Raw genomic sequence first — 60,948 nt, forward strand, 5'->3', positions numbered from 1 at the left:
GTTACAGAGAAAGAGAGAGAAGTACTGTTTTGAAATAGAAAATAATAAAAATGATAATAAAATCTATGATAATGGGGCTGATTTGTAGTTAGACATATTGGCAAGTTAGGAAAAGTTAGAGGGGAGAGTATGCCGCCAAGTAAGTGATGAATGAATACATTAATAGGGTTCCGTAAGAAAATAAAAAAATAAATAAATAACTGATAAAAAGAAAAGGAGAGAGAAAATAAAAAAAATTATAAAAATATAACAATAAAATTTTAAAAAAATTAAAAAATAAAATAAAATGATAAAACTTTGAAAAAATTAATAAACATAAAATAATCAAATAAATAATAAATATAAAAAACCAAAGCAAAAATAAAATAAAAAGATAAACAAACAAAAATAGGAAAAAATTACTTTTTGGCTTATCCTTGTGATTTGCTTTCTTTATTACCTTTTCTTGTTTAGGTAATTGTTAAATTCCATGCTTGGTTATTAGTATCCTAAGTGGGCCCCATCTATTGGACCCAGGAGAAGGGTGCCTAACCCCTTCCTTCTCCTGTACGAGTCTTGCCCTGACTGGTTTAGTCAATGCCTCGGGTTATTGGAGTCACTATTAGAAAATAAACGTTTTCTAAGTTCATTCCCGGAGGTCCCATGACCTCCAATTCCGTATCTAATGGGTGGTGATTCCAATTCCAGCCCAAGTGGCAAGTGAGCTGTTTTTCCGATGCTTATAGTATCTTACTAATAGTTACAAGCTAATGTATTGGGATCTAAGTACTAACCTTAGTTGGCCATTTTTATTTTCGACTGGAACCACATTGGTTAAGCATTGTGGGTGAGCGATTGGTTTGACGAAGCCTACTTTCTGGAGTCGTTTGGCCTCCTCTTTTATTTTCAAGGCTATTTCTGGCTTAAAGATCCTCTATGGTTGTTTAACAGGTTTGAACTTAGTATCGATGCAAAGTGAGTGCTTGACTAATGCTAAATCCAATCCGAACATCTGATCGTAGGACCAGGCAAAAAACATCTTAGAATTTTGATGATATGAGAGAAAACACTGTTTAGTTTTGTTCGATATGTACTCTAGTTTTTTGCGATTAGGGAATAAAAGGTTTATGTACCTATCAAGAGATCCAACAATTTTTGTCTTTCTTCAGTTTCTAACTTGGTCAAGATGTACAATGGTCTTTTCTCTACTCTTTCGGTGGCCATGTTGATCTCCTTTAAGGGTTCTTCCACAACGCCATTGGAATCTTGCATGTGCTTAAGGGGCATGTGGATTTCATCATAATATTCCACCGTTTCTTTGTTTCATTCCTGTTATTTATGTGATTTCAGTATTTTTCTTTTGTTGCTAGTTGTAGTCACAAATATGTTATGTTGTACCTTCGATTTTGATGAGTCTTGTTTTGTATGTTCAAAGCATGGTGAAATAATTCTAATTGAGGCAAAATTTAGAACATGTGTATATTTTTCTTTCGTAAAGGCATATGATTTACAGTGATTATTCAATTTTCAATAGTTATAGCATATAACAAATAAACTCATACCTCAAAGATGGCCTTTTTGGTGATTGGTGTGTTGGCATCCTCATATTCCTCCAAATGGTATAATAACTCTCTCTGTTCTAATCGGTGACATGTACACACCTGGACCGCTTCTTCCTTTCTAGAGCTAAAGGAGGCCCACTTGTTAGATTCGACAGCTGAATGCTTTCCACATTAGCTACTCTGGTTGCACCTTTTTCAGCCAGCTCTATGTAGTAGATCACATCCTGAAGATGAGTCTTTGTTCTATCGAATGGGATGTAAATAGTCAAGATTCTCACTACACGGCCCCTATGCTTGGTCTTGATGCACTGGTGGTATGTAGATGAAACTAGTGCCAAGCCATGTATCAACGGGCGGCCCAACAAGGCGTGATATGCTATCCTCCCCGAAATTACCTGAAACTCCTAGTTAATAGTGAATGGACCAATGGCAACCGACATCTCAATAGACCCCTCTATGGCAGAATTACCGTTAAAATATGTTACTTCCATAGGCAACCCCTTAAGGGTTTCTCTTTGTATGCTCATCAGCTTGAGGGTGTGGATAGAGATAAGGTTCACAGAACTTCCCTAATCAATCATTGAGCATCGCATCTCATACCCCCTATCTTGGTCGTAATGTACAAGGCTGGTTGTGGTGGGGATCTGTAACTAGCATGTTGTCTAGGGTGAACTCCACATGGGACTTGTCCAAATGATGGGGTTCGAGTGCCCTCCTAAATGCTTCTGCTAGCGCCCTATGGCGAGTCACTGTGTTGCAGTGCTAGCTCTTTGTTTACTAAAGAACTATTGGAGGTCTAGACATTTTTTTATGAATAGGTCTAGACTTTGTTTGAACCACTAGATCCAACATATCTGGACGGTCGCCTCCTAGTGTCCCTACCACATTGATGTTGCCTGCTTGAGTGTGTGGGGAGGGGATTAGTTTCTACTTGGATCGACTTTCCTTTAACAAAGTCGTCTAGTTTTACATTCTACACGAATAGCCGCCAAAGTGTGAAATAGTCCATCAGATCGTGGTTTAGCGACTGGCAGTAATTGCACCACCTTCCCCCAAGCCTCTCTTTCTCCAAGTCGATTCCTGGTGGTGGTGGTGGCAAGTTGATTATATGATCCTCCACCAACTTGTCCATTATCATGATTACCTCACTTTTGTTGTAGGAAAAAGGAGGAGGGGGTGGAGGCAGTGGGTTGTTCCATTGGTTCTGGTTGCCACCACGGTAATAGGGTCCCTAGTTAGGCCTCCTAGTGTTTCGGGGCCTCTGATTAATTTCGTATGCCTCATTCCTTCCATATTGCGATGCCGCTGGGACAAACTGAGGTGTGGTGTTCTTTATAGTACATACTATCCTCTCTTCACACTTCCACAGCTGACTAAACGTTTCAACTTCAATGTTTTCAATGCCTATCCTTTGGGTTGGGTGCATCCCTTGTACACACTGTTCAACAAAGCTCTTCTCAGTGGCATGTTCACCAAAGACTAAGTGAGTCGATTTTTGGAACCTCATGACATAAGCCAAAGAGGTCCTCCCCCGCACATTGTTCTGTATTGCGCAGGTGTGCCATCATTAGCCTCCGCTCCAAGGTGAACCATTTGGACAAAAATCTTTTCGCCAACTTTGCCCACAAGTCTATATTACTCACAGTTAGATTAACGAACCATGTGTATGTAGGTCCGGTTAGGGATTTGGAGAACTTTCATACTTTTAGGTCCCCGTTCAAGGCAAACGATTCTGAGGCGTCTTCAAACTTGTTCACATGCTCTTGTGGGCTTCCTTTCTGCCCATCATATTGTGGCGGGGACGTAACCAAAAGGATATGGTTTGTATAAGATGTAGTCAAAATAGGGTATTGGAGTATCAGTGCAGACTGGTCCTTGTTCTGGCTCTCCTCCATCAGGCCCTAGACATATTCTTTCAGTTCGTCACAGTTGATGGGCGCTTCCGTCACCACGTTATTTTGTGGGACCATATGGAGCTATTCAGTAGTGAACAAGCGGGTTCTTTGTGTTGTATCTTGTGTAAGCACGGGGTTGGTTCTAGATGGATGCTCGTTCATGTTGGGGTTCAGGTTTGCAAGGTGGTTAGCCGGGATGGATGTAGAAGGGCCGGTGGGGGAGAATGGGGAATGCTCGATTGCGAATGACCTTTGGAGGAGTAATTGCAAGGTTCTTCTCATCTCAACCTGCATATGCTCTATGCGATCAAAACGAGTCTCAAACTCATACACCTTATTGGAAAGAATTTTGATGTCAACCTGCTCTGTCGACTCCTGTCCGGTTTGGTCTCCGATCTCTGGTTAATATTCCCTTGCTCTTCTGGGATTGGGGAAAGATTAATTTTGCGGGCGGCCATCCTTCATGATCAAGGAATAAGCCAAAGATTCTAATGTGAGTGCAGTGGTAAGGTTACGTACGGGGGTCTCCTTGAAAAACGAAGGAAGGATGAGGCCAAAGGGTAGGCTAAAGGTGTTGATTGATAAAAGGTTATATTTGTTATGAGATGGGCCTCCTTTTATAGGGAGAGATCCCAAGATTCCAAAAAGAATGAGCCAAAAGAGTTTGATTCCTACTTGGAAAGAGAATCTTTGATTTGGTGTCAATTGTCAGGGGGACACCGTTGGGGTTTCGTCACGTGTCTTATGAGATCTCTCAATGACGAGGTTTCCTTTCATTTGAGGGATTCTCATAATTCACATATGCCACTTCCTTTTGCAAGTCTCCTAGACTAACGTAGCGCAGGTGATGTCAATACTAATCTTACGTGTCTCTCTTAATCCTATTGGGCGTCTTATCGCGAGTGATGTTGGTCAGTCGTTATCTTTCTTCGCTCGTTGATGATCTATGGTGGCTGTAAACTCATCACAGAATTGTGGTGGCTCTGAGCTTTGTGCTCATCACAGATCTCTAACAACTTCAAATTCATCTTTGGCGCTATAGCTTTGAGTCTTTTGCAAGTCTGTGGTGACCCTGAACTCATCACAAGCTCGTTTTAGGCTTTGAGCTCATCGCAAGTCTGTGTAGGCTCAGAGCTCATCGTAGATTCGTGTTGAGTCGTAAACTCATCACATGTGTCTCTATGATATCGGTTTAGCACCTTATGTGCTATTACAATTGTGGTGATCAACATATACCTACAAGAAGAAAAAGAGAGGCCAATGGTGGAGATCGGAGTAGGTTCCACCGCTCTAGTGCTTTAGGAGAATAATGACGTTAAGGACAACTGAGGTATTTGTCTATTTTTTTTAAAATAAAGATGAGGTTTTTGCTAAAGTGAAACTATGGAAGAGATTTTTATGATTGTCAGAAAATTCAGGGGAGGTTTTGTATTTTACCCTTTTTTTCATTTGAGAGGAAATGAAATGTTACTGAGCCGATTTGCTTTTGTTCCAGCCTTCCAACAGGTTTGAATTTCCTTTTCTAACTAAAAGACGCAAATAAATATAGAAACAACAATTTCCTACCCACAGCAGAGTGGGCAGACTTCTTATTCATAGCGGAAGTTCACCCCTTATTCATACCAGGAATACATACTCCTTAATTATTACCAGTGAAACCAGAAAGACAGATGCAGAAAGGAAAATCATCAGAATCCCTAATTAAGCTTAAGGGCAGAATGTGATCAAGTAATCAGAGCCTGCGCAAGTGAACGTGCTGGTGGGATCATCATATGCGTAACTGTACGCCATCGGACATGCCCTCTTGAACATCTGCGAGTACTGAGAGGGCGAGCAAGTCTGCGGCGTGTTGTGGTTTCCGGTGCAACAATACTCCGGCGTGTTAAACGCTGTACATGCGCTCTTGCATGCGACCACGTTACCGGCCGAGTCCTTCAGTTGCAGGACCGCCGGGCAGCTCCCGTTGATGTCAGCAACGCATTGAATGTCTTTGCAGTCTCCTGTCCCACCAGTAGGCTTAATTCCCATATTCACGTTGTATCCATCCACGAGGCTGATGTCGTAGTATTCCATGTCATTGTTAGTGCCAGTCTTGAATTCAGCAAGTGTAACGGGTGGTACACCAGCGCCTCTACACTTCAATCCACCGCAGTCGCCAGTGGTGCACCTACCGTTGCCGGAGCCGTCGAAGTTGCATCCGGTGCGAGCCCAGAATCGGCCTTCCCATCCCGGAGGTGCAGTGACCTGCGATGTTGCACCGGGCGCCAAGAGGAAGCCACCGTCTCCGAGGACGGGACCTCCGTTGTTAGCTAAGGTTCCTGGCCAGACAGTGTAGCTGCACTGGTTTTTGAACGTGAACACAGTTGCGGAGGCTCTACTCCCTGCAATTGAAATAAAAAAGTAAAAACCATTAACCATCCTGTGTCAGAATGATAGCTTAAAGATTCACATTCGGTGATCGGCGTAGGATGAACCAATTAAACCAAATATGCATGCATATGGTGACTGGTGAGGAATTATATATGTTGCACATTAGAAAGAAGAGGAGTACTATCAGATCTTCTGCATAATAAATGTCGCAAAACAAAACGACTGAGTTTAGGGTTACTTACCAAAGAAGAAGAAGAAGGAGAGAGTAAGAAGAACAGATGAAACCTTTTGCCAGGAGGCCATTGGATATACAGTGAAGAGAAGAGAGTTCTCTGTATCTGTCTAATTAGAGAGAGAGAGAGAGAGAGAGAGGAGGAGGAATGGAAGATGATGGTTGTCGAGTGAAGCAGGCCTCCATATTTATATTTTGCGCAGTTTGTCTTTTTGTTTTGTGGAAAATAGAGAGAGAGAGAGAGAGAGAGAGAGAGAGGTGACTATTTGTCTTGGAAGACGAATCGGGCGACGGCCAGTTGGACGGTCTGGAATAGAGGCGGCTGGGAATGGGATATTTCTTTTGGGAAATTATCAGAAAAGTCAATGGTTATATCAGATAATATTTATTGATTAAGCAATTTCTAGTTTCTTTTAGGCTATATAAAAAATAAATAAATACTCAATTCTACTAAATAGTTAGAACTTAGAAGCATAAAGTCGTTTTAATTTTTAAGTGCCTTAAGCGCCCCTTAATTAACCCTACAAGATTTTTTTTTTCAAATAAAGAATTATATAAACTAAAAACAATATTGTGATAGGATTGCCCTAAAAATAAATAACTAATATGGTGATACCTGTTTTGGTAATTTAATCTTTCTAACTTGACGGATGGGCTTTAAATTGTGGAAGACTTGTAATCTGTCTTACAGAATTTCCATTCCTTGATTGACGCTCGCTGTATGAGATCAAAACAATGGAAGCAAACAAAGATAGGGCCCAAAAAACTACTGGTATACTTACAGAGTTCACATTGCGCCACACAATGTCCCACAGCACATCTTGCCGTACATTGGGAAGGAAGACCGAGAATATTCCATGTTTAATCATGACTGATGAGCATGCATGGAAATTCCTTTGTACATAGGTACTCTATAATTGTTGTAGTGGCAGGGAGCAATCAGCCCAGATCAGAATTTTATAGCCTCATATAGTACAGTACAGAGGGAATGCATCCTAACCATGAATTGATGTTAAATTTATGGGTAGAATGTGGTTTACAGGGGTGGAGAGGGCTAGTAGTAGTAGGGGGCTGGAATTCAGAATTCTGCATTGGGTGTATTGGTACTTATTCGCTTAACTTAAGACCTTCAAATTTTAACTACATCAATCAAGTGCCCCCCCTCCCCACCACACACACACAACATCCACACATCCCCGCCATGTATTGGGAATATCTCTCAATGATGCCATCATCGGGAGATGTTTCCAATACACGGTGGGGATGTGCTGTGGGATGTTTTGGGTTGCTGATTTGGTCTCGTCTAGAGCATGTGTTGCCATTTACAGTTTTACACTTAAAAACATTTCAAAATCTCAAAACTACCCTATGCATTAATTTTTTATACCATTTTGTCTTCACCTTATGTCTAATGGATCGTTTGGCTTCCAATTTGAATTAGAATCAGAATGGCCTATTCCTCCCACGTGTTTCGTTCAGATGGGAATCAGAATCGAAATCAAAATCAAATAGAATGGATTCTCATTTTCTGGGGGAGGAGGGGAGGGAATGACCACCCTCAAATTAGGGAATGTCATTCCACTAAGAATAAGAATAAGATTCCAATTCTACCCAATCTATTGGCTCATTCCGATTTCAATTCCATAATCCTATTCCCGTGAACCAACCAGAGCCTAAAATTATTTAAATGTTGATATCATCATTATCATGGCCCCCAAACGAAACAAAATTCAGGTCAATCTGCGGGGAATTGCCGAGTTGTAAAGGCATTGTGAGCAAGAGCAGGCCTGCCTTCGAAGGGGCTGCGGTGTCACACTTATCACCATTAAATTCTTTGGTCAGAAGCCCATTAATGGTTTTCAGCTTAACCCATTTTCATTTATTCCATTTCCGATCTCTATGGGTTAGTGATCGATTGAACTATTGTCCCTCACATTCATTTTCTTCGTTTCTCCTTTATTTTAACTCAGTTTTTGAGAGAACAGAGGAAGTGCTAGTTGACCCACTTAGGGGTGTTCTGTAGTGTGGACGAAAAATTGGTGGGTGTAAATTGGTCCATACCACACCCTGCGGCAGAAACAAATTCACACAACACCATAGTCCATAGCTGTTTTGAATTGTGTTGGTCGGACCAGTCCACACCCATGGTGGCGTTCTGTAGGTGTGGTGTGGATCACACCACGCTTTTTTATTTCGTGTATCTTATATATATTTTATGGGAAATCTACATAGTTAATCATAAATGTCTAATTTTTTCATTTTATATGGTAAATAAATTGAAAAAAAAAAACATCAATATGTAAACAACAATTACATTTTTAAATATTAAAAAACTAAAAAATTAATATTTTAAATATTATGTTATTGATAAAAATATTAAAAATTAATATTTAATTAATGAAAAAAGAGTTGAGAAGGAGAACCATCGGACTTGTGCTACATTTAACATTAAAGATTATTATTTTATTGATAAAATAAGAAACATTAAATTTAAAAATAATTAAAAGATTAAATAAAATGAGAGTAATTGGACGAATGTAACACAGGTGCATCACACTGAAACCTTCCCACAAACTGTCCACACCATAGTGTGAACCAACCACGAGAAAGTATTGCATATGATAAATTGGGGTGTGGCATATCCCTGTCCACGCTATTTTGTGAACGGGGACCATCTACACATAGTAGAACACCATATCTTACCGCGGATAGGACCAAAACGGTCCCGTCCACGATATTAACACACTACCGAATGCCACCTTAGCCAATTCTATTCTACATTGCTTCGTGGAATTATTTGTTGTCATACATTTTCTATTGATCGTTGGTTGTGGATTTACGAATCCTTTTGGTTGGCAATTTCGTCAATCGAATCAATATCACTAAAGTGAAACTCCTTGGATTAGTGTACTAACTAATTGTTTTGTTGGCCTTTTTATGGTCAATTCACCTTAAAATTCATAAATCTATACTACTATTAAAAGTGTGAATGAGATCTAGATTCTATAATTTTTTTGACTAAAATACCCTTATTCTTTGAACTTGGCCTCCCTATATATATGAGGGCAAAAAGCATAATGTGAACTACTAATTTTATTAAATTCATTATATTCCTCATCATTAAGTATATTTAAGGTATTAAGTCTCATTTCATATATATATATATATATATATATATATATATATATACCACCCTTTTGTCTAAGTGGCAAGTAAATAGTTTCAACCATCCATGTCAAATGGGTCAACCAATTTCTCATAATTAAATAATAAAAATTTAAAAATAAATATAAATATAAATATTACCAAAAATATAAAAATTCTAAAAACTTTAGACACATCTCTAATATTATATACTTATCATCTGAAACAACATTAAGCATGCTAAATAAAAGTATTTTTATTTGATGAAAATGAAATGCAAGATTTAAAACTAATCCAAAAATGAAACCATTTTCCTATTCAAGTGATGGGCCAATGATTCAACCTTTTTAGGTCAAATAGATCAACCCATGATATCACAAATAAAAAATACTAATTTAAAAAAGATAGAGACAAAAAATTTGTTAAAAACATATAAATTTTGTAAAAAAAAACATTTGGATGCATCTTTAATATTATGTATTCATCATATTAAACAAAAACAAGTGTGATAGATATGGGTTACTTTTATTAATGATAGAAACAAAATTAAAAACTAAAGGAACTTAAAAAGAAAATTGTTTTTGCATCTAATTAATGGTCAATGGTCCATAGGGAGGCAAATTTTGGTGAGTTTAACTTGAGCTCAAATCTCGATTTTCAGTCCTCGACTTGGGCCTAGGCCTAAGTTCAAAAGTTTGGGTTTTTTATTTTTCGGGTTGGGCCCAAGCCTATCCCTTAGGTAGCTAAATTATCTACATACAATTATATATACATATATAGGCATATATTTTATGACAAATTTCAATGTAAGTTGGAGGGTGGGCCCAATACAATTAGGCTTGACTTTGGTTTGAAGCCTTAGGTCCAAAGCATAGGGTTGGGCTTGAGTTAAGCTTAAATTCAGCCCAACTTACTTGACTACACCATAATGGTCCAATCATTTGGGTGAGTTAACAAATGTTGACATAATTAAATAATAAAAATTTAAAATAGATAGAAACACAAAAAAATAAAATAAAATACATAAAATTTATAGAAAAATTTGAGATATCTAAGATATTATAAATTTATCATATCAAATAAAAACAAGTGTGATAAACAATAATCATTTTTAGAATTAATTATGTAAATGGAATAAAAAATTTATAGTTGCTCAAAAATGAAATTGTTCTTTTCCAAGTCAAATAGGCCAACACATGGTGTCAAAATAGAGAGAAATAAGAAACATAGAAAACACAAAAATTTGTCTATGAAATACAAAAACTAAATACACCAGCATACCATGCTTTTTATTACTTATCTATTTTAAATGGTTCTAATAAGGATATTGAAATTATTAATGTTATCTAAAATCATATTTACCAGTTAATTCCGCAAAGGTATTTATTCCCACCCCTATAAACAACACCCCACTTGTGAATTGGGAATCTTTTCCCCTTGCCACTAATCCGAACTGTATGATCTCATGGACTGAACTCAAATTACCCCTTGCCACTTAATTGATAAAACGTCAACCAATATTTTTAGGATGTTGGTCGGATAGTTTGGAACAGTGTTTTCAAATGTTGTTCACCCGGACAATTAGACCATTCGGTCTTAGAACCATCCAAAGAACCGATTCTGTTTCGTTCTTAATCCAATCCTTGACCAAAAATTATTAACTTGGTCAGTGACTCACTGACCCGAGTAGTCAAACTGTCAACCCGTTTAATACTTTTTGGCCTTTTTTTTTAATTTTTTAAATTGAAATAAACCATTCATTCAAATTAGGTAACCGAACCACGACCCAAAAAAAACAGTGGCTAAAACGGTTCCGATTCCAGGTCAATTTTTAAAACCTTGGTTTGGAATGTTAGATCATTTATCGAGTGTGAGTTGTGGTTTATAGGCCGTAATCGGTCATTTTGTAATGATTAGAAGATTTGTATTCTGTCTGTAACGTGGAACTTGATGTTATATATGAGTGGGAATGGATGGTGGAGGATGTTTCATGGTTGGGTTTTGGATCCACCATTTAATCTTACCAGCTAGTCCTGTAATCGGATCGGATTCATCTAAACCCGAGTTCGACTTGACATAATGTTAACTGCATCTGATTCGGATCCAAAATCGGATTTTTTGGATTTTAGATTTTAATCCAACCCTACTGATGCTTGTGTAGCTAAAACAAAGGGTAAAATATAAAAATCTCCATGTTCAAGAAATTCAAACACAAAACTTTGCCATATCAGCCACCATGAGCTGCACGTGAATTTTGCCGCTTTAGTATCCAACTCCTTTAGATTTCAGAAGCAGCGAAAACTTCCCTATAGTTGATGAAATTTATCTGAAATTTTCATTTAGGAGATGGGCTCTAATCGATTCGAAAGCTTACTATTCATCTTCTTTGTTGAGAGAGCGGCCACGAATAGACTTTTCAACACCAAGTAACAACGGTGACCCCCTCCAACTCTCTCTTATCTTCTCTCTCCCTCTCCCTCTCTTCCTCTACTTTTTTTCTCTTTCTTCTTCTTCGTCCCATTACCCACCACTGTCACCACCCTTGTTTCGTCCCACTCCCCATCACTGTCACCGCCTCTGTTTCGTCCCACTCCCCACCACTGTCACCACCCATCACGGGAATGAAATCACGTTAATGTTATTTTCCCAAGAAACAGAATATTATTCTCTGCGCTTGTAGCCAATAAACCCCTTCAAATATAATTTTGCACATTTTAAAGATATTTTCTCCAACGCCTCTCTACTTAAACTTGCATTATGATGAACTCCATAATCGGATTGGTGGAGGAAAAACAAAGATAACTATAATCAAGTATAAAAGCTGCTGCAACTCCATTAATGAATTCTTCAAAGATACTCTATTGTAAAATGCCCCTTCAATGCCATGGTCCCACAAGACCCCTCTTCCTCGTCATAGGTTTTCTAAAGATTTACTTATTTGGATGTTTATTTTCCAAGTCAGTCTACTGTTTTAGTAGGTTCTAGCTTCAGATTCCCCAACGACGCCATTTTGGACTTTTGCAGCTTCAAATCCCCTCTCCGTGCATGCTCTAACTTTAATGGCTGAAATCGCAAAACACCAGAAGACCAAAACCAAGAAGATTAACTCCTATTTCCCCTTTTGCTTCAGGTTCAAAGGTCGAGTCTTCGACCCCAGCTGACATGAAACCAGCAGAAACTAATAGTGGTGATGGTGGTCAGAGAAGAAAGTGTTGGCTCTCCTAGTCAAGTCGGTCATTAGCTTCAACTTTCTTCAGACATTATTATTGTCTACGTACGAGTTGCTGCCTTGCTGGATTCCTTCCTTCCTTCCTTTGGTTCGATGGAACCCAGATTTGTTATCGTGACCCGATAAGCTTATAGCCGGACAAGTTTTTCATTTGGGTACATTCTAGATTAACACCATGTTTTTTATTCTTAGGGACTTGGGGGTAGTGGCAATTATCCTACTAAAATAGCCATTCGGAAATTTTCTATAAAATAGGAGTTGTAATAAAACAAAAAATTATAAAAACCTAGAATTATAACAAATATAACAAGTAATTAAAATAAATTAAACTAATAACAAATGGAAATCGAAAAAATTTGTTAAAATTCGTTGAAAAAAATGATAATTTAGAGTTTTAGAAAAGTTTAATAATCACATAAGAAATTTTTTCAAAGTTAATTGACAGAAAACTGCCACTACCCCAAAGTTGAAATGGCCATGTTTGATTAAAATTGGGTTTTGTCTTCATACAGTCCTAGCTCAACCCTTTCAGCCATGCATGAAAAACATCTTTCCCATGAATGAAAATATACAAGTATGGAGATGTTCATTATGCATGGCTGCAAGGGTTGTAAGGATGGTATGACCACTAGACCTGGCATTTGGGTTGGGTTAAGACACTTGAAATTGATTTCGGGTTGGGTCGGAAAACGTTAGATCCTAGTTCTAAATGTTCGAGTTAGGGTTGACCCATGGGTTAATTTAGGTCTTCTCTAAAAATAATTACAATTTAAAAAAATAAAGAAAAATACATGAAAATTTCCAAAATTAAAAGAATTAATCTTAAAATTTTAAAAATAAGAAAAAAAACATGAACATTCAATAATTCAAAGATTAAAGGATAAAGAGTAAAGACTGAATAGTAAAGATTAAAGAGTGGAAACTTATAATAATACATAAATAGTCCCAATTAGACCTAGTTTTTTTTTGGGTTGAGTCAGGTTGGGTCACTCTCAAATTCAGGTAGTTAAAAATGAGACCCTAACCCTGGTTTTTTTGGGTTGGGTTGGGTCAAGTTCGTGGGTTGGATCAACTTTTTGCCAGGTCTAGTGATGACCCATTTTGCGAGGACAAAATCCGACCTCATAGAATCAAGATATCATACCCACCTTTTGCAATGACCGACCTTAAGTCTCATAGAATTACAATATCAGATGACCCATCTGAACTACCTTAGTATATGTTTTGCATTGATGTTGCAAATACAACACTGTTTTCTGAGAAAATGGTGTCTTTTTTGTTTGGAATCGTTGTTTCCAGGTAGGACGTTTCTTAGAGCAACAATAACTTTTTCTGTTTGGTACCAATGCTCCAAGAAACGTTTTCAGCTCTGGTACCCATTATCCAGTGCCACATCACTGCCACCTCACATCCCTATTAGCAGCAACGAGTTGCAGCTCTAGGAAATGCCAAATTTGGCGTTGCTCCAAGCCATGCCTTCCCGATTGCTGCCTTTGATTCATGGTCGAGAGGAGGAAGATGAACAATGGATGTTCGGTGATTCAAGCGGATGGGTTTGGGGGACTAAATTGATAAAGAGAGAGGAAGAGAATCGGTGAGAAGGAGAGAGTGAGATGGCTGGAGATGGAACGAGTTGGCGTTGCCGCTCTGCTTCGGTTGTGTGGATGAAGACAATGAAGTGTTGATCGATGCATTTTGGATTCTTAGAGGCGACGAGGAGAGGTGATATGATGAAGAGGATGAGGCTAATGAGAAATGCACTAAGGATGATGGGAGAGATGAAAAGAAACCACTCGACCACTGCCTCTAATGCACCATTGCAACTAATCATAGCAGTGGAAGGGGGGGTCTAGCACGTGGTCAGGGGGAAATACAGAGGGAGTAATAGAGAGAGGAAAATGGAGGGAGAGAATGAGAGAGAAAGAGAGAGTGAGTGATGGGGGAGAAGAGAAAGAGGTTATCGCTCCTTCGTGCCTCTAGTCCGCTATCGAGAGCTCGAAGACGATGAACAGTCCATGAGCAAAAAATTCGGCAATTTGATGAACAGTCCTTGAGCTCGAAGATGATGAACCCTACCCACGTACTATGCAAGAGGGTGATACACTACCCTGTGCATTGGGATTTGGGAACATCTCCCCATGCATACTGCATAATACTACGCATGAGGGTGAGATGTTCTCCCTGTAAGGTTAATGGTATTTTCGTAAATTTGGGGAAATATAGAGATAATTTAGTAATTTTGGAAAATTTGGGTCAAACTAGGTCTAAGGGGGTCAAATCGGAGATCTGATTTAATGGTGGAGATTTTTGGGCCAAAGATCATAGGTTGACATGGTCTGACCGGAGAGAGGGGTTTTGTGTGTGCAGGCTAGTAAGATTGGCCAAAACAGAATATTTTTGGATAAATGAATAAATTGGAGTAATTTTGGTTGAAATTTCATAGAGTGGGGTTTTTTAGCATTCTAAGTTGATTGGTAGAACCAGATTGGCCCAACTATGTACGAATCAAACAGATTTGAGGGTTTAATCCAATCAATCTAAAACTTTGAAATAGAATTTTGGTGTGATGAAGGGGCAAACAAAGGTGTTTGTGGTCAAAATTTTACATGGTATGGTTCTTGAGAATTTTGGGTTGATTGGTAAGGTTAGATTGACCCAATTGGGCTCGAATCAAGAAAATTTGGTGGGGGCTTGATTTAGACAATCTAGAACCTCAAAACGGGATCTTGGTGCGATGGAGTAGTTGACAAGGGTATTTTGGGCTGAAATTTATGGATGGGTATTTTAGAGGGTCACGATAATGCAAAGTTAGGTTACGAGGGGTACGAAATGGAATCTTGTCGTGATAAAGGGCTAAATGGGAGAGTCTTTGGTTAAAACTTTGTGCGTAAGTATGTTTGTATGTTCGGGGTTCAATAGTGGTGTTTGATATGAGGGTTAAAGTGTAGATGGGGGTTGATCGGGGCCGTTGGATTTGTATCAAGCAAGTTTAATAGTGGGTATGAGGGCTATTTGGGCAAAATTTGAGTTCTTTGGGCTTTTCGATGTTTTAAAGGGATTGGAAGGATCTGATTGGGTGTTTGAGGTGAATTGGGGGTTCAAGTGGTAGATAGAGCAAAAATCATGTATTAACACTAACCCAACCCACCCTTCAACCCGAAACTTTGGGTTGGACTGGGCTTAGGTTTGGCCCAACCCAACCTTCTTCCCATCCCTTAAAATCTCATAGAACTTCTCAATCTCAAATCTTAATTCAATTTTCACTACATATATGCATCCTATGTTTTATTATTATTTGATTTTTATATTTTTATTGGTTCTTTTAGTATAAAATTAAGAAAAAATAAGTGTTTGAAATCAATGATTTAAATTAGGGCGATACATGCACGTATCGGACCGATACGGGTGCGTATCAGCCCATATCACATTTTATTGACTGATACTCACTGATACTGACTGATTTGCAACGTATTCGATTAAAACTACAAACGCTGCTAATAGCGTGACTTGAACCAAGAACACCACGTGCATGGTGCCAAGAACCTTACACTCTCTATCAAACCAATTGGTCATGCCATGTGTAGTGATATTTAATGAAATAACACAATGTTAATTAATGTTTATCCAAATAAATAATCAACGTTTATGTTTAACAACCCCAACTAAAATTTATAATAAATAATATTTTAAATTAGTATTTTATAAACAAATTGAATAAATAATCTATCAATTCTATATTTACATCAAAAGGAGTACTAAAAAAATATATTTACATCAAAAGATGATTTTAATCTCAAGAAATTTATGCAAATAAAATATTAATAGTAGAATAATTACCTTACTACTTAAAATGTATAAATTTTTATATGATATATATCTTACAAATTTTATATATTTTTATAATTATTAATTAATATTTTAATTTACAATAAATGACAACATATTTATTATTTACAAAAAATAAAAATCTGTTTGCAAAATATTCAAGAATATAATATTAAATTGAATTTATCAAATCCACTAATTTACATTTATATGAAAAAATGATTTTTAATTTCAAAAAATTATATAAATACAAATTTTAATAATGAAATAATTATTTTAATAATTAAAAATTATGAATTTGCAAATGATATATATCTTAGAAATTTTAACCAATTTTATATATTTTAACTTAAAATTATATATTTTTATAAGTCATTAAATGATAATTTAATTTATATTTGAGTATTTAATATTTGGTTAACTTTTTTTAATGTTAAAATGCAAAAAGTAAGAAAATAGAAAATAATTGATATAGTAATTAGGATAAATATAATAAGTCCATAGTGGACTCTTAATTAATGCATTGTATGATATCTATGCATTTTGCTATTAGTTATAATATATTTCTTATATATTTATACATTATTTTTGGTTATTTGACCATAAATTTAGTATTATTAATGTATTTATGAAATTTACATGTGTTTTCCTAGTGTATCTAAGTTTTTCATACTTTTCGACCTTATCCATGCATTTCCAAAGCGTATTTGTGTCTGTATCCGTAACCAAGTTGTCTGATACAATATTCAATATCGATGCTTTAATCCTTGTTTGAAATGATTATAATTTATAATGAGTTATGACTTATGATAGATCTTTTATGGGAATCACTCTATGGGCGAAAAATATCAAAGAGGAGATAAAAAATAAAATATTCAAAAAACATAAAATATGTTATTAAGGTTTTAGTGTTTCCATTTGGGATTAAGTGAAATGATTATCATAAAAGAAAGACATGATAGTATGTAGTAAGGGTTAAACAACTATCATGCATCTAAACAAGTCAATGTATGAGATATAAATATATATAATATGCATTTATATATGAATGTACATAGTGTTGAGTTCGGGTTGGGTTGGGTCAGGTTGCCTAAGAGGTCAACCCTAACCCAATCCGAAGTAAAGTCAGGTTCATTAATTTCAACCCTAACTATAATATTATACATACATTATATATAAGAAATAATTTTATCCTAGAAATTAAACTATTTTTCTTTTTGGGTGGTGGGATAGTGGTTTGGGTCAAATCATATCATAGACAAACAAAAATTAAGTGTGATAAGTAAAAGTTATTTTATATAATATAAATGAAATACATGATTTAGAGGAAAAATTATAGTCAAAGTCGTACATTTAAAATTAGGTTGTAGGTTGATCTAGAAACCAACAAAACTTTGATAATCCACTATAAGAAAAATGACTTTTACGACAGTCAAACTGCCGCTAGAAGTCCCTAAAACTGCCACTACATATTTTATCGACAGTCGACAAACTGCCACTAAAAGATCTATCGCTAGACGTTATAATCAAAGTCGTACATTTAAAATTAGGTTGCAGGTTGGTCTAAAAACCAACAAAACTTTGATAATCCACTATAAGAAAAATGACTTTTACAGCAGTCAAACTGCCGCTAGAAGTCCCTAAAACTGCCACTACATACTTTATCGACAGTCGGCAAACTGCCGCTAAAAGATCTATCGCTAGACGTTCTAGCAGCAGTTTTCTCGAGTAGTGGTATAAGATTTAAATTGCTGCTAAAAACACTTTCAGCGTCTGTTGCGACTGCCGCTATAAAATTTAAACTACCGCTAAAAATACTTTTAGCAACAGCCGCGATTGCCGCTAAAACTGAATCAGCTCCCGCTATAGTTTGGTGCGTGTTTTTTAGCAGCAGCTGTGGACTAATTTAGCGGCAGTCGAGTGTTTTTTAGAGGCAACTGTGGACTTCTTTAGTGGCAGTCACTGTCATTAAAAGTACACTTTTTTCTTCAAATAACCTTTTTCTTTAATTTGTTCCTAATTTTCTTCAAATAACTATTTTCTCTGTATTCATTTAAATCGAAATGAAATACAAAAATAAAAAATATTCTATTCACAACGCAATCAATTTGTGGCTTCAAATTGATCTTTCTAAACATTTGTAGTTCATCTCCAATTGATGGGCATCCCTCAGTGTTCAAACTACAGTGTTTTAGCTCTTCTTTCTCACAAAGAGATTCTGATTTTGAGACGACAAAATGCATGTAGGGCAATATTCATGTTGAGTAGTTGCAAGGGAACCAAGCACAGTAAATCCTTCAGAAGCACTCTACCTGTTGCAGTAGTTTTTCTTTAGACTGAGTTTGGAAAAGGTATAAATGCAAATATGTAGAGTGCAAAACCTTTAATTTTGTATGTATTTACACTGTACATATTTGCATTTGTACTGCTTCCAAACTGAGCCTTAGGAACAATTTCTCCAATACAAAGCACAACATCCTCTTGTTCATTTAAAGAAAGATGGGAGATCATCTATGGCAGAAAATCCTCCTAAAACACTATAGGAACGCTGCATATGAATTGACAAACAAGTGACACCTGCTCTTGGGAAGAGAACTTGCATAAGCAAAGGGAAAACTTGCATCATTTCAATATGCAGTCAACAGAAAAATAGGATGAATGGTGTTAATCACAAAAGGAAATGAACCATGGCAAGTGAAGCAATCTACTCCAAAAGGCATGAATTGTGCAGGGCAAGCAACCTACTTAGGAAAATAACCAGTGAAAACTACAGAACCTGGTAGTGATTGTGTAGCTGGACTAAACGATTTCATTTCAATGCCATCTTCTATTCACATGACCCTCCCTCGCTTGCATTCCCTCTATCCTATTCTATGTATGGATAGATTTCATTTCATTGCCTGTAGAGGCTGGGTTAGATTTCTGGTTTTACGGGTTCAATCGGCCTGGCCTGCTTGGGTTGCACAATTATGGGAACTAGCTCGGAGCCTAGCTAGCAGGACTGAGAACAGAAATTGCTTCTCTAATCCTTTTCATTCTTTCTCTGTGATGCCCATGTGAGTTTGGGAAGAAAGGAAAATGCAATTCCACACCAAATAGGGAAAGTAAACATGCAAATTCCAATGCCAAGAGAATTCAGGGATTCATTGATCTGTCACATCCAAACAGACACTGTGCATGAGCATTCTTCCACTTTGTGGAATGCATTATATATTAAGATTACTTCCATGCACCCCTTCAGGAAACCATGAACTTCAACTTGAGTCTTGACTACTCATTAATCATAATTCATTCAACAAACACTGAGACTTGCCAAACAAACACTTAAAAACTCCGAAAACCCACCAACCTCTCTATCAGCTCCTAATGATAAGATGGGACATCTCTCCCTCATGAAAAAACAATGTAAAAAAACCCACCAAAGCTTAACCACATAAGCCACATTCTTGCCACGAGTTGATGATCACCATGGATAATGGCACTGATCTGTCTAAGTCCAACTCACTCTTGTTAACTTAAGCTAGCTAGGTAGCTTACTAGGTTGGTAAATAAAAAGAAATCCAAAAGTTACCATTTTAGTAATTCTAAAGTGCATTTCAAATCATTTTTACAGGGAATTGAAGAGAAGACAATGAAGTTCAATTCTCACGTCAAACCACTCACAATGAATTTCAATAAGAGAAGTTTCTTGCCTCATGGCCTGGGATTTTCCTTACAAATATCAATATCAAGCACTAATATAGAAAGATGGGTGGCTAGTGGTGGTAAGCCAATAATTAATGCAGTGTGCACATCATTTGTGTATACTACTATTCTTTTTTCCATTATCTAACAAATTTTTGATTGTTACCAATAAAAAAGGTCACATGTTTTGTACCTCCACATTGCTTTGTGTAGAACCATAATAAACTAGTATGACCCGTTTGCTGGTTTTTCTACCTCTAGAACTCTCTGCTGCTATGGGTGAATTTGGTGTCTACAACAACACCATTTTAAAATTCATCATTTCCTTGCAGAAAAACTTCATAGTACTGATGAAAAATTGTAAAATCCAAACCAACCAACTTCTTTAATATAAGAAATGACTTCTATAAAATATAAGGACAAACACTGAAGCCTAAATTCACTAATTTAACTCATGTTCATGTAGATATCCACAAGTTTGGCCTATATTCAGTCCCCATTGATGACATAGATGGTTGACATACTAACAAACTAGATTCCTACCTTAAGCTATAATTTAATTGAATGATAAAATTTCTATTGTACTGCAATATTTAGTAGATTCCAAGAATGAAGTCTATTGTCACCATGGCTACTCTGACACAACAGATTGTCAATACTCTTTTGCACAGCCTCTGTGCACATGGTTCTTCATTCTTTCTCTTCAATAAATGTTATTGAATCAACTCAAAGGATGGGTGGATAGCAATTCATTAAGGCAAATAAGAGAGTTGAATAAGTGTAAATTATTCAAAAAATCCTAGTGATGACAATACAATTTGTCAAAGAATATCAGAATTATCACAACCTACAGTATAAGATACTTATTCTTTCTAAACCTTAAAACTTGGTAAATAAACACCATATTAGCACTAAAAAACATGTTTCCAAACTCAAATCAGGTTGGAGTTCACCAAACTAGTTAAGAATCTCAAAGAAGATGCTAGCAGCATAAAAGCTTTTTGTTGTATTCCTGTAAAAAGTATAACATACTTAGTAAGAAAAAAAAGACAATTTCTTATAAAAGGATTATCAAAGGTTTCATCTTATAAAATGCATTTCAGTAGACATTAAACCATCCTCAACTAACTCAACTCACCCTTAATCTCAACTACTCGATCGGCTACAGGAATCCTGTCCCACCATTGTTCTCTATCAAGAGCCATCCTATCCCAGGATTTTGATGAATCAATCACCATTTTATTTTATTCTTTGCTGTATAACTACATTATGTAAGCTCCTGCTTAACCTAACAATAATGTAATTGGAATCAGTATAACAATGCTAAGTCAAGGGCACAGAGTGCCACATACCTTTAGATTACAAAATGTGAAATATAAGCAAGTATTGTGTGCAAATACAAATAAGATAATTAGTGTTTAGTTTTGTCCCTATCGTGGGATAGAATGCCACAGACCTTTAGATTACAAAATATGAAATATAAGCAGGGATTTTGTGCAAATACAAATAAGATATTGAGTGCTTAGTTTTGTCCCTGAGCTCCATGACAAACACATCTTGTGAATATTTATGATTCCCAACATCCTCCAAAACATGCTTCTTGGGATCACAGAAGTCCAAGATATGGTCCCATTATACTGCCCTTAAGAAAATTTGAAAAAGAAATTTACCTACTACCCCCAATTTGTATTGGCATTATTCATCTTATCGATTTATCCACAGTTTATCAAATTCTATTCAATGTTGCTTTCAATGACAATAAGCAACTTAGACAAGACTTCTTATCAGTTCAGGCATCAATTTAGACAAGACTTCTTACCTTGTCATTTTGTTTTAGAAAGCATTTTGTGGGACAAACTTGCTCTGATACTAGATTCTGAACAGATTCAATAAGTTGCTTTTGGCTAAATATGGATTATGAAAATACAAATGAGACTCAAAATTAGATTTAGATTTGACAAGTGAATTTTTTAGAAGATGTATATTGTTGTAATAAAAAATTAAGTTGAAGAATCTCTAGTTATGAAAATCCAACTAATCTATTGGATGTCCAATGTATTCAATAAGCTGTTATTGGCTAATATGGGGAATAAAGACTATACAGAACAACCAAGGACTGAACATTGAATGAAATAGATAGAAATTAGACTTAGAAATAAATGTTGAGTTGGCTAGTGAATCTTCAGGTGGACTCGGCAGCAGCTCAGTAGTACTAGAGATGCTAAAAAAAAGGTTATTTCCAACTTGGGGGATCTGCTAATCCAAAAAAATGAAGACGGCTTGACTATCTACAACATCAGATTCACCCATAACAGGTAAAAACTTACCAAATATTTATACATGCAAATATGAAGATATTGAATTAGATAAGGTTTCTCAAAGGTTCAATCCGACCCAGTCCAACCTGACTCTGGGTTAAGTTTAGGATAACTTGGCCCAAATTTGAGAGAAGCAGTTATTATAGCAGTGAGGGATTAGCTAGCTTTGAATTGTAATATCTTCTCTCATCTCCTCAATTGAAATTTCAAAGTAGCCGGCATGGTCACTGTCGCTCATCAGTCATCACCCCCTCATCCATCCAATAAACCTAAAAACCACTCTCCCACCTCAACGTGAGAGTAACCCAACGAGAGCATCATATTTGGGAATTTGAGTCCCTATAGCAGTGCCATAATCTTAATGCAAATGGAATCTCCATGTCCAGTAGGACCTAAGAAGATCAAGTCACACTACTATATCTCCTACACTGGAAGGCCCAGATCCCCAAGGTACTGTCCCAAGTAATGGTTCCCCAGAACTTGATTGGATCATAGGTCAATTTGCTCTAATGCAGATGCTCACACAGTTCAACGATAAGATTCTATTTCTTTATAAACCTAACTAGAGAAATTTTGATTCTTAAAGCGGAATAAAGATTTTCTGTTTCTCAATAAAACCGACTAGACAATTTTCGATTCTTAAAGAGGAATGAAGCGTCTCTTTAGCAGTGTGTGATTCAAAAATAAAGCTTAATTATAACTAAGGAAGTTTTCTCTTCCCCATTGTTCACAGAATAGCAGCTACAAATGTAATTAACTCAGCAATAATCTTTTTTGTCAGTTAATTCAGCAATAACCTATACTTAATTAATTTACAACACCTACAATATTATTAGAAAAACATAAAATAGTCTCAGACTCCCAGACTCTTCAATCCCAGGGCCTAATACATAGGGGAATCCCTACAATAATTCATTTTTCTTTTTCTCTCTTTTTTTTTACTGCAATTCATCTTTCTAGTGAGTCTACCTGGCTTCGTCATACTCACAAGCCCAGTACTTCTTTCTAAGACACTTCTGTGTTGAAGCATTTTTAAAAGTTAGGGGAAACTGATTAATGACATTTTTTTTCTTTAAATGACAATGGTTGGTTCTCAACTATCTAAAAACCTGAAACAAATCCATGCATCTGAACCTAGAGACAGCCCAACAAAGGGCTAACCCCTTAAACTTACCATAACTCATAATGTGTAAAATAAAATATTAACCAGATAAGTAATTGGTAGATGTATGACAGTCATTGTTGTTCATATTACTTGAATATTCTACTATTACAATTACAAGCTCTCTGTATCCAGAAAGCCAATAACGTAACACTCAGAATCAAACCCTTCCCCAGCTTAAACTTTAGAACCAAAGAACTCCATGTTCTTGTTTGGGTGTTATTCAATATCTATTTCATTGGCTTTAGAAATTACCATGACCAAATATTAGCAATAAGAGTTGTGTTTAAATGAAGCACTAAAAACCATAAATAGAATGTAAAACTAGACCCATAATTGCCATTAAAAAAAATCACTTGCTTGAATCCAGTTTACTCACTCAATGTATGCAAGAAAGAAAACCTAAAGAAAGCTGTAACAACTAGTTGAACAGGTCTGCAGAACTAAAAGAAGAAGAGTATCTTTTCATATACAATGCAAACATTAGTAAAGCATATACGGATACATTATACCAAAAAACCTGCCCAAATCCATTAACTTATGCATCACTCAGGCGGCGAAGAGAGAATGGCCTTCAAAATCAGCCTAGTGTGAACATGAATCAACTTAAACCGCTTAGCACGAACCTCAATTTCCGCAATCTATTGCAATCGCCATTCTTCGTTGAAACGCCTCAGAAGTGACCCGTCCAAATACCGCAACCCCTCTTTCGTGATTGCCCTCCTGGGAAGGCTAGACATCTCTTGCATCAAATACGTGAAATCTCCAAATTTACAGAAGAAACGGTTTCTCCATTTTCAGCTGGCCTGACGACCGCTTGCATATTTACAGAAGAAGTGGCTTCCCCGTTTTCAGAGGACAAAAAAAATACAAATAGTAAAGTTCGAAAAAGGAGCAAAGCTCAGAGAGATTGAAGATCAAAGCAATGTAAAATGTACCATGAACAAACATGTAATAGACGAAGAACAAAAATAGCATCTGAGCTAAAATTGAAGAGGTCAGGCTAGACATCTAATTCACAAGATCCTTGAGGACTAACAAGTTTCTTCCATCGCTTAATCAAGTTATTGCAACTAACAGTGAATGTAGTGGAGGGCCGATGTAGTTGGATTTCGAGAGCGCGCGCAAGAGAGAAAGAGGGCGGGAAGATAATTGAAAAAGGAAAAAGGAAAAAGGAGTAATATTATGTAATCATTTCAAAATAAATAAAAAAATAAATATTTTATATATTACTTAAATATTTAAATAACTGAATATTTTAAACAACTAAATATTTAACATAACTATATTTCAAATAGTTAAAATAATGAAATTAAGTAATAAATTAAAAAATCTTAAAAGTATAATATTAATAATTATAACATAATATTCAAATGAATAATAATTTAATATTTTACAAAATTAATAACGAAATTCTATAATAATAGTATAAATTATAATTTTATGGATTATTAAATTCAATAAATAATTAATATTTCAAAAATTTTAAAGAATGGTATTATTTAAATATCTAAACGATGTTATAAATAAATAATTTCACTCAAATCAATTAATAATTTTAGAAAATAGTTTTCAAAAAATAATATTTGTTAATAATAATTTTAAAATCTTAATCTATATTTATTATATATTTATCTATACTAAAATTAATATTTATTGTATTTTCAGTAATTATTTATTGTTTTTTTTGAAAAATATTTTTTCAATAATTATGTATAATTTTTTTTGTTTTGTTATTTAATAAAAAATTCAATAATTATTGGTGATTAAGCTATTGTTATTTATTAGATATTAGACTATTAATTTAGCTAAAATTAAGAGCGTTCATGGATTTGTTTGGCTTGGTTGTAGGTTGTTTGGCCAACCAAATTAAACTAGTTAGATTGGGGAGTTGATCACCCGAAATCGACTGACCATTGGTGAAAACTCTCTAACTCGGGTTGTATCGATTTAGGTCGATTTTCAGTTTGGTCGTTTGGTTCAAAAGATTTAAACTTAAAAAATTAAATTTAAATTTAAAAATTATAGTGGCATTATTAAAAAAATTAACAATTAAATTTATGATATAAAATATTTTAGACTAAGAAATATGGGAATTTCCCCACTTTTCTATATTAAAAATATAACTTGTTAATATATATCTATGGTCAGGTCATTCGATTTTGGTTGATTTACAAATGGCCAAAACAAAATTGATCCAACCTGGTCGGGTGAAGAAATTGTTGAACCAAAGTCGATTGAAAATACTAGAAAACTGACCATCTCGGGTCAAGTTGGTCGAATTCATCAATTTGATGAACAACCCTAGCTTAAATTAGTTACTTTTATTTTTGTATTATAAAAAATTAAAAATAATATATAAAACATAAATAATTATTGATTATTTAAAAAACAATTGTATACTATACTTTGCTTAACAATTATATACTCTTCATGACTTCAAAAGTTGGAAGCCATCTTGATACACATACACTTGGATCCCCTCCCCTTTTCTTGGTGATACTTTTGTGTTGTAACAGCTATTAGATGGCCTAAGGCAACACTTCTTTCCACGACCTCTTTACTTGATTGTTTTGGTAATCAATCCAACATTGTACTTTTTCCATCTAAAATCACTAAGGAGTTGTGTTTATTATGATTTATGAATGCAATCCCTGCAAGTCATAATAATAAGATGAAGGCCCTCTTTTCTAAAAAGTACTTGTAAGTGTTGGGACCACACATTAAGTGGTAAAAAAGTACTTATGTGTGTTTGGTAAAAAAGTCACCAAGAAGTACTTTTTTTTGAAAAAAAGTACTTATAGAAAAAGTGACCTAAGAGTGGCTTTTTTTCAACACTTCTTTGAGAAGTGCTTTTTCAAAACGAATGGGACGACTCAGTCCCTAAATAATTTATTTAATACCAGTTTTACCCCCCATGCGAGGGTTTTCTTCCCTCTTCTCCGATTTGAAGACAACAAGCAGAGGGCGGTGGCTCTAGTTGTAGGTCCACCAACGACGATCAACGGTGCAAAAATACTGCCAACAAATTTGTCGTTTTTCCCTTTGTGACTATTTTTTTGCTTATTTTATTTGATTTGAAGCATTTTCTTGAATTTTTTAACACATGAAAAGGCATTATTCTCTCTGTTCATAGATTTGTGATTGGGCAAGTTTACCGGTGACACTTGATAGTCTAGCCACCGAAGAACAAATGTGAGTTCGCCCAAACTCCTTCCCTCCATGTTTGATGTTATTTTCTTATTTTTTTGGGTTAATATTTGTTTGGATTCGTTTTTTCATATTTTTCAAGTGAGAAATCTGAAATATTTGCTTTTTTTTTTTAATTTTTGCACTATCCATGTGATGGTTCCTATGCATGAGTAAAATTTTTTATGTGTTTTTTGTCAAAAATGATGCAAAACATATGCTGAAATATGTGGGTTACAAATTTTTTATTGATTTTTTTGTATGAATAATTAGTTTAATGTTTATATTTTTCTTGATTTGTGATAGCATTTTTCTTTATTTTTGATATGTATAGTTGTGATGTTTTTTTATATCTTGTTGTGATTAATATTTAGTTAAATGTTTACATGCATTTTTGATTTGTGATTGCATTTCTCTTTATTTTTTACATGAATATTTGTTATGTATTGTATATGTTATTATGATTAATAATTAATTAAGTGCTTGAATTATTTTTTTGAAAACTTGTGATTGCATTTTTTATTTGTTAAGTGATATGGTGAAAAACATTGTTTGTATTTATGAGGACTAAAATTATCACTTGTATTAATATAAACACTTTTAGGGAAATAGTTCACCAAACATCCACACTCCAATAAGTGATTAAAAAACATAATAAGTGATTTTGACAAATAGATCATCAAACAAGGACTGTTAAAATAAACATTAAAAAGTATTATGCGATGAATACTTCTTTTGACACAGCCACTTAATTGTTAAACGTCATTTGAAACTTGAACGAAACCAACACCCCATTGCTACGGCCTGTAGGAAACCATCCCATCTGAAAGACCGTCTGTCCTAATTCTAACCAACGAGAATCATAATGCTTTTTATTCATTCCACAGGCAATTATGAGGTTTAGGAACATTGATGAATTGAGAGCGGCTAAAATTCCTTGGTTTCAAGATTTTCCGCCATTAGAGAATTTGGTTTTGTTTACGAGCATTCTTATGGGCAAAGATGCTTTGAACCAATGTGTATCTCCAAAACCCTCTTAGCTAGCCAAAACCCTCTTAGCTAGCAGAAGCTTCAACCATTATGTTCATGTCGGCTGTCACTGTAAAGCCAAAAGTTGGGATGTTAGCGGGCCCCATGTTGCATCCCAATTTTTTTTGGACCGTCTAAGTTGTAGGATCAGCAAACCAAGTTGCGTAGTCTGTGGTTTGATGGAACAAATTTCTTTGTGCCACGTGGGAAGACTTGAGCTGGTTTGATTTGGCGTGGGAACAGGGGACCTGAGAAAAAAACAAATGGGGCTGTGACGCTGTGTATGCTGTGTCTGTGCTGTGATGAGCTTTTCATTGTTTCTTTAATTGGTTGCACGGTTACTGGTCTTCTTTTCTTTTGCCTGTAGATTCCCTTTTCTTCTCAAAGTAAAGTCTCACCCTTTGTTCTATTGTGGAAGATCCGTCTGGTTCGTTGCTTGCTGTTTCTTCTTCTTCAACCCTCTTGGATGGACCAGTGGTAAAGGGTATTTAAGGGTTTTCGTTTGTATGTTTTTGGGTTTTTGGTTTGAGGAGTTGCAGAGGAAGAAACTTATGGGGGCGATCACGAATTCGTCGAATTCAGCGTCTTCGGAAGAAACCGACAGGAACCGTGGGAGTCAAGTTCTATTGAATATCTATGATCTCACTCCTCTTAACAACTACATTTACTGGTTCGGATTGGGAATCTTTCATTCTGGGATTGAAAGTAAGTCGTACTATCTATGCCTTTTTCTATGGCTGGTTATTTGTCTGGATATGTTCTTGATGTTCTTTTATTGAAGTTTTGTCTTCAGCTGTGGGTGGTGATCTTAAATTTGGTTAGTTTTTGGTGGGAGGTGGCTTGGGTTTTGATTTTCTGTTTGATCAGGTTACGTGCATTTAGTACTAAACGAATGGAAATCTGGTTTTTGGTTATGGGTTTGGATCTATCTTTTTTTGCAGTAGAGTAGTTGGATAGAGAGGTCTCTGGATTCACAGAAATGCTTTGCCGCTTTTAGAGGGACGACTTTGGGTGTTTCTGATGTAATTCAGTTTGAAATTCTGTGTATTTGATTTAATGAGGTTATACCGATTCTAGGCAAGGGGTTGAGTGTGGAGGGAGGTAGTCGTATAAAAGAATCCCTAGGAGGAAATTAAGGATTTTGTAGCTTCTTGTTACTACTATGTAATAGTATTTTTGTTATTCCATTTGTTCATCATAAGCTGTGAGATTTGGATTTTTTCCCTTTTTTTTCATTTAACTACTTCTCAGAAATTGGCAGGAAGCTTAATCTATAGATTTGAAGGGGGAAGAGGGTTCAAGTTGGAAAAAAACATGGACTTGGATTGAAATTATAAGGATTAATGAAATTACTCAAAATTGTTGCCTGGAACAACTATAGATATGCTTAAACCTTCTATCATTGTAGACCTTATGGTACCTTGGAAATTCTTATTGGTGGCTACTTGTTCTTGTATTCATGTTATGCTTGGCTATCTTGCCGGATTGTCATAACATGGTTCTTGATTAATATGTAACAGTCCATGGTATGGAATATGGATTTGGAGCCCATGATTTCCCAACCAGTGGTGTGTTCGAGGTGGAACCAAGGAACTGCCCAGGTTTTATCTACAGAAGTTCCATTTCGTTGGGTTATATAGACATGCCTCCCTCTGAATTACGCACATTTATGGAGGACGTTGCTTCAGAATATCATGGGGACACATACCATCTTATCTCTAAGAATTGCAACCATTTTACAGATGACATTTCCTGGAGATTGACGGGCAGAGGGATCCCTGGATGGGTGAATCGACTTGCTCGACTGGGTAAGTAGAACTTTCATGATCACTTGATTCTTCTCCCACATCATTTTCACCATTTTGACACGATTAGAATATACCATAAGTTTTACTGGATGTTTAAGTTTTGAATAATATGCTGTACCATTGGTAATATTCTTTTCCTATTTTTCTGTAGGATTTTTTTTTTCATCATTTTATGAATGGAAGAGCTTTGCTGTTTATACATTTCTTTTTAATGTTTTATTTCCTTAATGAATGAAAATGAAATGAAAGAAGTGATACTAAAAGAAAATAAAAGAGAAAAAGCCCTTAATTCACGCCTAAAATTTCTAGATTGTCAATTCACACTAGAAATCTGCACTGATTTCTACAAAACCCTTAATTTAATCTGGGTATCTCCAAAATCTGTTGAGGAATTCTTGGGGGGATGGTGGATTGTGGGGCTGATAGAAAGGTAAGGTGGATTGGGCATCCCTTCCGGCGGCTTTAGTGTGTCAGTATGGTTGGGAAGAAACAGAAGGGTATAAGTTCACACACGAAGACACACAGTGATAAAAAACATGATGGGGAGGCTGGGATAATTGTAGACAAAGAGTTCAGTCAGTGTCAAGCATATATGTTTTTTTGTCTGAACAGAGCTGGTTTGGAATGTAGTGATTTTGTAGTTTGTTCTGGAGTAACTTGGATGTTTGTGTGCTTCTATGGTGATTCACTGTAGGGCAAAACTTTGTAATTGTGATTAATAAAATACCTTAATTTCTGAAGAAAATAAAAGAGAAAAGGAGAAATCACCATTATTATCAAAGTGGCAATGTAATGATAGGCTATGAAATACCTTGTCGCCTAAGCAATATTTTTGACAAAAAAGTCTTAATTTACATAATAGGTTTATGTTGATATGGAACATATTATGCAGATGCCAATTTATAATATGATTCACAATTCAAATTGTGAATCCAACTGTACTGATTAGAATTGCAGGCCTGGTTTATTTGCAGTTGAGTTTCATTTGCACTGATGTAAAATCATGAGAATGCAAATGAGTTGAGTGTAAATTCTTTTTTTTTTTTTTTAACTTTTACCTTATTCTGTTTGTTTGCAATGCAAATGAGGTAAAATAGAATCTGAAGCAAAGTAAAGTGAAACCCTAAGAAAAATTGAACCAGAATCTGTACTCTTCTCATTTGCACTCAAATGCATTTGTATTAGTGTAAATGAAATTACAGCTCAGTATGGAAAGAGTACAAATACAAATATAGACAATGCAAATACATACAAAATAATACAAACTACAAGGTTTTTCATTCTACATATTTGTATTTTTACTCCTTCCAAACTGAGCCTACACACTACAAACAAAAATGGAGACTCATGATTGAATCCTTTTCCTAAATAAATCTTATAGTTATTGTTTGAATCCTATGATTTGCTTTGTGAATATATTATTTATGTGATTCAAATCAATTGGTTGTGACATACTTCCATATATTGTTATTTCTTCCTTTTTAAGGGGCTTTTGTTCCCTTACTAGAAGCCATATTTGGGTTGTCTAAAAGCTGTTCTAACACTTTTGAGTTCATTTTCTGTCATATATAGGTATGAGGTATGAAGCTTTTTATGTGGGCTAATTGACTTTGAAGTCAAACATGATTATATCATCCTATGATTATAATGTGCAATGGTAGAAGTGGTAAACATTATGGTAATAGATATGTATGATGGGTCACATAGTTTGCTGTACTAACAAGGTGTAATACATGACCTTTAAAAAAACATATGATGAATATGGATTGAAAATGGGGTAAACTCATTTTCTATATATTTAATCTTTTATTGTATATTCATTTCTTTTCTATCATCATCGTCCAAGCATTATCCCAACCAATGTTTTCAACCCTCCATTGACCCGGATGGTCGAATCATTTGAACCATCACTCGGCCAGGATTCCGGGTCCGGTTCAGTCAAGACCCGTTAGACGGTCAAAAAAATGTTGACTTGGTCAAGAACCATTTGACCTGGCCGGTTGAACCGTTGACTGGTTCGACCTGGTGATTGGGTCACGGGTTGCACACTCAATACATGCAAAACTTTCGGAGGCCATAACTTTGCACTCCGATGTCCGATTGGGGTGATTTTTTTTTTATTTTGGGTAACTTATCGAGATCTATGCGTCCCAAGGAGCCATAGGTGCCTTTCCCCGCTATTTTTGCAAAAAAATCGTTTTTTAGCCTCAAATTGCAATTTTTAATATTTTTTTATAAATAAAAAACGTAAAAACTGAATTAAAAAATATAAATTAAATATAAAATAATACATATAACATTATCTAAAACATATTTATATATTATTTATTGCTAAAATATATATTTATACACATGTATACATATATACACACACATCTCTCTCTCTTTCTCTCTCTCTATATATATACACACACACACACTTATACACATACATGTGATGACGTGGCACGGTCTGAACCATTCGACCTGGCCAGTCGAACCGGTGACCCGCGACCTAGAGGCAAAACCGGTTTGGCCTCTAGGTCGGTTTTTAAAACATTGAGCCCAACTATATTGGGTTGACTACATGCATCTTTTTTTGCCATTCAATCCTGTTTAATGCCATATGTATCATTCTATTGTTAAATTATGGGCAATCAAATCATTTCTTACTACCTCGACCCATGCCCTTTTGGTCTACTCCTAGCCCTTCTAACCCTTTCAACTTGCAACATATCACTTCTTACAAGTGTTGTTGTGTTACGGGCCCGGGCATAGGATCTCGTCACAGGTCGGTCCACGGGGAAAACTCCTAGCTTTCCCTTGCCCTCCCTTTGCGCGCAGACCCTATGGTGGCGAACCAAGGGTGATTTGTTCAAGAGATCACCCTAACTCTCCTAAGCTCTTTCTTGATTGAAAACTGAATACCTTTATTTCAATTCATAGCTCCTTAAATAGGAGATTACAAGAGGGGGTTCCTTATTGTATTCGGCTAGGCTAGGATAATCTATCTCTAATCAAACTCAAATTCCTACTTCTCATGGGAAATAAACTACCTACTTCTAATGGTAACAAAACTCCTACTAGGAGATAAGATATGGATAGATGGGATAAGGGATAAGGGATAAGGTAAGCTGGTGGCGAGTTGGCCAGAGATAAGTGTGGGCCCTTGGTGAGCTGTCGCATGGGCCCCTCCTCAGTGCTGCTGCCGGCGGCGGCGGTAAGTCTTACCAACGAATGTGTCCATAACATCACACCCCTCCTGGACAGCGAGCTTGTCCTCAAGCTCGAGATCTGGGTAGGCGTTGTGAAGATCAGACCAGGGAATCCAGGTGGCCTCAGCTGATGGTAGTCCGTCCCATTCCACAAGGACTTCGAAGGTACCCCGATTGACGTGTGACCGGACAAGAGTCTGAGGTTGGAGAATGGGTTTGCCGTCCTTCAAGGGGGGTAGGGGAGGTACTTGATCAGGAGGACTCCCTGTAAAAGGCTTGAGTAGGGATACATGGAAGGTATCATGGAGCCTGCTGTTCTCTGGTAGGTCGAGCTGATATGCAACTTTCCCGATTCGTCGTAGTACCTTGAAGGGCCCGTAAAACTTGGGGGCCAATTTAGGGGGAAATCTGCCTTTGAGAGAGTGTTGCCGATAGGACAAAGTCCGTACCGTCCGTCTACGGATGGTAGGCGGATGAAAAGGACAGAGTCGTACCCTGCAATGAAAGAGCTCCTTCTAGAAGGTGCTGGTAAAGATCGGGTCCCTGTCACTGACGATGGACTCGGGTAGCCCATGCAAGCGGAAAATATGTGTGAAGAAGACGTGGGCCACCGAAACTGCGCTATATGGGTGGGCCAAGGGGATAAAATGAGCATACTTGGAGAAACGATCCACTACCACGTATAAGACTGATTTTCCGCCAACCTTGGGCAGGCCCTCAATGAAGTCCATGGAGATATCAACCCAGATTTGTGTTGGAAGTGAAAGAGGCTGGAGGAGGCCGGTCGGGTGTAAATTCTCCCATTTTTGTTGCTGACATATGGAGCAATTCTAGATGAAATCCCGAATCGAGGCCCGCATACCGTGCCAATGAAAATCGGTGCGGACGCGGTGCAACGTCTTCTGAACCCCTTCATGTGTGGCGTTATGAATGCTGGAGATGAGAGTGGAAATTAATGGACAATCGGTTGGAAGATATACCCGTCCCTTGTATAGTACTAGGCCGTCGTGGATGGACCAGTTCGGTTTGGGTTCTCCAGACTGTATCTCTTGAACCAGGTCTCTCCATGCTGGTGATTGGGGTAGCACGTTCTTAATGCTTTCCAATAGGGCGACGCGGGGTCGGGAGATTGCACAAAGGTGTATAGCATCTTCGTCACGCCTGGACAGTGCATCCGCGACCCGATTTGAAGCTCCTGTCTTGTGGTCTACTCGGAAGTCAAACCCGAGCAGTTTACTTGCCCAATGCTGTTGGGGTGGAGTGGTAAGCTGCTGCTCTAGTAGGTACTTGAGGCTGTAGTGGTCTGTCTTGATGACGAAAGGTCTCCCCCACAAGTATGGCCGCCAGTGTTGGACGGCTTTGGCAAGCCCAATCATCTTGCGCTCGTAGGCCGGTAGCTTTAGGTGCGGATCAGCTAATTTCCGGCTAAAGAAGGCTATGGGGTGCTCTTGCTGTTGCAGTACTGCTCCAATGCCTATACCAGAAGCATCACACTCCACTGTAAATTCCAGGTCAAAGTTGGGTAGTTGCAGCACGGGAGGTGGAGGAGAGCGCATCTCTTAAGTTTGTGAAGGCAGCGTCCGCTGCTTCATCCCACTGAAATGCGTTCTTCTTCAGCATCTTGGTTAATGGGGCAGCCAAGAGTCCGTAATCCTTTACAAACTTGCGGTAGTATCCGTTGAGTCCTAAGAACCCGCGGAGAGCCCTAGTGGATTGAGGTTTGGGCCACTCTCGAATTGCTTGAATCTTGGAGCCGTCTACCGAGACACCTTTCCCGCTGATTATATGCCCTAGATAAAGGACCTGTCGCTCCCTGAAGGAACATTTGGCCCGCTTCAGGAAGAGTTTATGTTGGCGCAGCAATTCCAGAATCGTTCGTAGGTGACGAACGTGCTCCACCCATGATGTATTGTAAACTAGGATGTCGTCGAAAAATACTAGGACGAATCTGCGGAGGTGGGGTCGAAAAACCTCGTTCATCAAAGACTGAAATGTGGATGGAGTGTTGGTGAGACCAAATGGCATGACCAGAAATTCAAAGTGGCCGTGATGTGTCCGAAAGGCTGTCTTTTCCACATCCTCGGGGGCCATCCGGACCTGGAAGTACCCTGATCAAAGATCCAGTTTAGAGAAGTATTGAGACCCGTGGAGTTCATCTAGCAGTTCGTCTACCACGGGAATTGGAAATTTGTCCTTGACAGTTCTGTTGTTAAGTTCCCTGTAGTCCACACAAAACCTCCAGGTGTTGTCTTGTTTCGGTACCAGTAGGACTGGCGAGGAGAAGGGGGAGCGGCTAGGGCGGATAATTCCTTGTTTCGGTACCACTGGCTCTCTATCTCATCTTTTTGTAGGTGCGGGTAGCGGTATGGCCGGACGACAACGGGTTCTGATCCTGGAATTAAAGGAATCCGGTGGTCACACGATTTGACAGGTGGGAGTCCCTTGGGGTCTGAAAACACGTCTGGGAAGTCAGCGAGAAGTCTCTCCATCTTTGCGGTGTGCATGGTGTCGCCATGGAGAGTATGCACCTGTGGTCTTTTCGCTCTCACCTTGGTTCCTTTTCATGTGACTTGTTTCCCATGCAGGTTGAAAGTCATGGTCAGGGCACTGAAGTCCCATAGGATAGGGCCGAGAGTGATGAGCCACTTGATTCCAAGCACTATATCGAACTCGTCCAGGGGCAGTACAAATAAATCTGCGAAGAACGGTTCAGATTCAACCTGTATTTGGATATTCCGGCAGATCCCAGGGCTGTGAACTCTCTCCCCATTTGCTACGACCACTTGAAGTTGCGGTCTACCTTCCACCGGCAGTTTCAGTTGGAGGGCTGCTTGCTTGCTGACAAAATTATGTGTGCTTCCTGAGTCCACCAGAATACGCACGGGTTTCCCTGCCACCTGTGCCTGCAGCTGCATGGTTTGGGAGTTCTGTATTCCGGTGATGGCGTGGAGGGAGATCTCAGGTTCCAGTGTTGTATGCTCCTCCTCCTCTTCCTCTAGTTCATCTACCAGGAGGCAGAATAACCGCTTGCAATGGTGCCCGACTGAGAACAACTCGTAGCAGTTGAAGCATTGACCTTTTGCTCGGCGTTCTGCCATCTCAGCTCTAGATAAGCATTTGATGGGAGGTGTCGTCATGCTGCTTCCTATGCTGGTTGCAGATCTTGAAGTGTTACCTGTGTGAAGTCGTTGTTCCCTGCTGGCTGTCAACGAAGACCCTCCTCCAGTTGATTTCGGGTTTGCCCAAGAAATCGCTGAACGCCCCATGCTGAACGACCCTCGGCTGATCTGTAGCTTGCGCTCGAAAGCTCGGGCTTAGTTCATTGCAGTGACCAGGTTGGGAGGGCTTTGCATCTCTACATCGACTCTCAGAGGTTCGGCTAGTCCAGCGGTGAACATATCCACCTGCTGGTCTGGGCATACTGAAGAGGCTCTGGCGAGAAGGGTCTGAAATTGCCACTGGTACTCGGCTATGGTCCCGGTCTGCTTGAGGTTAATTAATTCCCCCAATGGGTTGCTTGTTAATGGGGGTCCGAACCGAAGGAGGCAGTATGACTTGAACTGATCCCAACTAAGTCCTGGTTCTTCCTGCTCCACTTGGTAGAACCAGAGCTGTGCTTCGTCTGTCAGATGGAATGCGGCTAGGCTGACTTTATCCTTCTCCGTGCGCTGATTACGGAAGAATTGCTCGCAGCGGTACAACCATCCCAGTGGGTCGCCGCTGCCGCTGTATGAGGGAAACTCCAGTTGATTGTACTTGGGTATGACCGCTGTAGTTGGGGTGGCGTTCTGTCGTTCGCCGGAGCCCTCCGCCAGTTCTGGCCGGCGGCTGTTGTTGGTGGTCGCCCCTTCAGAGCTTCTCTCCCTGGTGGAGAAGTACAACTGGAGTAGGCGCCGAAGCTCCTTGACATCTTCCTTGACTCCTCTTACTTCCATGTGGTTCTCCATGAGTTGGTGCTCTAATTCGTGGACCCCGGATGATAGCTGCTCCATGTCGCCCATGACGTTTGGCTCTGATACCAAAATGTTATGGGCCCGGGCGTAGAATCTCGTCACGGGTCGGTCCACGGGGAAAAATCCTAGCTTTCCCTTGCCCCTCCCTTTGCGCGCAGACCCTATGGTGGCGAACTAAGGGTGATTTGTTCAAGAGATCACCCTAACTCTCCTAAGCTCTTTCTTGATTGAAAACTGAATACCTTTATTTCAATTCATAGCTCCTTAAATAGGAGATTACAAGAGGGGGTTCCTTATTGTATTCGGCTAGGCTAGGATAATCTATCTCTAATCAAACTCAAATTCCTACTTCTTATGGGAAATAAACTACCTACTTCTAATGGTAACAAAACTCCTACTAGGAGATAAGATAAGGATAGATGGGATAAGGGATAAGGGATAAGGTAAGCTGGTGGCGAGTTGGCCAGAGATAAGTGTGGGCCCCTGGTGAGCTGTCGCGTGGGCCTCTCCTCAGTGCTGCTGCCGGCGGCGGCGGTAAGTCTTACCAACGAATGTGTCCATAACATGTTGATGGTCTTCTTTGCATGTCACTAAACCATCTTGGTCTACTTTCTCTCATTTTATTGCCTATTGAAGCAACTTCTCGGTTGCTTTGAATGACTTCTTTTCTAATTCTATCCCAAGTCCCAACTATATTGGGTTGGATACATGCATCTTGTTTTTCCATTCCATCCTATTTAATGCCATATGTGCCATTCTATTGTTAAATTATGGGCAATCAAATCATTTCTTACTACCTTGACCCATGTCATTTTTAGTCTACCCACTTCTTACAGGTGTTGTTGATGGTCTTCTATGCATGTCACTGAACCATCTTGGTCTACTTTATCTCATTTTATTGCCTATTGAAGCAACTTCTTGGTTCCTTTGAATGACTACTTTTCTAATCCTATCCTTTTTAGTTTTTCCAGTCATCCATCTTAGCATATGCATTTCTACCACACTCTTTTTTTTTTTGGATAGGTTGTTTCCTGATGATGCCCAACGATTTGCTCTATACAGCATAGTTGCCTCTACAACTGTTATATTAGAAACTTTCCTTTTAATCTAAGTGGTCTTCAACTATTGCATAAAACTCCGGGTGCACCCCTCCATTTTTGCCTATATTTCTCTAATTTATGGGTGGTATCCTTCTCAATCTCTCCCTTGTTATGAATTAGTGAACCATGGTACCAGAAAAGGTCACATTGAGTTATTTCTTGGTTTCCAATTATAAGTGTACCCTGATTTGGACTCCTATTTATTATTATTAAATTTACATATATTCTGTTTTAGGCCTACTTATTTTAAGACTTCTTGTTTCTAAGGTATTTGTCCATAAGCTTAATTTTTCCTTTGATCCTATATTAACTTTATCAATTAAAACAATGTCATTAACAAACATGTACCATGGGACCTCCTCTTGAATATGTTAAGTCAATTTATCTATGACCAATGTAAATAAATAAGCGCGAAGTGCTGAATCTTGGTGATGAGCGGTTGCAACTGTAGCATCTATTGTCTTTTCTATAGGTGTTCTAACATTGGTTGTTGCACCATTATACATATCCTTGAGTCTATTTACCTATTTGATACTCCTTTCTTTTCTAAGACCCACCATATTATCTCTTTAGGAATTCTAGCATATACTTTCTCTAGATCAATGAACACCATATCAAGATCTCTCATTTTCTTTCTAAACTTTTCTTTCAATTGTTTCAAAAAAGATGGCTTCCATGGTTGATCTCCTTGGCATTAATCCAAATTGGTTCTCTGATGTATTCAATGTTTTTGTGATAAATATATAAAAAAAGAAACAATGTTATGGTATTATGGTATTTGTGATTTGATTTGACCTTTTTTACAATTTATGTAATGTTTGAAAGATTGACATATACGGTAACTTTGCCGTTAATTGCTACCAAGAGACTTCTAGAAGTACTTTGTCATTAACACTTTTAAAATATGTATCATAATTTAACAATGGATATGGCATTAAACAGATTGGAGTGGCAAAACAAAATTCATGTAGCCGACCCTATATAGTTGGGATGCTTGGATGATGATGACACTTTTAAAATATGTAAAATGGTCTGTTCTAACAAATTATATTATACAAAGATCTGTACATGTTAAAAATTTAATTAAATTTGTCAAAACATAAGTCTTGAAAAATGAAATTTAGCTTTAAAAAGTAAAAATTAGATATGATTGTGCAATACATATTACATGGCCATTTCCATGTAAAGGTAGTGTGTACATAAATAAAGGTTTGAAGGATATGTGACTGTTGCTTGGTGTAATGGTAAAATCTTGGGCTGGCAAGCATGAGAATGCAGCTTCGAGTCTGAGAGTGGTCACTTCATGGAAAAAAAGGACTAAGGTTAGGACTGTATCCAATCTACCCCTCCCAAGATCCTAGATAGCTGGGACCAATATTAGGTAATGGCCTTTTAGCAGAAGGATTATGGATGTTGTTTGGGTATTCAAAAGGAATCACCATATTAGAATTTAACCATAACGCTTCTCATGGGAGCCAAAAGCCAGAAGCACAGATTGTATTTTCTGCTTCTGAAGAAAAATGACTTTGGCTTCTAGAGAAGCACTTCTATTTGATGTGAACGATCAAAACAGGAATGAAGAAGGGGCATTGCAGCCCTAGATTAGATTGAAGAAGAAAAAGAAAAAACAGCTTACATGTTAAATGTGATTGCAAGCCTGCTTCGAAATGTTTTAAAAGCATTAAGTGCAGCTAAAGATCAAAGGCTTCCTAGAGCCTAATGCCCATGGTGCAAGGTATGAGACATGCCTGAACTGAGGCACCATTTTTCAAAAAAAAAAAAAATCAAAACAACTTAATAATTTAATATATAAGAACATACTAATCTAAATTCTGAAAGAAATAAAATAGTTGAATAAGTATATTAGTCAATGGGTTAGAGTATTACATATTAAACGAATACCGTACCCTTGTATGTTTATATCTAAACTATTTTAATTCTGAATCTCCTATGTAGAATATAGAATATGTTAACTGGTTAGTTACCCATTTAACATTGAGCTCTACATTGATTTGTCAAAACACAGCAGTGAGCTAGGTGAGACACCTGGGTTCAGGTGAATAAAATGAGCACCTCTTGTGAGCCTAGGTACTGCATGACTCTGAAAACAACCTTCTTCCCTTATTTTTTTCTCCTCCATCTCCATTGTCTACCCCTCTTTGGTTCTTCCCTTTTCATTGCTATGTTTAACTTTTTGAGTTTAATCATTTTATCATTTTTTCTCTTGGATTTCAGGTGCCATGTGCAGTTGTCTGCTTCCTGAAAGCCTCCAAGTTTCCACAGTCAAACAGCTGCCTGAGTACCATGTGTGTTCTGGTTAGTAATATATTTCTCTTTTCAATCTTGATCTTCCAGTAGAAAATTGATGTTATCAATAAACTTATCTTTATACATATTCCTTGTTTTTTTGGAAGTGGGATGGTTGGGGTTTCAATATTTCTGTTACGCATGTCTCTACTGATCCCTTAGACCAGTAGGTTGGTGGGCTATGTTCAGTTACTAAACTAGGGCCAAAGGTTAAAGCACCTTGGATACCTTGGATGACCAGCTCTGTTTGCCTTGTCTTTTCCATTCTGAAGGTGCCCCAAGTTCCAATCGTTACATGACTTTCAATATTGATTAACTTCTTGTATCTTGTGATATCCAGAAGAAGATGGGTCTGAAACTCTCTCAGCCACTACTCCTTGCGAGGCCACAGAAAGCGATGATGCAGATCAAGACAAATATCTTCTTTCACAGTCAACTGGCAATGGGGATGTCGCTTTTATCAGGGAAGTCCAAAGATGATATGCAATCGGTTAGAAACAAAAGCACTCACATATTAAAGGTGTGATTTTGCTCTTTGTTGAGCAAGATCACAGAGATGGGAAATTTCCACTTAGCTTATCAGAATCCCATCTCACATTTTTTGTTCCCATTCCTTGTTTATTAATTCCTGCAGGCATCTCCTTATATAGTTTCTTGTGTTTATGTAATTCATCCATTTTCAATTAATTGTTTTCCAGCATTTTGAGATCAGAAACCAATGGGTTGCTGCAGATGAATTGGCAAAATTGTTTTGCATGTGACCATTATTGGTAATGACAAGGTATTAATCCCATGTAGTGATGCTACATTTAGAAGGATGGAGGATGGAGAATGGACTAATATAGGTCGTTTTCTGCCTGTCAAAATTATATCTATAAAAGGTCTCTTTTGGTCAGCATTGTCTCATCCTGGTTCAAGACGTCATTTCCTTGAATCTGAAGCCATTCATCGCTCATACGGTAATGGTACTAGTGAACTTGTTTGAGCAACAAAAGAGGATTTGGACTTGGAGTCTTTAACAAATTGGTGAAACTTGAAAGCACTAGTTGGTATCCTCTACAGTTCTATAATACTGTGTCAATCATGATACCGCATATATGTGGGAGTGGGAGTTCCAGCTCCAGAGAAAAGGGGGATGCTATTGCCAATTACAATATGCCATGTCAGCCTGATACAAGGTGCCACATCTATGGGGCTGACGTGGCTTATTGTAATTGGTCCAGTATTATGAGTGAGTTGTAGAACATTTGCTTTCTCACCCAATTTTCCATGTAAAAATCTAATTATTGACCAACTTGACTATTGAAAAAAAATATAGGGAACACAAATGGAAGATATACCAATTTAATAAGGATATCAAGATAACACATCTAGCAAAATCCTAATATCCAAGTATGATGTACTTGGGAAGACATTTAAACTTGTTTAACATGCAAAGGAGAGAGAGAGAGAGAGAGATTAGTTGCTATTTGTAGAAGCTAGCTTCAATTGGCGGAAATTTTGGAAAAAGACCAGCAACTCATCCCTAGGAGGGAAGGTCTCTTTGGTGATGGAAAATTCTTGAAAGTTATCCATCCATTCTTTAAAACAAGGGAATTTGTTGGAGTCGAACACTTTGAAGGATGCAACTTCCTCCATCACTCCCAACCAAGCAGGAACCCAACTTAATGCAATGTCTAAAAATCCAATTGTCTCTCCTCCAAAGAACTTTTTACCTTTGAGTTCTCTCTCTAGAATTTCTAGGGCCTCTGCTATTTGCTTCACTTCCTTCTCTTGTTTTGTTCCTTCTGAAAATAAAGCTCTCCTCAAAGCCTCAATGAACTGTGACAACATAATCAGTATATGGATAAAGAGTAAAAGACATCTAGACATGTCTTCAAGCATTTAAAATCAAATAAGAAAACGATCAAGATCCAATATAGGCTTCATTTTTTGGTAGAAGTTAAACTCGTAAAAGTTATTAAAAAACAAGAAATCGCATCATCTTTTCAGTTTTTCCTAATTTCCAGGTGAGTCATTTAAAGAAATTTCAATTAACTAGGAGTCATCCACATGGCAGCATAGAGTGAGACCCAAAATGGACAAAGATGCTATTTTTTTCTGCTTTTTAGGGGGCAAATCTTGATTATGGCTGAAGTTGTTCAACTGAACAACTTATTTCTTTGTTATTCTTTTTAAATTTCTTGGTTGGGCAGTCAAGAAACAACATGTTCATAAAATGAGTGTGGCATATATGTGATGCTAAGATGAATGAATGAAAAAGCTAGAAAGGATAGGATCAGCAATGGAGCCATCTGTAGAAACTTAAGAGTGGCTCTAATAAGTAAGAGAGAGAGAGAGAGAGAGAGAGAGAAAAGATTAAGATGGTTTTGTCACATGCATAGAAAACCACCAATAGCTCCAATTAAAAGTGATTTGTTACAAGTGGAAGGGGCTAGAAGAATTAGAAGTAGCTCAAAAGGATATAAGTAGAAGTAGTATGAAATGATTTAATCACTAATTAACATAACAGTGGATATGACTTTAAATAGAACAGATTGGTGGAAACATGATTCATGGAGCCAACCCTATATGGTTGGGATAAGACATAAGGATGATGGTGAGGATGATGATATATAATATTTCAATTTATAAAGTCAATCAAATATTTTATATAAATATTATATGTCATATAATATAAAATATTATATATTTTCTAAAACTCTTAAGCCCAAAGGCCCGGTCCATTATCAAGTCTACACTTAAGAAGGTCATAGCTTCCTCAATAATTTCCTGTTCAACTTAAAGATGGCAATTTGACCTATCCCTATGGAGACTCCAACCCATCCTGCCCTGATTGAGGGCAAGTTTTTTAACTGTTGTTCGGATTTGGGGCGGGGATGGCATTAATCCACCAAAGGAATGGGGATGGGGTTGAGGTTTTTGGCTCTGTTGGGATATAGGATAGGGACGGGGCAGATTTTTTGAGTTTGGGGTCGGGGACGAGGCATGCAGAAGCCAGACCCGCCCCGCCCCGCTACCATTCCTAATCCAACCGCTTTAACTGTTATCAAAAAGCCCCTTTAGACAGTTTTGTATCAGTGTGCAAAATAAGCCCCTTTTCTAGACGGTCTAAATTAAAAACATTAAACTTGGGCTGGCTAATATTGTTCAGATGCTACTCTAGTGCAAGTGGGGCTATAGGGCTGATGTGGAATATATGGTGAACGCATGTGGACTTGTCAAGGTTCTGTACCTGATGAATGGTTTAGATTAGTCATATCATTTCTCTATAATAGAAATAGCCTGAATCATGTAGATAAGAGGAATAAGCAATCAAATTATGCTGTATTTTACCCTCGAAATATTATTTGATATTGTTTGATCATATACACTAATCAAGCGGTTATAAGATTTTCTGATTTAAGCCCTCAACAATGACTGAACAGTCACTCTGCCCTGTAGTTTCTGATTGTTGCTGAAACTTCCTTCAAACTTCCTTCAAACTTCTCCTGAAGTTTGGTAGTTGCAATTACTTCCTTCAAACTTTCTGATATAGTTGTAATTCCTTTTGTTAGAATCCTCTAAAAAGAGGCATGAAAATGCTCAAAATATCTGTGCAATTACTTTTGATCAAAATATTTATTTTTCAAATTTTTTCTTCATATAAATCATCAGCACAAATCCTTCTAATATCTTTTCTGAAATTGATTTATTTTTTCAAATTTGTCTTTCATATTACTCACTCAAGCTGCATTTGGAAACGATGCAAATGGAGTGTAAATCCCGGTTTGGGGTAAATTTGCACTTTGGTTCACTTTTGCCTATGTTTGGCAACAATACATTTATGCATTGACAAATGACTGACCAATGCATATTTACATTGATAATAAGATATAAAAGTACAATTTGCATTCAAGTGGGCTTTTGAAAATAAAAAAAAAAACATATGTTTTATTGGAATTCATGTTTGCATCCATTACAACTAAAAATCTGTTTGATGAAAAGGTAAATTTGTCAATGCAAACTTAACCCAATTTTGCAATTTATATGAACCGCTTTACACTCCACATATTTGCATTCACACTTATTTGCATCTTTTCTAAATACAACCTCAGGGGGCGTTCCTTTTTTGGATTTGGAGAGGGGGGAAAGTTGGTCAATGGGATTTTGGTTCCCATTGACCAAGAATCTCATGTTCTTTTTTCAGCTTTATGTGGGGATCAGGGAAAGTTTATTTTCCCGAGTATCACTTCCTCCTAGGTGGGTAAATAACTTTCCCACATAGGGGGAAAATTTCCAAAACTTGAATGGGACAAAAATGCCTCTTTTAATATTGGATTTCAATGGTTAAAATGGTCATCGCCTTATTTACCTGAGAAATAAAAGAACATGGGTAAATAACTTACCGAAAAGTGAACGGGGCCTCAAAGGTAAGGCTGCAACTTTAAATTCTTTTTTTTTTCAGACATTTTCATGCATCTTATTAAAGGATTTTAACTAAAGGATTTACTTGCAACTGTGTCAGAAAGTTTAGGAAAGGTGATTACAATTACTAAACTTTAAGGGGATTTCAGCAACAGTCAAAAACTTCATACAAAGTTTCAGCAATTTACCCCAAGAACAAATCAGGCAAATTTAGGAAGGTGGCGTTCTTCTCTCCCTACACAAGCTCTTCCAATAACAAATAGATACAAATAAATTAAAAAAAAAGAAGGGAAACTGATGTATGTAGATTTTCTAAAACTGAACCCAGAATTCTCAAGCCTAGTATTTCGACAAAGAGTTCCATTTTCAGATCATTTGGTCTCTTTTCCCAAAGTTCCATGTATCTCTGTTAAACTTGTAATAATGGATAAAATAAAAAGGAAGTGACATAACAACCACACTTACCTTCTCTTCTGCAAATGTAACCCAAAATCGAACCATGGCTCTCTCATAAGGATCCTCAGGCAACAATGGATTCTGCTTCCAAGTTTCATCGATGTACTCGAGAATAATGAGCGATTCCACGATGGGTTTTCCGTCATGAACAAGCACAGGGATCTTCTTATGAACTGGGCTGTATTTCAGAAGTTCAGGGCTTTTATTCTGGAGATCTTCTTCTGCGTATTCATATTGGATCCCCTTAAGTTTCAGAGCCAATTTGACCCTGAAAGAAAATGGGCTAAACCACGCTCCAAAAAGCTTCAACTCAGGACTCCCCATGAACGATAGTTCATATCCTTTTGTTTGGATAAGAATTCAAAGATAGAGATAGAGTTATATTCAATTTCAAAGCTCGAGCGTATGGACTTATCTGAAAACTTTCAGATAGACAAACAAAAGGGACCCAAAGTATGGACCAACACTCGTTCAATTCCAATCCTTCCAAAGGCTCCAAAAATTCTGACAAATAACAAATTATGTGTGTCTCAAATCCTCAGTAATCGATGCAAAACTCTGCTTTAATGAATTTTTACATCGATTTACAACATAAAATTCCACCCCATCTGAACATGTGCAAAATTGAACAAGAATGGAGTTTTATAACGATCATGACCGTACACTTCTTTAAACACCGACAAAATTAAACCAACGTAAATATTTACACAGATGATGTTTTTACATTAGTTCCAAATGCAACCTAATTGATTGATGAAACTTAGATATTAGAGAGTTTTATGAGAAGACATAAGATGATTTTAATACTTTACATATGTGAAAAATGAGAGGAGAGACTTGATGTGAGGCCTGTGGTGAGAGAACCTTGGCCTCTTTAGACACCTCTAGGCCACACTAGCCTATTATTATGTAGAGAAGAATTTATGCATTAATGTCAGAATTATCACCTTGAGATTATGGTCCGAAAAATGACTTATGGCTTGATAATCCAGATTCAGTACAAGGCATGGAATTGTTTGGACCCTTATTAATTTTAGAAAGATATATAAAACACTATTTATGGAGGGCCAACGAAGCTAATGTCTGATAGTCTATCCTGTGTGGCAGTGCTTATAATGACCAATAAGAACCAAAAGAACCCAGAGAAGCCTGATTTGGCGTTTGGTAAAAAAAAGTGCTTTTTCATAAAAAAAGCATTTTGAAAATAGCCAAATTTTTTGGCTTATAGCTTATTACGTTTTGGAGAAGACCCTTTCAAAAAATAAGCCCATTTTACAAAACCAAAAAGCCTTTTAAAAAAAAAGCCCATTTTACATGACCAAAAAATCTTTTTTTAAAAAAACCCATTTATATTTTGGAAAAATCCTTTTTAGAATGTTACACCAAACACTCAAATGTGCTTATCTAACAACTAAAAAAATCCCATTTAAAAACAGAAAACACTCCCAAACACCACCTAAATTTGCTGGAGATCAGTCAAGGGTCAAATGCGATGAAGGATCACATGATTTCAACCTCCAATTCATGAATGCCTGTGAGATGAAACTTTGTACTGTTCTATGTATTTGCAAGACATTATGACCTAGTAACTTCAGGGCACACTTTATAGCAATACAACTTCAATTAAATATTACACATACATAATTGAGCAATTATGTGATTGTTGAAATACAACTTGAACAATTATGCAAGTAAACCTGCACACTTCATCAAACTAGTAAATATGTATGTGTATTTGCACGTGACAGTATCTCCAAGATAAAACTATTTACAATTATGGACAGTTTTGAACAGTTATAAATGGGCAATTTCTTAACTGTTATAAATGGACAATTTTTGAACAGTTACAAGTGGATAGTTTTTTAACTATTATAAGTGTGTAGTTTTTGGAGTGAGAGTAAAGAACATGCATGCCATTTTTTATGCCCGTCGTATGTTATTTAGATAATGGGTAAAAATGTCTAATGAAAAGTTTAGAAAATAGGGCTATTCACTCTTTTATTAGTAGTATAGATTATATACACAACTTGTTAGGGCTTTACATTGTATGGCAACGAAGCAGGGTGGGACTGGGTTTCACATATCCCGCTCTTGATCTGAACTCAAATACCCCACCCCATCCCCACCTTGTACCTCAGTGGAATTAAAAATCCCAACCCAATCCCCATATTCTCTTAATTTGCCCCAAAATAATATAATATAATATGTATTAAAAGTTATATATATAATTTTGAGATCAGCAAGGACCCTCTTGAGCCACAGTAATTCTGATCTTAGTGGACCGAGAGATGACTGGTATTGTCTCTCAACCATAAAACAAAACATAGTGAAGAAAGGTCCAAGTACATCTTGTATAATCATCTACTATGGTAATAAAAAATGAGCATTAGTGTGAGAAGGTATCGCTTATAGCCTTCAGTGCACCCCAATAGGAAGAAGAACTCTAGGGATAAGAGACATAGGGGCCTTGGAAGCGTGGCTTAAAACATTGATGCCATAACATAAGCTATAAGCTATAGCTGAGTGAATTGAAGGACTAGCAGTAGCATATGTGGCAGGGGAAAAATGGAGGTAAATAGAGTCCGTCCCGGAGCTCATCCATTCCGATTGTAGTTCTTGAGACAGGGTGCTGTAGTAGGAAAAAAGAACCAGCAGCCATTTCAATTGTTTAGTCAAAATTTGTTAACAAATAACAGATTATAGGTAAAACTGGGAACAAACAGGACATCATGGAGAGAAATAGTGTGAAGCATTGATAGTGGTGCCGGCCATTAGGTAAATGCACAAATTTATTCACAGCAAGAGGACTCTGAACATTTGGTCCAACTAGGTGGTTAGCCATGAAGCTCGAAATGGCCGGTTACGACTTGGAGTTGGAGGTCGTTCTGTAGTGTTAGTCTGGGAAGAAATACTCAGGGCTGCAACATCAAGATTGGGCGGAGCTCTCATTGATCGCACTCTTCTTCAACAACTAGCTAAGAGCAGCATACAAGAGGATCGGTTCCAAAGAATCTCCTAATCCCATAAGGAACTGATGGATTTTCTCTTTCTCTCCTTCAGCCAGAAAGTGTTTCAACGCACTACCACAATTGCAGTCAGATAAATCGGTGACAGAGGCAAACTCATCCCAAAGGCTTTCCAGCTTTTAATTGATCTTTCTGATGGCCCGTGAATGTTGATTAGTGGCTATTTTGCCACCAGACCCAACCCATATAAGAGGTTATATATAGGTCAGGAAATCAGCAAATTCCTGTCAGATTTCTTGATTTAAGAATTGCCGAATTGCGTGGTAGGGCTTATTGCAGAATATTTAGAGGAGACGGCACTTCATCTTTGTGCCAATCAACCCTCAAAATAATATTATAATCCTAGTACTACTACGGTGCTCCTTCTCTAACAATAATATTAATTTTTCCAAAGTACTGTTTCTGTTACTGTTAGAATAGATTTTGACACAGAAAAAATTAAACATATGTTTCTGTCAAAGAACCCAACTCCTTTTTCTGTTGCAAAATCCAAACTGAGCCTAATTGCCGAGGTATTCAATAAACTGTTGATTCAAGCCATCCATGGCTTTTCCTGCAAGGCTTAGTTTAAAAGGAATACAAATATAAATACATAATGTAAAACCTTGTATTTTATATTATTTTGTATGCATTTATACTTTTACATGAAATTGGCCCAAATTTTAATACCATTATTTTATTCATTCATTCGTTACTAATAATAGACTAAATCATAAATCATCAGGTTCGACTTCAATTTGAATTAGAGACTTGAGCTCAAGTTCAAGTCAAAAGCTTGGAAGTTCGAGCTCGGCTACCTTTGATTGCAAGTCTTTCAAGTAGCCAAAGTCTCCCTCAGTTGCTGAAGTGTCGAACTTAGGTTTTCTTAGCAAGAAAGGTGTCAAGCTAAAGTCTCCCGTAGTTGACAAGGTGTCGAGCTGAGGTCTCCCTCAGTTGTTGAGGTGCTAAGCCGAGATCTCCCTCAGTGACTGAGGTGCTGATCATTGGTCTCCCTCAGTGGTCGAAGTGTCATCTAGATCGAGCTCAATTTGAATTAGAGACTTGAGCTTGAGCTCGACTCAACTCAAACTTTACTACCTTTGATCGTAGGTCCCCTAGCAGCTGAGATGCTAAGTTGAGGTATCCCTCAGTTGAAGAGAGAGTGGCATTCTTGTAATTTATAAGGAGAGAGAGAGATGGCATTCTTGTAATTTGTAAGAAAAAGAGAGAGTGGCATTCTTATAATTTGAAAGAAAAAAAGCAAAAGAGAGTTGGTAGAGAGTGGCATTCTTGTAATTTCTATGAAAAAAAGCAAAAAATACTATTAGATTCCATTTCTCTGATCCTTATACCTTCTTACGTACATATATTTACTAGCAAAGGGGGCCCTACATTGCAGGGACTTACTCATAAACTATCAGGCTTGAGCTTGACTCGAGTCAAAAGCTCGGAAATTCAAGCTTAACTACCTTTGATTGTAGGTCTCTCAAGCAACCGATGTATCGAGCCGAGGTTCCAAGCTAAGGTCTCCCTCACAAAACTGTACTCATATTATCTTTACAGTTACTTGTAGCCTTGCATTAGAAATAAAAACATACAAGTATGGAGATATTCTACGTACACGATTGCAAGTGATTGTGTTGTGAGTATTGAATCCGATCTCTACCGGAGCATGTGAGAGAAATAATTGCACGATCAGTATGATAACTGATTACCTAATCCGGACTCCATGCTGAGTTGTTATAATAATAACCCATGCCTTCCAAATTTCCAACCTGCTGCTGGACCTATTCCATTGAATGTGATAACCTTCGGCCCTAATTATGGTCCTCATTATGGTAGATATATAGCAAATTGAAATACATGATTCCTTACTTTGCAGGCTTTATTGAAAGAGTAGAAATTTGATGTGGATGCACTAAAAAAAGGTCATTTTCGGTCCATTCAGATACATTATCTAAGCTTTATACATGAGAAATTTTTCTTTATATTAATTATTTGAATTTTAGATATATCATAGTTAAAATAAACATTGAAAATCAACAAAAGTAATAATATATGATTAAAAATGTACTTAAATGTTTATAGCAAATGTGCATATGCATTGTACATGAAAATTTTAAATTATAATAAAAATTATTATTATTATTTAATATGATGAATATATAACATTAAAAATGTTTCTAAATGTTTTCAACAAAATTCTATACTCTTTCATTTTTTGTATTCTGTCTTTTTTTAAATATTTATTATTTAATTATGACATCATAAGTTTCTTTGAAAAGTTGAATCATTAACCATAATCACTCTCCATCATTAACCATAAGTTTTATTTTGTTGAATAGAATTGGCCTGGTGCATAGCTTTCAAAGTAAAGTTATTATGACAATACATATTAAGGATTATTCCTTACTACTACATTAATTTCAACAAGCTATCCCTGCTGAATTTGGATGTAAAATCATTCCAACTAATTTAGGTTCTACTCTTGCATTCACGAACCCACCTCCTCAAGCAAGTATCAAAATATATCATATACCCATATCACTGATTCATTGCGCATCGATATCATCGAAACTCTAATTTTTTCTTCTTTATTTTATAAACATTAAGAATGTGCTTGGTTCGAAGAAAAAGGTAGGGAAAATTTGTCAATAAAGGGATAAATTTTATACTTGACTCAACTTCATTACAAACGAGCCAAAATCGAACTTGAACTCAAGCTTAAATACCTATATTATACAATTTTAATTAATAATAGAAGACTATATCTTGTTAAATAAGTCACACTAAGTAAAAATAACCATAAAATATTAAAGAACATAATGTACTGAGAGTATTATAAATAAAAATATATTAAAATTTATATTTAATTAAATACTTTTGATTAAGCTCTCAAGCCAAATATTCAGTGAGTTGAGCTCAAATAACTGGTGAATAACTCAAATCACTTATACCCCCTACGTTCAAACACCAAACACCAGAACTAAGGACATGATAGTTGGGGGTGTAACAAAAAATTAACTTACCCCTCAAATTACAAAAGGGCAATTAGTTAGATGTTAGATAAACCTAAAGAAGGTCGTAAACAACCCAATTCACCGACATGAGGGAAATTTTAATCAACAGAGGAGAAGAGAGTTGAAATTTACCACTTAACTCTTCCAAAGAAACATGAGGGCATCTTGCTCTGAATAAGATGCAAAATTTCAATGGTAAGATGTAAGTATTATTACACCCATATGGCCACGTGTAAGTCATACGTCCTGCACATGTTCTTGACATATATGATTTTTGAGTAAGTTCTTAAAAACAGGTATTTGTTCTAATAAGCATTTATGAGCATTTGGTGAAAAAATACTTATTTTAAATAGGGGTAGTATATGTATTTTTAAAATGATGTGACGCGCTGAAATAAGACAAAAAGGAAATAAGCACTTGAAAATAAGCTTCTTAAATAAGTGATTATTTCAATTTTATTTCTCAACTGCAATTAAGTGCTTATTTGTGTGGTCCTGGCCCAAAATAAATGCTTATTCAGATAATGATAATTGTGAATCTACTCCACAAATTCTACATCGAGAAGGGCCTTTTTTCTTTATAGCAAATGCTACTATATAGCGCACTACAAAGAACATATTCATTAATAAATTGCGATTATACAACCATGTATTTCACTCTATGACATTGGATTTTGCTGGATCTCATGAACTTAATTGGTGAGATTCCTCCACCTCATAATTTATTTTAGGGGTTTTTACTGTTCAGTCAATCCCAACAAATCTTAGCTCCACGGTACAGTTGGGATAGGTGTCAGTTCGGAATTGATGCTAATTCACGGGTGGATATGAGTATTATAGGTGGAGGTGTTTAATTATAATTTTGAAATGTTGTAGGCTTGCAGTTGAATTTAGAATTCTGAGGTGGAGTGCAGTCAATTTATCCCTAAATTTTATAAATTTGTACAATTAGAAATAGTGACAGATGGAGTAATCTATCACAATTTAAAAGGAATACTATTGCATAGGTGAAAATTTATGACAATACATTGAGAAAATCAATAAAAATTTATATGAGGGAGTAAACTATAAATCTCCCTAAAATTCATTGTATTTTCTACATATTAATATGACTCTTTAGTTATGATAGGGTGGCAGAGAACGGATCTGCTTCCAACAAAATCATTAATCCAATATGATCTATTTGTGCACTTCTCAAAAATAGTGGGTCTCAACCTTATGGCGGATCTTAATCTCATGGTGAGATGTGGGGACACATCATCTTGGGATTGTTGGGAGCACATCCCAACTCGGGGTGGAGTGGGTGGGACCCACAATGATCAACAATAGTTTAACACATTGGGTGGGGCCCACATTTGGAATCTTATTCGCCTCGGACAATGACATGTGAGGATACTTACCCATGCACACCTTGATAAAGAGGCCATCTTCATAAACTGACATTCAAACAAAAATCACCTATATATTCAACCAACTTTGATGTCTGCTACCTGCAATTTATTTATTTTTATGTTGTTAAATGGTTTAAGGCCATGTTTGGGATTGCTTATGTTAAAAATAAGTAAGTGCTTAAAAATAAATACTTGAATAAGTACTTATTTGCATTTAGTATCCAACTTTTTTAAGTGCTTATTTTAAAAAATTAGCATTTATTTCAAATTGGACATTTTGTAGTCTTTTTCTCCAATAAGCACTTAAATAAGCATTTGTGACTATTTTATCTTTCATTTTCTTTCAAATTTTACGAAAGCATTTTTATAAAAGTACTTTTACACAAGCACTTTTATAGAGGTGCTTTTATAAAAGTACTTTTACGAAAGCACTTTAAAACAGCACTTTTATTACGAAAGCACTTTTATAGAAGTACTTTTATGAAAATACTTAATAAAAGCACTTTTATGAAAGTACTTTTACAAAAAGCACTTTTATAAAATTCAATTAGGGATAATTTTGAAAGAAAAAAATTGAACAAGTCCATATTGTATAAGCACTTAAAAAAGTTAGAAATTTGGGCTTAAAAAATAAGCCCTTATTTTTAAGTACTCTCGAACATGGCCTAATTCATCTTAATTTCTTTAATCTAGAGAAATATTGCTAAAGCTCTTTATACAAACGTCTTTCAAATGGTTAAAACAACTCTTTCAATATGCAGAGCTGGCCTTGTGTGTTGAGGCTTTTTAGAGCACCTATGAACCCTCGCGGGAATTTTAGTAAGTTACTACACGAGTTTTGTTAATCACGAAAGAAATAATCAAGACTTATAAACAAATTGAAGCAATCAAAAGAATTGTCTAATCACTTTGCCAAAAGCTAAAATAAACTCTAATAAGAATGGCCAAAACAAAGTCAATTTATTATTTAAAATAAATTATTATTATTACTTAAATTAATATTTTATATTATTAATGTATTTATTACTATTATTTAATAATTATTTTTATTTAAGTTATTTAATAATATATTATTATTACTACTCTAATTTATGATTTATTATTGATGATGATGATGATGATATTATTATTATCTATTTTTCTATATTTAAATCATTATTATTATTATTATTAATTTAATATTTTAACAATTTATTATTTAAAATAAATGATTATTATCATTATATTATTTAAATAATTTATTATTATTATTACTTAAATTAATTTTTTATTATCAATATATTTGATTTATGATTGTGATTATTATTATTTATGATTATGAATATGATTATTTATTTGATAATTCATTATTGTTGTTGTTGTTGTTGTTGTTATCATTATTATTACCCATAATATTACATGGTTAGCATACGGTTTTAATGGATCCGTTTTAAAACAGTTATATGTGAACCCTTTTATGGGAAACCGGTCTCATCGAAAATGGATCTTAATGGTCTGTTTTTTAAGTGAAAGTTTAATGGGTTTTTAAATTAATATTTTTATTTTTGTTGTTTTATGTTTGGTTGTTTAACCCCAACCTATTTATTTTATTTGACTTATTAATATTTTACTTCATTATGTTGTATTTCTATTCTCTCTCCTTCTCTCTTTTAAATGTAATAATAACATGCATTAAAATAAGAGGCCTTATAAAATCCAAAAGTCTCTTTCTCTATAATAGTGTACAATTTTATTGATCTAATCAAAATATACAATGATTACTTTTTCATATGTTTAAAATAAAATACAAAAAATTAAGAAAATAGATAAATACCAAGAAGAAATCAGAAAGTAGGAAAATGCCAACTTGACACATTGCCTTTATATATGTCCACCGCATCTGTTTGGGGAAAATGGGGGACCGAATATATGATAATGTCTTTGTAAGGGATATCTGTAATACGCATGTGCTTTAGGGGAGAAATATGTATAAAGTTGTTTGGACCCTAAATTCCAAGGGTCAGTTCAAGGTGAAAGATTTTTGTCTATCATATCAGCGAATTTTAATTTGTTTAGAGATGATATTGTTTGGATGGTTGGTCCCTGTTTGTGATTTTGAGACTGAATCTGTTAATTATTTATTTATAAAGTGCTACTTTGTTTATATCCCATGAGGTTCAATTTTCATCAGGAATTGTGTTGAATTGGATTTGTTTGTGAATAGCCTTGCTGATAAAGAGTATAAATAGAAGTTTTTGGAACGGATTGCTGTAGCCGTTTACTATATTTGGATGGTGCATAATGAGTTACTTTTCAATAAGTGAAAAAAGTCTAAGTTTTGGGTGTTATCATGTATTAATTATGAAATAACGCAGTTTGATATTACATATCTTAGAATAAGAAAAAATTATAGAACTTTCATTTAAGCGTGATTGGTCTTCTGAAAAATAATAATCAGGCTCTTTTGGTTTTTTGTTACTTTTTTTTAACAGTAGCCCCACATTCCCCACCCACATGATACATCAGAAATATCTCTCCATGAATTACAACATATAAGTATTTATATGGGAAATGATTCCAACGCATGGTTGTAGTATTATGGCTGCAAGTAGGATTCTCATGGGCAGGAGACCTGAACACTTTGTTATGGCTGCAAGTGGCCCTCCCGGTGGTGTTCATGGTGTGGAAGAAGCTGTATTGGGCACAATCTTAGAAGCTTTGTTTCTTGCTGTAAATGAGATAAGAGAAGTCAGAAATTGTGGAATTTGGTTTACTTCTTGGGAATTCAGATGAGCTAGGGGTATTCGTTTTTAGTTAATTCAATTATTTTGCATTCTTCCCCTATCCCTCCTTCATCCTTTGGAAGATACTTGGCTCCTACCATGTTGGAGGACATGTGTCCTTCCATAGTCATTTTACATTCTAATTTTAGGGTTTAGGGATTTAAAGTTTAAGAGTTTAGAATTTAGAATTTAGGGTTAGGATTTAAGGGTTTAGAGTTTATTAATTAGACTTTAAGGTTTAGGATTTAAGATTTAGGATTAGGGTTTAGAGGCTTAGGATTTAGATGTTTAGGGTTTTAGGGTTTAAGATTTAGTGCCAGAGTTTAGAGCCTTAGGGGTTTAGGGTTTAAGGGTTTAGAGTTTAGATTTCAGAGTTCTTGATTTAGGATTTAAGTGTTTAGAGTTTAAATTTTTAGGACTTTAATGTTTAAGATTTATTGCTAAGGTTTAGAGGCATAGGGTTTAGGGTTTAAGTGTTTAGAGTTTAAATTTTTAAGATTTTAATGTTTAAGATTTAGTGTTAGGATTTAGGGCATAAGTGTTTAGAGTTTAAATTTTTAGAATTTTAGGGTTTAAGATTTAGGATTAGGGATTAAAGATTTAGGGTTTAGGAATTTAAGGTGGCAGGGTGCATGTCCTCTAACATAGTAGAAGCCAATTATTGCCCTTCATCTTTTATCCTTTCTCTTTATTTTTCTTTTTCTAGTTGGGATATAAGAAAATGGACCCCTTCTTTTTCCCAGCATTGGATGTTTTGGTATACTTTTCCTTACAAGTTTAATCCAATAAATCCCCATTTTTCTTTTCTTTTTTAATTTATAATTTTCTTCAAATTTCCTCACTAAAAAAATAGAATTCTTACAACAAAACTCTTAAAATGAGTCCAAGTTCCATTTTCATCGAAGCATCAAATTCTTCACTCATCACTTTATGCCATTCAGATACCTATAGAGACTTGAGAAAAGCAAGTTGGCTCAATAGGGGAATTTTTCTTAATGAGAAAGTAGGGCAGAAAATAAAGGGTCACAAGTAGACTGGGAACTAGTGACAAAGTGTTATCGTTGGTTCCACAGTCTGCTCACTGCCTTTGTGTTCAGCAAATAGAAATCTAAACCTAAGAGGCCTAAGTATATGACTGAAATCCCCAAAGGAGGTACAAGTATTTTACCCTTTTTTTTATAAGAAAAACAACAGAAGTGAATATTGGACCAAGCTCAAATCTACTACCTACAACCACAAATTGCTCCCACATCCATACCCACAAGATACCACAGGCGCCCATTGAGAATATCTCCCCCTTGTCATTTGTGGGAAAACGTTCCCTATATTGGGCGGTAGTATTTTGTGTGTACCAGCATATATATGGAAACGGTTTGTGGCTAGGAGATCCAGAGTGCAATGAGCCAACTTGAGCCCAACCTATACTCAACCCAACTCAAGAAGCCCAATACTTGTTTGAATAAGACTTAAAACAAGTTTTTCTTTTTTTTCTTTTTTTTTTTTTTTTCTTTCATTAAGGCTGTGTTTGGTTATGATGTAAATGTAAATATGTATTCTGCATAAATACCCTTTTTCTGGTTCAAGAATGTAAAGTAAATTCACAATGTAACCCATTTTTTGCATTCTTCCTTTTTGTTTGAAATCGGTGAAAAGTGTAGACCATATTATTAAATGCCTTAAACTTTTCGTCAAATACACCAATTATCAGAAAAGTACAAAAATGTATCAAAAAATGGGTACAGTAATGCCTTGTTCTCAAGATACAAATATGTTAGAAAACACATTTTTGACCTCTTAATCATTATATTTTTTGCATGTCAAATAAATGCTGATAAGTTTGAAACAGGATACATAATACCCTAATTCGGCATTTGTATATCAAACAAACGCAGCCTTAACAGTTGATACAAATTTAGAAGAAAATATTCAAAAAACTTGTATGGCAAGTGACATTGAAAAGTAACAGGGATCAAAGACAAACCTAGAAAATAAGACTGTTGATTCATGTCCAATGCTAAGGGTGGCAATTTTTAACCCAACCCGCCCATTTAGTTGGTGGGTTGTGTGATCAACCTATCACCAAATCCACCCATTTAAATGGGCTAGGTTGGGTTGGGTTGTGGATAACCATTGGGTTAACCATTATAGACATAAGAATTAACTCCTTAGTCTTTTTTTTTTAATTTTCTTCATTTGAATTAAATAATTTATAATTAATGCATTAATTTTCTATTAATTATTGACTAAATTTAGTTTTGTCTTGAATCAATACACTTCACCCAATATAAATCCAAATCAATTTGACCCGAGTTTGGACCAGTTCAATGCGGTCTAACCCGACCCAACATATACTGATTCGGGTCGACCCGAATCCGAAATAGACTCTGGGCAGGATGATTTGGTGCCGCTTTGTAACAAGTGTTCTCTTCGCCGCGCCATCAAGTGCCAACCACCGTGCCTACAGCCGCCACTCCAGCGTCCAAGTGTGTCATGGGTGGGCTATGCATGTACTTTTGTATGGGGGATTGCCAATGGCATTATTGTAATATTGTAGTATACTTTTTCACATTTTTTATGTTTCTTATTGTCACTCCCCCAAAAGCTTAACGTACTCTTTGAGGGGGGAGGTAGGTAGTCGAGTGAGCTCATAAACGTGTGAAGGTTAAGCACGAGATCCCCTCGACACTGTACTATGTGCTTGTGCTTACCACTGATTAATGCAATACATGTTGCCTTTTGTCTAATTTGTGTGCCTTCTTGTTGCCTTTTGTGTGTTGTTGCTTGCATTTGTAGGCTTTCTCGACCCCATCGAGCGCTGCACGGGGCCTCGTCGATTAGCCCCATGACAGTTGGTATCAAAGCAGGTTGCTTCTCAACGCTCGTGACCCTTGCATAGCAACACTAGTGGTGGCGCAATGAAGCACAACAAGGAACTCACCGACGAGATTAGGCATGGCCTTGCCCATGCGAGGGAGACTGATGAGTCTCTAGGTCATGAAGCCGTTGCAGAGAAGGCCCCGAGGGGTCGCACATCCAAGACAAGCAAGCCTGACAAGTCAGTTGACATGCTTGTTGCCTTCGACACACACATCATTCGCTGTGAAGTGACTGTTGGGGAGATGCGTGACCGAGTAGAAGAAATCCACTTGAATGTGGAAACAATTGAGAGCTCCATGGTGGAGCTAGAAGCCCGTTTAAATGGCATTATGAACGAGGTCCAAGACGTCCTGAATAGAACCCTCAAGGAAGTCCTTGGAACAAAATCTTGACAAGAAGGGAGCTCATCTCGATCCGACATCCAAGACCAGGTGGATGAGATGAGAGCTGAATGGGTGGCCATGAAAGTAGCCATGGCCTCTCCTTCCGACCTCCAGACTCAATTGGATGAACTAAGAGGAGACATGACGCTCCTCAAGAGATTAGTGGCCAGCACTCCAAGCCCCTCCACAACACTGGTCCTTGCTCGTGTGAAGATTCAGGAGCCCACACCTTATGCCGGCTCCCGAGATGCTAGAGAACTTGACAACTTCTTATGGCAAATGGAACAATATTTTTGTGCCGCTGGCATTGATGATGACCTAACGCAAATTCGTACAGTGATCATGTATTTGACTGACATTGCTATGCTATGGTGGCGCAGGCGATGCCAAGACATTGGATGGGGTACGTGCACCATTGAGACATGGGTTGATTTCAAGCAAGAACTAAAGCGGCAATTCTACCCAGAGAACGTGGAGTACCTGGCGCGGAAGAAGTTGAAAGCACTCAAGCAAGGGACTCACTCCACGATTATGTTAAAGAGTTTTCAGCCCTTACCTTAGAGATCACGGACATGTTCGACAAGGATCTACTATTAAACTTCATGGACGGACTGAAGCCATGGGCCGAACTAGAACTCCAACGCTGCAACGTACAGGATCTCGCCACGGCAATGGCAGTGGCAGAGCAACTCAATGAGACCAGCTTGTCAGATGAAGAAGCCCCTAAGCCAGAAAGCCCGTGTTCCCCTAATTTGAGTGAGGGAGTAAGTCGCTCACACCCTCCGTACGACAACTCCAGCTTCAACAAGCCAGCAGGACAAGACTATGGGAAGAAGCCACAAGGAGAGCAAGGTCCTCAGCACCATTACAAGCCCAACCACTGGGTCCCCAATTTCTTGCTTCCTTTGTGGGGGAAATCACTTGGTTCGCAACAGCCCAACCAAGAAGAAGATCAATGCCCTTGTCGCCAAGCTCAGTGATGACGGGCAAAGTGATGAGGCAAAGTCTGTGTAGGCGCCAAGAGTGGGCGCCCTTCAACTCTTCAACACCATGGTGAAGAAAGAGGCCAATCATGGAAGGCCAAAGAAAGCCCAAAGGGGGCTGAAGTATGTAGACATCCTCCTCGGCGGGAAGCCGACTCAAGCCCTTGTTGATACAGGGGCCTCCCACAACTTCATTTCAGTTGCCGAGGCTAAGCGACTCAATCTGAACACTGTGAAAGAGACATGGTGGATCAAGGCCGTAAACTCCGGGGCAAAGGCGATTGAAGGCATAGCTCGTGGGGTTGACCTCCAAGTTGGGTCGTGTACAAGTAAGATTAATCTTTCAGTGGTACCCCTGGATGACTTCCGAGTTGTCTTGGGAATGGACTTCATGAGACAAGCAGAAGCAGCACTCCTGCTTCACTTCAACTCTCTGTGCATCTTGGACGAGCGCTCCCCTTGCATGGTACCAGTTACGACTTCTACTAGGGTTCATGGGAAGCAAGTTTCTACACTACAACTTTTTCACGAAGAAGCCTTGTTCAATGCCAACATGAAGGAAGCAGAGAAGTTCCCCACTCCACTAGCTGAAGAAGTCGCCGCCCCTCAAGCCAACAACTACAACAGCAGCAGGCCATCCAGCCGTCTACACCTCTCCGGCAATAGAGTTCGTGCGCGTCGACAACCATCAAGCAAAGCAGAAGACCCAAGGCCGTGTCCAAGTTCGCCCCCACCTACTACCACAACCACAAGGGAAAGCGAGTGCCACCCAAGCCGCCTAGGGACCACTTTCGCACCATCCCTCAGACTGAATCACGTAGTAGCCTTGTGAGTCACCCTTGGGGAAAAATCAATGGGAACCAACACCCTAACAATACAAAATACCATCTTGACCCAGCGTTGGCCACCAACTTTCCTACCACCATCAGGAACAAGTCAAAATCCTACTTTGAAGCAACCAAGCAGGGACTTAACTTAGGGACTAGCCATAGGTTTTCCCACCATCAAGAACATCCACCAACAATCTACCCAACCTACTATCTGGGCCTTGGAAGAAACCTGGTTCATGGAACAGTCGAAGAACCTTCCTTCACCACAACAAGTTCAAGCCTTAAGCAGAAGCTAATCTTCGAGGATGAAGGTTGAATTGAGTGGGGGAGACTGTAACAAGTGTTCTCTTCACCGCGCCATCAAGTGCCAACCACCGTGCCTACAGCCGCCACTCCAGCGTCCAAGTGTGTGTCATGGGTGGGCTATGCATGTACTTTTGTATGGGGGATTGCCAATGGCATTATTGTAATACTGTAGTATGCTTTTTCACCTTTTTGATGTTTCTTATTGTCACTCCCCCAAAAGCTTAACGTACTTTTTGAGGGGAGGTAGGTAGTCGAGTGAGCTCATAAGCGTGTAAAGGTTAAGCATGAGATCCCCTCGACACTGTACTGTGTGCTTGTGCTTACCACTGATTAATGCAATACAAGTTGCCTTTTGTCTAATTTGTGTGCCTTCTTGTTGCCTTTTGTGTGTTGTTGCTTGCATTTGTAGGCTTTCTCGACCCCATTGAGCGCCGCACGGGGCCTCGTCGATTAGCCCCGTGACAGCTTGCTCTGTCCAATTTGGGTAATCCAGTCCAACCAATATTCACAAAGTCCGACCCGACCCAATAGAAATCAATCCGGGTTGA

At 37.1% G+C, this 60,948-nt stretch overlaps 3 protein-coding genes and 1 long non-coding RNA gene across 5 annotated transcripts; 1 reads left to right on the plus strand and 3 right to left on the minus strand.

Moving 5' to 3' along the window:
- Positions 1-4,982: 4,982 nt before the first annotated feature.
- LOC104591141 (pathogenesis-related protein 5-like) lies at positions 4,983-6,209 on the minus strand. Its single transcript, XM_010249927.3, has 2 exons — positions 6,049-6,209; positions 4,983-5,817 (listed from the first exon to the last, which is right to left on the minus strand). The coding sequence occupies exons 1-2, from the start codon at positions 6,107-6,109 to the stop codon at positions 5,144-5,146; spliced, it is 735 nt and encodes a 244-aa protein (XP_010248229.1). The 5' UTR covers positions 6,110-6,209; the 3' UTR covers positions 4,983-5,143.
- Positions 6,210-20,687: 14,478 nt separating this feature from the next.
- LOC148801159 (uncharacterized) lies at positions 20,688-24,581 on the minus strand. The gene is made up of 3 exons (XR_016084504.1): positions 24,027-24,581; positions 21,059-21,208; positions 20,688-20,932 (listed from the first exon to the last, which is right to left on the minus strand). It is a non-coding gene; the product is annotated as an uncharacterized LOC148801159 (long non-coding RNA).
- Positions 24,582-27,891: 3,310 nt separating this feature from the next.
- On the plus strand, positions 27,892-40,875 carry LOC104612915 (deSI-like protein At4g17486). 2 transcript variants are annotated; one of them, XM_010280576.3, is made up of 4 exons: positions 27,892-28,323; positions 29,139-29,426; positions 39,909-39,989; positions 40,324-40,875. In XM_010280576.3, the coding sequence occupies exons 1-4, from the start codon at positions 28,125-28,127 to the stop codon at positions 40,458-40,460; spliced, it is 705 nt and encodes a 234-aa protein (XP_010278878.1). In that variant the 5' UTR covers positions 27,892-28,124; the 3' UTR covers positions 40,461-40,875. The 2 variants fall into 2 exon arrangements, with proteins under 2 accessions (XP_010278878.1, XP_010278877.1); XM_010280575.3 differs by having other exon boundaries at positions 27,897-28,323; positions 40,321-40,875.
- A 420-nt stretch (positions 40,876-41,295) lies between these two features.
- Positions 41,296-45,233, minus strand: LOC104612913 (putative glutathione S-transferase). Its single transcript, XM_010280574.3, has 2 exons — positions 44,853-45,233; positions 41,296-41,801 (listed from the first exon to the last, which is right to left on the minus strand). Exons 1-2 carry the CDS (start codon positions 45,165-45,167, stop codon positions 41,439-41,441), a joined length of 678 nt encoding a protein of 225 aa, XP_010278876.1. The 5' UTR covers positions 45,168-45,233; the 3' UTR covers positions 41,296-41,438.
- Positions 45,234-60,948: the final 15,715 nt, after the last annotated feature.

This window comes from Nelumbo nucifera, chromosome 3 (assembly GCF_055504915.1).
Source record: "Nelumbo nucifera cultivar China Antique chromosome 3, China Antique-T2T, whole genome shotgun sequence".
Lineage (NCBI taxonomy): Eukaryota > Viridiplantae > Streptophyta > Magnoliopsida > Proteales > Nelumbonaceae > Nelumbo > Nelumbo nucifera.

What these genes read in the sequence shown, in the direction of transcription:
- LOC104591141 (XM_010249927.3), bottom strand. Translation starts at nt 6,109, where the DNA reads ATGGCCTCCTGGCAAAAGGTTTCATCTGTTCTTCTTACTCTCTCCTTC. An exon ending in CTCCTTCTTCTTCTTCTTTG is followed by an intron (nt 5,818 to 6,048) that starts GTAAGTAACCCT and finishes TTTCAATTGCAG; the next exon opens with GGAGTAGAGCCTCCGCAACT.
- LOC104612915 (XM_010280575.3), top strand. Translation starts at nt 28,125, where the DNA reads ATGTTTTTGGGTTTTTGGTTTGAGGAGTTGCAGAGGAAGAAACTTATG. An exon ending in CTTTCATTCTGGGATTGAAA is followed by an intron (nt 28,324 to 29,138) that starts GTAAGTCGTACT and finishes AATATGTAACAG; the next exon opens with TCCATGGTATGGAATATGGA. An exon ending in TGAGTACCATGTGTGTTCTG is followed by an intron (nt 39,990 to 40,320) that starts GTTAGTAATATA and finishes TGTGATATCCAG; the next exon opens with AAGAAGATGGGTCTGAAACT.
- LOC104612913 (XM_010280574.3), bottom strand. Translation starts at nt 45,167, where the DNA reads ATGGGGAGTCCTGAGTTGAAGCTTTTTGGAGCGTGGTTTAGCCCATTT. An exon ending in TTACATTTGCAGAAGAGAAG is followed by an intron (nt 41,802 to 44,852) that starts GTAAGTGTGGTT and finishes ATGTTGTCACAG; the next exon opens with TTCATTGAGGCTTTGAGGAG.